Genomic DNA, 72,089 nt, shown 5'->3' with positions numbered 1-72,089 from the left:
ATTCGAACATCTGTGCTGAGAAAACCGTGGATATTGCATTCTCATCTTTGTTAATAGGGACAAATGATAACACAGTGTCAGGTAATACATATAACCCAGCTTCTTAGTTTCTTCAGATGGAATTACAAACATATTTAATTGTGGGAAAGCCTACTACATTCCAGCCATTGAGTAGCATGTCTCTGCATTGTAAGTGTTGATTTCTTTCCACACACTGCTTTCTGTATGAGATGAATCGGATGAGATCTTGAAACCAGCCACCAAAGAATGAGGCTCCCAACTTGTAGAGTCTTCAGAAACTAGTTCATGCAATCAGGCTGACACTGGGAAAGCTCGATGTATAGTTTGGGTGGGATGCCTAAATTTAAATAATTCACACTAGAAAGAGGAAGAAAATGTAGTCAAGAATTCAGTGGGTGTGGGGAACTTGGAGGCAGAATTACTTCATCTTCAGCATGTGACTAGAGCTGAAGAGTGAGGATTAGGCTCAGGCTAGGGTGGCTCCTATGGATCCTGATGAAGAATAAAGACAGCAGCTGTTTTGTGAGTAGGTTTTAGTGCCGTGGCAGACCCAACAGTCATGAGCAGTAAATTTTGGGCTGAATCATATGTGGGAGATAGTTACTTATTCCCATTTTCAACGTGTTTATTTGCTGATGAATCTTACTATAATAATACCTCTGCAATACTCACAATTTAAGGTTTCCTGTTACAATTTTGAAAAGTGTAGTAGCCCCTCAAAGATATATAGCATATACTCATTAAATCACTTACTTAAGTTTTAAGAAGCATCTATCTGCATCAGTGATCCCAAGTGTTAATTTATTGCCTTATCTCTTGTGTATATAGTTTCATTTCCACATTACAGGCAAAGCATATCCTTACAGCTTGCTTTCTAGGAAACCCTCCTTTGTTTTTTGATCTTCCTTCTTTTGAGTTCTGTAATTCTGCTCACCAAAGAGCTGCTACTGTTTCCCTCATTTGAGCAAGCCAGACAGAAGGACATAATAATAGTAATTTGTTCCTTCCTTCCTATGTAGCATGTGGAACATTGAAGATTTTGTTTGTGAAGAAAAAGGACAAACACTTTGGGAATGGACAGGTACTCCAGTGTTCTTTCTTTGTAAAGGGCTATTGTGTTACTTGCTTATCTAGTACCCTGATGAAACAATCGGGCAGAGGCAACTTAGAGAAGAGTTTGTGGGCTTTGCTTCTAGGGTATTAGAGTCCCTTGATGGTATGTACACGAAGCTGAGGGCTCATATCTTGAACATGTAGGATGAAGCAGAGAGAGTGAACTAGAAATAGTGGGGATCTTTAAACTGTCAAAGTACCATACTTCTTCCAATAGGAGCAAACCTCCTAAACTTCCCAAAACAGGATCACAATCTGAGTACTAAGTATTCAAATAGCTGAGACTATGGCAAACATCTCATTCAAGTTGCCACAGCTATGCAGATGACTTCAGTTGAAGGGTAGAGTCTTTTTCTCCAACACAGCATTTCATTTAATTTTTTCCTCATTTCTATTCTTTCCCATCTGACGTGGTCCTCCAACCATGTTAGCCTGCCTTCTAGCCTTGCCATATCTGAATCTGACTGAGGAGATTCTTCTGACACCACCACTTGAGATTTCTGCCTATTTTGACTTTCTACCCATTTCCCCCCCTCACCTCCAAATCTATTTCTCTGTTACCCTTCACCAACGATGCAAACTCATGGAGTCCTGTCTTCCTTTCATACAACATATGTCTTCATATGCAATACTGTGTGCTGTGGTTTATGTGACTGTTTCCTGAGTATTTCTGTTCTAGATTAAGAGTGATGCTTTCCATTTGCTTTCATTTTTTGCTACCTCAGCAGAAACTGGCATAGAGGCTGAATCATATTGAGTGTTCTAGGAATGCTAGTACATCTTGTATTGAATAAACAAACCAGCGAACAAAAATTTACTGCAGATTTATGGTATTTCAGACCTCACTAAGTGATGAGATAGACCAATGAGATGTATCCTTTGTCAAGGAGCTCAATATTGCATAGACAGTCTCATAAGGAGATAACTATACACAACATGGGAAGATCTAAAACAGAGATGTTATAATTGAGAGATTTTGCCATTGTGAGAAGTTAAGGAAGGATAGATATATTTTAACTTCATGTTTCCAGATAGTTCAGATCATCATCAGGCTAGGACATTGTGGCAGGCCTTACATCTTGTGGCCAAGAAGCATAGACAGCAAGGGTGCCTGAACTCAAGGACTTTCTCCTGTTCCCTTTTCATTCCCTTCTGCTTTTTGATGGTGCCACTCATATTCAAGACAGGTCTTCTCCCCTCAGTTAATATGTGAATATGCTCATACAGACACACCCAGAGGTATATTTTATCAATCTCCCAGACACTTTTATTACCAACCAGGTTGATGAGATTAACAATCAGAGAGTGTATGTCTCCATACTCTACTGGTGGACAACCAACAATCCTTCCTAAAATGTCTTCAGTTTTTCGGAGAGTCATGTTTTCACAGTCCATCCCAAATCTGGTTTCTTCCTTCAATGAATTCTTGCCCTCTGCTGTATCAGTTATAGAACTGATCCTTGCTCTGGAATCCACTGAGAGCACTTAGCCAGGATTTCAGGTGGGTAAAAGCTTTCACAGAATTTGAAGCAGGGAGAAGTTAAGATATTGCCAAAGTTTAGTTAAATTAGGATGGGTCATTAGATGTCCAATTTTAACTTATTGAGTGGCCATGAAACTGAATACAGGTTTTCTCTGTTCACTACTCTTATTTTTCAGGAGCCACACAAAAGCAGTGAACAAGTCCACAGCTATATGTACAATTTGGCCCTTTTCCTCAGTGACTCTGGGGTGTCAGGGGCAAATATCACATTTATTTTTACAGAAGTGATCAGAGGGGCTAATGAGTCAGAACTGGAACTCAGGGTCAAATCAAATAACATTTCTGATTTATTCTGCTCATTTGTTTTCTTGTCAGTTTCCTGCCATAGAATGAAAGTATGTGTGTGGGGAATTCTTCTGTTTCACTTACTAAAACTTTCAAATTTAGAGCCTTGAGCTACTTAAATCCTCATGTGCTAAGGAATACCAGGTCACATGGAGGGGCATGAAGGTTTTCACGACAAATATTTCCGAGAAAATATTACCCAATAACCAATGTTATGACATCAGAAAACATTGAGCAATGTTGTTTTTGCTTTGTCTTGATTGTTGATCATTGAATTGTTCTCATGTTTGAGTCTTTGTGTCTGTCTTATTTAGGGTTTCTGTTGCTGTAAAGAGACACCATGGCCACGGCAACTCTTATTAAGAAAACATTTAATTGGGGGTGGCCTACAGTTTCAGAAATTTAGTCCGCTGTCATCATGGTTGGACATGGTAGAGTCCAGGCAGATGTGGTGCTAGAGAGCTGAGAATTCTACATTTCAACCCACAGGAAACAGGAAGTGAAATGTGTCCCTGACTGTAGCTCAAAGCTTACCCCCACAATGACACACTTCTTCTAGCAAGGCCACACCTATTCCAACAAGGCCACACCTCTTAATAGTGCCATCCACTATGAGCTTATGGGGGCCAATTACATTCAAGCTACCACACTGTCTGGGAAGCCAGATGTGACAGAGCAGACACAGCAATGACTGCTGATCCCTATCTGTCTTAGGCTTCTGAGTTGAGGATGGTTATACAGCTGGCATAGTTATACAGTGTTCACAGGCTTAAGCCAGACATGGAAAAGTGTATGAAATTTTTCAAGGCAAAACTGTCTGGAAAAGTTTTGGCTTTTCTTGAGAAAGTGAGAACTGCAGTGTAGCAAACAATCGACAAGATGAGATGAGAAATGATTAGGGAGATGGTGTCCTGTACAGGTGACTGAAAACCACTCTGGGCTTGTTAATTAATGTAAGTGATTTCCTCCCAAACTTTGGGGTAGTAATCTGGAAGAAGAGTTTTAAAGGACATCTTATTTAGAGGTGAGGAGGTTTATGTGACATAATTTTGGAAGGCTTTCTGAAGGTTTGAATGGACACGGCACAACTGCAGCGTGGTGGACAGCCTCTGTTCCTCTTCGTTAGTTAGCGTCACTCTCCAACTAAAATTGAACTTGTATTAAGTTATGAACTCTGCCTTAACTGATAAGTAATCTTGTGTTACTAGTTTAAAACAACCTCTCTAATTCTTCTTGACTATTCACATTTAGTGTCTGCATGCTTTTCTGTGGGGGATACTGTGATGATGGGAATTGAAAACTGGAAGCACGCTTATCAGAGTGTCCTGGCTACTAATACATTTTGTATGTAATTTTCTACAGAGGTATTGATTTTAATCAGCTTTGAAGATGGAGCACCACATTTGTCAAGGCAGAAGACCCAAGTGTACAGTTTTTTTCACATGGTACAAAACTGGCTATAATGAATGTGCCCAAATATATTAGTTATCTATTAACCTCAACAGGCAAAAAAGCACTAGATCATTAGCTCACCTCCTGGAAAACAGCAGCGGCAGCCAGGCCATCTCCTACAGGAAATGCAGAATCAGCAGAACTCATGACCTGTGAAGATGCTGGTGTGTTTGAGGTGTCTGGCTGACAGTGGAGCAGGAGTGCTGTGAGATGAACACTGAGTTACAGAGTGTGATTGTCCCTCTTATGGCAGGAAAGCATCCCCATTCCATCAAACGCTGTGCTGTATGCATCGGAATTCCTGGCCTCATCTATCTCTGGGACAGTGTGTGAGCTTTATCATGCTGGAAGTGTTTCAAACCTTGATTAATTTTTCGTGGTTTTATTTGGTTATTGAAGTGTAGCTTGATTGTGTGTTTCCCCCATTTTTCTTTTAAGCACTGACAATCTTGATTAAATTCCCCTTTGAGAAGAGGGAAGAAAACAGCAGAGTAACTGTCACAATTTCTTTGAGCTGAATTGCTCTAAAGTACTTTGAACATATCCTCCCAAAGTAACCCCTCTCGAAGATTAGTGGAAGAAAGCCTTGCTGGGAAGATGGGATGTGTTGAAGCTGTTCTTTTTCTTTTTTCTTTTTCTTCTTTTTTTGAACAATTCTAAGTTCCTTCACACAGCTCAGCTGCACAGCTTATTTCTATGTCTTTTATTTGCTTTTTAACTCATAATAAAATAGCTGTCACACTGTTGACATAGCTGTTTGGAGAATTTAAATTGCATGAGGCAGGGTTTCCATTCTTTGATGTTACTATGGATTTTTGCTGTCAGAAATGCAAACCAAGGCACAAAGTAGACAAGGCTTTGTTCCAGGCCGGATGGAACAGAAAGCTACACAAGGGTAATGCTCAAGTTGTGGGCGATGATTAATAAAGCTTCCCTTGCAACTGCTAAAGAGAAGTCTCCATGGCCTTTGGATGTTCAACTCACCTGCAAATCTCACCAAAATGACCCACAATCCTATATATTTGAAATTCTTTCTCTCTCTGCAACTATATGGACAGTCTGAATGAAGTCCTCAGGTAATGTTTCAATGGACAGCATTTGGTAGAAATGACTTATTGAACACCAGTTATGTCTCAAGGCTAGCGCCACTCACCTGAGACCCAAAGAGGCATAACACTCAAGTTCAGTGATTGCATTATAGGGTGCTGTGGAACTGCATTGAATGGGGACCCGAGACAGGTAGGAGCTAATACCACATAGGTGTCAGATGACAAACTTAGCTGTAAGATTGGTGTCTGAGGTTCCATTTACATGTTTCTGCATATGAAAACTCAATATTCAGGAATGAGAGCTTCAAGGATATTTTTGCTTTAGTAAGTTGGTCGTTGATTTTGTGTGTGCTCATAAAAGTGGAATAGAACAGGACAAGAAAAAGAATACCACAGATAAAAGCTTGCTTTATTATTATGTAAAAAAACAGTCAAATAAGACAGATACAATTGAATTTTTTAGGCTGTATTAAAAATTAAGTGAAGAAAGTTGTTACATAGAAAGAGGAGTTACAGGAGTCGTGACTGCCTGTGTGGGACCACCCCCCCACTTGTACATATACCCCTCACTCATAAAACATACTCACAGACACACACTAACACACACTTACACCTACATATCACACACACACATTCACATACACTATACACAAACACACCCCCTATACAAATATACACACTCACAGACATACCCCAACACATACAAACACTCACATCCCACCACGCATATATACATACTCACACCCATGTTATCACACAGTCACACACACACACACACTCCCACTCCCACACTCACACATACTACATACTCACACGCAAACACACACACTCAAGAAAGTAAAAGGGGGGCTATTGTGAGGGAGGGGGTCATCAGAAGTGGGAGGAGGATATAAGACGCAATGGAGGGTGAATATGGTCATAATACCTTGTTTACAAGAATAAAATTTTGTCAACAATTAAAAAATCCCGATGTTAGTATTAATAAAACCATAAAAATAGTCTCTCACTTCAGTGCTTAGCACTGAACCATACTACTGGAATTCAGTTGTGGAGAGGGAGGAGGGTTGAGCAAAGGAGCCAAGACAGTGATGGAGAGACCTGCAGAAACAGTGGACCTGACCTACTAATAGAATGGATATCCTAGTCATAAAGCTGGGGAAACGGTATTGGACCAAACCAAGCCCTCTGAATGTGGGTGCCAGGTAGGAGCCCAAGACAGTCTATGGCTCCTCTAACAGTGGAGCCAGTCTTTATCCCTAGAGCACAAAGGGACTTTGGGAGCCCATTCCCTATGGAGGGATACTGTTGCAGCCCAGATACAGCAAGGAGGGTCTAGACCCTCCCCTAAACAATATGACAGACTTTGAAGGTCCTTGGTAGAGGGCCTCACTATCCCTGGAGAGGAGTTGGGAGGTGGGTTGGAGTGGGTTGGGAGGGGAACATGGGAGGAGGGGAAGGCGAGGAAATGGGGGCATGGATATGTAAATATGAGTAATTAAAAAATTAAAAATTAAAAAAATACTCTCTCACAGTTCTGAAGTTTGAAATCAAGGTATTGGTGGGGCCTGATCTGTCTGAGAACTCCTGAGACAATCTTGCCTTGTCTCTTCAGTCTCTGGTAACTCTAGGTGACCTTGGATTGTGGGAGCAGCATTCTAATCTCTGCTTCCATATTCATATGGCTGACTTTGTGTCTGTGTTTAACACATTCTCCTTTTCTTTAGAAGAAAACTCATCACTGGACCTATTGTCCACTTAGATAATTCATAAAAATCTCATTTTATGATCATGAATCACATTGGCAGAACTGTTTTACATAAATATTATAATTTTGGGTGGACTTATCATTTGGGGGGGTGTTTAACCTTCTAGATAGAAACCTCTGTGCATGTTTTATCTATATATTTGATTACTGCTAAATCATTAACAACAGCACTATTTCTACAAAAAATGATCAATTATTATAAAAACAAGACAGTTGAATAGAAAATAAATACCAAATGACTAACAACAACTAGGCCCCAAAACATTTCCAAGGTCCAGGGAACAACTCTAGGGTTCTATCTTTTTTTTTCTTTTTTGAGACAGGGTTTCTCTGTGTAGCTGTGTAGACCAGGCTGGTCTTGAACTCACAGAGATCCACCTGTCTCTGCCTCCCGAGTGCTGGGATTAAAGGCATATGCCACTACTGCCTGGTGGGTTATATTATCTGGGAGGCAACAGGATTGATGTGAGATTGAAACACTGCATCTAAAATAAAAACATCCATAATGAACTTTGAGTGCAGTCATGGTTTTACAGGGTTGCATGTGTGTGTGTCCTTATCAAACCACATTAAATATGTACTTTTTGTGTTAGTTTTACCCAGACAACATTAAAACACATGAATAATGAAGAAAATGCAGATGAAATCATGAAACACACGTATCATTACATGTCAAAGTTTTGTGGCAATTAAAAAACAGTTATTGTTGAGATTGTATCGAGAAGTATTTTCAAAAATCACTGAAAAGATGGTTACTGACAGCTTTTCAGGAAGGAGGTAGCAGAATACATTAAAATGAACACATTTTAATATAATGATGATATGCTAATTCACAATATAATTAAAATAGAAATATATTAATGTGATAATTAAAATATGATTTCTAATAGTCAAGCAAGGACTAGCTAAGACAACTAAGTACAATAGTCGTTAAAATCATATTTTATAAGAAGATTAAGAATGTTCATTTTAATACCTTAATTTTGGAGAAACATTGGTGTCGACTTTGTTACTCATACATCTGACTTTAACCTAAAAGTTTTGGGATACTCTTAATTGAAATAAAAACATAGTTGAATGTAAAGGATGACTGCAAGTTATAAAATAAATTAACGTGCACATATAAAGTTAAGAAACAAGGCATCAAATTATGACCACCAATAATCTCAGTGGTAGAACTGTTCAAATAGATTTTAATATTCGTATTTACTGGATTTGTTTTTATAATAAAATGTTCTAAAGTATTTGATTTTTTTGTACTGTAATGGATAAGAACAGCTAGATAAAACTGTTTCACAGTTTTATGTAATTTATCTCTTCTAGGAATTTTGCAGTTGAATAGCAACACTATAATATTCCTGTGCTATGTCTTCCTCTTTAGTTGTAGAAGCTTGTCTACAAGAAACTGCATTTCTTCACTGAAAAGTATAGCTCATTAGAGGCCTCTTTGCTGGAGTTCAGGGAAGCTGACTGGATTAGCAGTTTATTGCTAGATGCAATAACTTATCACAACACAATTGCTTATGATAATGCCCACTTATTACCTCAGTTTCTGTGGTTGAGAGTTTGGGTATGGTTCCTTAAATTTTTGCCATGGTCTTTCACAAAGATTTTGATCAAGGGCAGGGCCTCATGTGAAATTTTGACTGTGGGGAGCTCTATTTTCCAGTTTCACATAGTTGCTGGCAGGGCTCAATTACTTTTGGGCAACTGAATAGGGAAACTAATTCGTAGCTGCCTTTGGGACTATCTTCTTATCTCAGTTCCTTGCCATGAACCTTACCATCTAGCTTCATCAATACTAATGGGAGGGGAAGTCTACTGGAAGATGGAAGTTTCAGTCTTATATGGCTTAATCCCTGAAAGACCATTCCACCAGGGTTGATTTACATTAGAAGACATAGGTCACCTTGCCACTCTACATTCAAGGAGTGAGGACCAAACAAAGGCATAAATGCCTGGCTATGGTGACAAAGAATGGGTATTTTTGAGTCTTTACTATATTTGACTTCCAACAGTATTTCAATTTTGTTTAGATGCCATACTTTTATGTAACAAAGCTATTGATAAAATGGGAGATTGAGACAAAAATCTTGTGCTTGTATCTCTGTCTAATGGGTTCTCAGTACATAGTTAATGTTTCATTCATGCTGGATTGCTCAATTTATCTTTCATGTATTCATTTAACTAACACAGCTTATGCTAACTGGATGTCAGATGTCTTTTTAAGTGCCACAGACATATCAGCTAATAAAAGCAGGTGCTTTCCCTTCATGGAACTTACAATGTATTCAACAGTGTTGATGTATTGTATCAACAGGCAAATATACACTATATCTCATGTGGATAATAAACAAACTGTGAAAAGTGAATTAGAAGCCAGGAGAGGTGGATAAACGTGAGAGATAGTGTTATGGCTTGACTTTCAGATACTTTCCATAGGATCATGTTTTGTGTGTTGGATTCTCAGATGGTGTTCCTAATTTGAGAAGTTGTAGAATCTTTGTGAGGTGGGAACCGACTGGGTAAAGTAGGTTACTGGAAGTAAGTTCTTGGAGGTCTATTATCTCTGACCCTTCTACTTCGTCATTGGCCAAGAAGTAAGTATCTTTTCTCTACCTTATTCTCTCATCACCATGGTGTTCTGTTTAGCTGAAGGGGTCCATGCAATCATGGACTGCAGTCTTTTGGACCTATGATCCAAAATAAGTCTTTGATTTCCTCAAGTTGGTTATGTCAGTTATTCAGTCACAGCAATGAAAAGCTAACTAGTATAGAGGGACAGGGTAGATCCTACTGGGTGAGTGTTTGAGCAGAAATGTAAGGACTAGAATACCTTATGAGAATTTCCAGAGAAAGAGCCTATAATGGCGATGAGAAGGAGGTTCTGAAGTCCCTGCTGCTCTACTTGCATTTGACAATTGTTAGCAATTGGCCAATAGCCTGTTGTTGCACTAAAGACCATACTTATTGCTGGTGACTAAGCATGGCAGCTTACCAAAACAGATACAGTACATGAAAATGAAGGACTCCACTCTTAAGCAACCTGGCTTGGAGGATTCCATTATTAGCCTTCCCCAAATTCCTCAAAATTGAAGCTTAATTTAAGACTTTTTCAATAAAACGTCCCTTTTCATTTTAAGCCAATTTCAGCCTTTTACAGAGATTTCTACCAATATATCTTTTGCATGTCAAATGCCATTTTTGTCTTTACTAGTCTACTGACTCAAACTCCATCATGTTCTAGATAGAACTTTTGTGAGTGCATAGGCCAGTAATTGTTGAGGGATGTGGCTCAGTGGTGAAGTGCTTGCTTAGCCTTCCTGAAACCCTGTATTTGATAAGAAAGAGAGAGAAGAGGGGAGGGCTGGAGTTGAAATATTATGGAGGCCAGTATGGCTTTAATGGAGTGAGCATGAGTAAGAGTAATGAGGTATAACATCAGAAATGAATACAAAGGCCTTGCAGGAGAAAAATAGTTTCATTATAAAACCTTACAAAAAAGAGAGAGAGATAAAATTGTTAAACAATGGCATGTGTATCAATTATAGGACTTAAAGGAAAGGGATTGGAAAGCTGGTACCTGTGAATCTCATTAGCAGCATTCAACATCTGTCCAGGTAGTAAATGTAAGTGGTCTAGTTCTGGGCCATTAAGTTTTTGATGCTACTCATTAAAGCAACTTACGAGCCTTAGTTCAAAGGGCTGTTGCCATTGTGCCTGAGAGGGGGGAGCAGAGTGTATTTTATGCAAATTTAATAGATTTGTAATAAATGATTCTGTTCAATAAGCTGTTTAGAACATTTGGGCATTCCCTTGAGAAGGACCACCAATGTCATTTTCTAAGACTCGGACTGCACTGATCATTTGATGGAACTCAACACAATGCCAACAAGTGAGCATGAAATACATGTTGCTGCTGACAAAGAAGATGGTCCTTTTGCTGTTGTTTTTAATTATTTCTTTTCTTTTTGAAAATATAATATAATTTTACCATTTCTCCCTTCCCTTTCTTCCTTTCAAACCCTCTCATATACCATTCCTTGTCTCTTTCATATTCCTGGCCTCTTTCTCATTAATTAATTAATTGTTGTTACATGCATATATATACTCATGCGCACGCGCACACACACACAAGCACACACACATACACATATGTTCCTAAGTGTAGTCTGCTGGATCTGTATAATGTTAGCTGTATGTATATTTTCAGGGCTGACTATGTGGTACCTGATGACTATTTGGTGTTCTCTTCCCTGGGAGGTGATGATTCTTAAGAGTTGTCTGTCAGACTCAAAGGAAATCACCAGTTGCTACTGAAAGGTCCAGATGAAGATGCTACTGAATGGTCCAGCTTCATCTTTGGAGCTGGATCCCCATTTTACCAAAGGCCATAGACCTGTGGCCATCCAGACTTGACTAAACTTTCCAAAGGGCATGTAAAATACATCTACCACTGTCTTCTACCTCCATGAACTATGTATGACAGGTCTTTACTGCACTGATAATCGTAAGATTGGAAAACCTCTTACAGGATGATGCTCAGTCAAGCGATAAACGCTTCTGAAATTAGTCTTGAATATTATCACTGTGTATCAATTGAAGTTGGATGAAGAGCTCTACATTCATCCAAGTTCTTTTCTGTACTAATTAGATACTCTTCAAAGGTATAATTACCATTTTAAAAAATTACTTTGGAGTGTAGGATAGACAATAGATTTTTAATGTCTTGTAATTTCTTTCTATGTCTCTCATATTTCTCTGGCACTTTCTTATTTTGCAGATGAATCACAGGACCATCAAGGACTTTATTCTCTCACAAGTTAAAATTCTAAACATAAATTCTACTCATATGGAAAACTTGATTCAATTACTGGAGAAAGACCATAATAATTAAAATTTTGATTGCACTGATTATCAATTTGCTTGAAACTCCTGCTACCACTTTGAGCAGAGAGCAATTTCCAGTCCCAGAGTAAGCTGCCTTCTTTATGAGTGTAGGGTAAAATGAGAAGTTTGATAATGTGTCTAGTGTCAAAATTTGAAGCACAGTTCAGACTCCAATTATATACATTGGCCAAATCCAGCCTTTGTGTTCTGCTTCTATGGTGGGATATAATTTGGATCCTGAGTGACCTTCCAAATGTTTATCCATTAAATGTTTTATCTATGGTTCCACTAGGAGGTGGGTAGGCATTCAGTGGGCAGAAGTCAGTAGATGGAAGTTAGATCCCAGTTGGGGTGGGCATTAGATCACTGCCCTAGGCTCCCATCATGATGCATTCTGCTGCCATTAAGTCCAAAGCAACAGGGACATGTAACCATGGACCCAAACATCTGAAACAACTAGCTAAAGCATAAGCCTTTCTCCCTTTTACATTTATTATTCTAGGTATTTTGTCACACAGAAAGATGACCACTACATGCTATTTCCTGACATCTTGTTTTGTTTCAGAAGGGTAAGAATGACATGCAGTAATTTTAAAGTTGATGAGCATGAAATGCAGATATTTCAGAGATGTACATGATGTGACTAATGCAATAAAATCTGCTTGTTCTGCGGCGGGAATGAGCTGGTCCAGAAAGTTGAGCTTTTTCTTTCAGAGTCAGGGTTGACTAAGGTGTCATGGTGTCAGAGACCTCTTTTACAGATTTTTGATGTCATGCCACTTCTCTTCCAATAGAGTGGGAGTTCATTACAATAGCTCCAGGTCTATGTGGTCTGCTCTTTTCTGTTTCCCTAAGCATCACCTTTCATGGGTTACTGTCTTCCTGTCACACTGGTTTTCCCTCCATGCCTGTATAGTCTCTCCCTTTTCCCCAGCTAGGAGAACTTTGCATATTGTTGAAATACTTTTTATATTTACTGTGTGTGTGTGTGTGTGTGTGTGTGTGTGTGTGTGTGTGTGTATGTTGCATATCTGAGCATCATAGAGTGCTGGTGGAGGTCAGAAGATAATTTGTTGGCATTTATTCCTTCCCTGTGTGGCTTCTGAGGATTGAACTCAATTTATCTGGCTTGATGGCAATCTTGTTGTACTCTTACTGATTCTCTGCCTCAAGTATAGGTTCTCTTCACCTAAATAACTTTAACTCCATTATATATCTTATCTCAAAACCTGATTCCCAAGAAGTTTCTTCTGTTAACCTTCCTAGGGCTTTGGTTATGTGTGTTCATAGACATCTTCTGAGACCTCTCCCTCGATGTGTGGTTGCACATCTGTGATTGTAGATGTGAATATTTGGTTCAAGTTTACTAATTGTTTTCTGCCTCACAGTGTATTCAGAGTAGGCATTAAGACTGCTGTTGCTAACAAGTGACTCCAGAGCATGTCCACTAAGGAAGGAGAAAGTGGTCAATGAACATTCATTGATCATTCTAAACAAATGCTCAGAATGGTTGATCTGCCTCTCTGTGTACACCATAGCTTCAGGATGACTTTGTTCCTCCAGACTTTGGCTATTTAAATGATTCATCAGGCATCTGAAGTGAGTGGGAAACATCCTGACCAAAGACTTGGGTCTTCTAAAATCTTTTCTTAGCTTGGTTATTAGTGCATTTTTATGTCTTGCATAAGTCATTTTAAAGTCTATCTATTTCCTCATATATGAAGTAATATTATTAAGAATTGCTTTGTTTACTTAAATTTTCTTCTATGCCAAGAATATTGAAGGTCCATCTTTGTTTTAGTGTCACACAGACATTATTGGATGAGATAGAGTGGGCTAAAAAAAAAAGCAGGTCCCTGTTTCCAAGTACAGTGTTCCTTTCAATGCTCTATAAGAGATAGTAATTATATTATACTTCAGAAAATTCTTAATACTGAATTATTATTTGTTGTGTTGCAATTTGTTGTGTACAGAAATATATTCACATGTATCTTATACAAAGGCCATCACTGTTTCTGGAGGTGGGCTTGAAGACCCAAGACACTCACATCCTATCTATTATGGCTGTTCTATGTCACAGTGGCTGAAACTCTTACTAATCTTTAGGAAATGTTGAGTAACTGGCAGCAGATGTAGAAAAATGTATTTTTATTTTTTATCTATATTGGATTGTAAATATGAACCCAGTTCCTTAATTTTTTCCTGCATACATGTCATATAATTTCATGGGCCCTCCACATTTGACTTTGGGATTTTCCCTGTGAAGTGGTAAAAATTCTCTAAGAAAACATACATGATATTAGGTTATGAACATATGTTGTTAAGACTTGGCTCCTGTGACTATAGAGCCTAAGGAATCCTAATATTTGCAGTCAACACACTAGAGACTCAGGAAATCTGGTGTTGTAATTATAGTCCAAATGACAGGAAGCTTCTAGGAAAATGTGGTGCTTCAGCTTAAATCCAAGGGAAGACAAAGAAAAACCATTATCTCAGCTCTTAAACTGCCAGGCAGGAGCTACTCCCTCTTGTTTGAAAGAAAGCATCTCTGTTCTGTTCAGGACTTAAACCAATTGAATGAACTTCACTCACATCAGGAGGGGTGAGATGATCTATGTAGTCCTCAACTTTAGAAGTGAGTTTCTACAGAAACACCTTTATAGACACAACAGAATAATGTTTGACCAAATATCTGGGCACCGGGGTGGCTCAGTCATGTTGCCACATAAAATTAATCATCATATCACTTGATTGCTTTGACCAATGGGATGCTAGTAACTGTGATCCAAGATGGGGCTCTTGTTTGACTCATTGGATTCCTTGGCCTTCAGAGTCTCTGCCAACTATGAGAACGCCTCTAAGCTAGCTGCTGGCTAATGAGATGGAACAGAGCAAACTTGCTCCAGTTGTCCCAATGGAAGCCTTCCTAGATAATTTGGCAGCTAGCCAGGGCCCAGGCCAGTCAAGATAAACTGAGCCTCTTAGCTGAGTACCCATGCCCATCAGAAATGGAAGCTCAGTGTTATATGCCACAGAGGGCTTGTGATAACCCCAGTGTCAGTGATCAGTCCATCAGACACATCCATGTTACAAACATATGTGGTCTGTTTGAGACCTCTCTGTTGTCTAGTCACTCTGACATAGCACCACAATTTGAAGACAAAGAAATACTGGAGTGCCCTACAGCAGCAGGAAGTGTAGTGCTGTTTGGTGGGAGAAAGCTGAAGTGTATCCCACTTGTGATTAAAATGTAAGATCGTATGAGCAGACTTCCTTAGTAAATCAGAGTATTTTGGTAGCTTAGCTCATGCCAGATTTCTTTTCTTTTATATAAAACTTTTATTGTTATTGTTTTCTATTATCCTATTATTATTAATTATTATTATTATTAATTTATGTGCGCATGGTGTGTGTATGTGTAAAATGATTTTTCTGAAGCACATACATATTCACTCACTCTACCAAGTAGGGACAATACATGAAGTTTGGCATATAGATTAGATATAGATTAGAGCCTTGGCTTTTAGGCTCTATACCTTTCCTGGATAGCCTGAAAAAAGCCAGAGGTACAAAAACAAAGACTATTTTCTTCGAAACTCAAGGGAACAAAGTAAAGATGTTGTTGGCCCATGGACTCTGGAGCATCCTAGCTGTCAGCATGGTTCAAGAAAGCCTCATCTCATACTGTCATACATTAAGTTAACCCATGTAGTCTTGTGGTACAACCAAGTAAGGACCATAAAACGAAGGAATAAAAAAATTAACATGTTTCTGGTAATGTATAAAGGCCCCTTTAAGCCATTTCAGCCATATTCCACTGAAAAATGAGATGGGGCTCACTGGAGGTCAGAGAGTGTATGAGGAGAGGTATGGAGGCTTAACTTCAGAGAGACTGGACTTTCAGTTCCTGTCTTGAGTCATTCTTGTCAGGGGAGGGGCTGTCTGGGACAGTCAACTCAGTGTTTCAGAGCCCTATTCTAGAGCTTAGTTCTTCTTCCTGCTGGACATTTTGCATTGGTGGTGGTGGTGGTGGTGGGGGCTGGATTTTGCTCTGGGACAATCAACTCCACATTTTGGAGCCCTATCCCAAAGCTTAGTTTTCCTTCAAGCTGTACACCCAGCACTGGTGAGCAGAGACCCTGATCGCATGCTCACATACAAATGCAGGGTTATGAAGACACTGTTGCAAAGCATGACTCTGTGGCCTCTGTGGAAGGCTAATGGAATGGCGGATCATCCTTGCATTATTTTTATTTTACCTTTCCTCTCTTGGTGCTTTCCCCACAGGTTACATGAACTCTGCTCTTGATGATTCAGCCATCTCTAGTAATGGGGTCACAGTAATCAGGAAAGCTGTTATGCCATCTCCTGGGCTTTGAGGTAGTCCAATGTTAGATTGCCAACTCCCCAACCACAAATGCTAGTATTTGCATTTTGTCCCTAAGCATGTCCCACTGTAGCTTTCCCCACACTGCCCTACGTGGCATGCCATGCTCTCATTTCTTGAGAATTGTAATCAACACCTGTTTCAAACATGTGTATCTATGCCTATCAGTTTTCCATAACTGAAGTGAAATCCAGATATAGGTCTTGAAACACAAAGAATGCAGACACAGGGAATAGGCTTAGATGGAGAAATGGATTGTGTGGATTATGTGACCACTTAACATACCTGCACGTAATTATATTGATCTTGATTGGCATGCTCCTCCATGTATGACTTTCTGAATTCCACACCTGGTGTTGTAGGAGTTTAAGAGCAGTGGCTTCTTTAATGACATCGTTATCCTTTCTTTTTCCTACAAATAGAAACATTACGATGTATGTGAACTGCCACTATTCTGTGACATGGAAAAGAGACATTACTTCTTGTATTATGAAAAGATGGAAACTGAGACACAGAGAGTTTGTTCTAATGTCCTAGCAATCCAGGCTCAGGTCATCTTGAAAACCTAGGCATCACACTTGCATCTTTGGAGACAATGAAGCCAGGAGTTAACATATGAAAATACAGATAGATGTGTTCAAAATTCTAGAAGCTAATGTTCTAACGACTGAGGTGGCTCCTGGAGAAATACATTTTAAGGTTAATGCTACAACCATCTGCCATCACCCTATACTTTAATTAAGACTGAGAAATCTGCACATCTGAGTTTGAATCTGGGTGGACTAGGAACATAACCCCACAGGCTATTCTGGAGCTCCCACCTCAGCGGAGCCTTCTGAAGCCTTCAGGACACAGCATTCCACTGAAGGCATGTTGCCAAAAATAGAAAAGGCAGAACAATGAGCAAAGCTATGGTCTGTCCACAGAAAAGAGTGTTCTCAGATGCCTGGCAGAGCGCCCTGTCTGCAGCCCCCTCTTTCAGCCTGGATGGTTTTCCGCATTCACAATGTGCAGCTATCCTTCTTGACATTAAAGATATCACTAGGTGTGGGTTGGACCGCACAGAGCATTCTCTTCCCAACTCCCGCAGCTTGGCTTACACTGTTCAAGAGTCTCCCACAGTCTTGGCATCTGGTTTCCTTCTGGGAGGCATCTGCCCTGCTGAAAGAACAGGAGGCTAGGGAAAGAATAGGATCCACAGGACTCTAATTCTTGGGGGAAAACCAACATGACCTTGGCTCGGCAGATCTGTTCACAAGAGGCTTAAGCAGAGACCCTGTTGCTTCTTACAAGAAGTTTGGACAAACTGTGATGATTCATTTGGAAGGAAACCTTCTGAACACAGTGCGAATCCATATCATGGACAAAAGAAGTCTTTTGTATGCTTTGTATGCTCCCCTCCCAAAGTATACTTTATGAAAAAGAAAGAAAGAAAGAAACCTGCATGCTGTTTTGCTCTCTGAAAAATGAAATGACTGGAATCCTTAATACCATCTCAGAGATTTCCTGGGAAGGTTGATGTATACCTTCTGCTAAGTTCAGAGTACCACCGTCTTCTAATTGTTTTCAACATTTCTTCATATTTTTAGCATCTTTCAGAAAATCACTGCCAGGTAGCTTTACATAGAGGGAATAGAAGAACATAAAATGCAATGATTTGATCTTGAAAAAGACTAAGAGTTTACAACACACCAATTCTACACTGTCTTTTCCTTGTTTAGAAATGTCAATGTTTATGTAGCATCCACAGCATGCTGTCCTATAAAACCTGGCAGCAAATCAAAAGCATTTTGTTTTTTGTGTTTGCTTTCCTTATTAATGCTTTCAGAAGTATTTGAAATGAATTTCTAGCTTTCTAGAAAGCTTAGATTCCAAATTGGCTGAGAAACTAAAAGAATAGGACTGCAGTGGTTTGATGAATTCACAATATTTTCTGAAAGGACAGAGAATGAATGATGGGGCATATATGAGAATATTCATCATTTAATGGATACCTTTCGATTGGGTCCTGACCTGGGAATAGCTTCACTGACACCATTGTATGCTATTTCTGCAAATGGTGGATGTCTTTAGTTCCTTACTGTAAAGGTATCCTAGGGCCTGAAAACTTGCAATTTCTCTCAGAGCTAGACATTCCAAAGCTAACCATTCACTAGAACTTATTTCTGTTATAGATTAGAAAGCATATAGGTTCTTTTTTCTCCCTTCCAAGCACTAACCAGGCCCGACCCTGCTTAGCTTCCCAGACCAGATGAGATTGGGCATGTTCAGGGTGGTATGGCCATAGACTTAGGTTCTTTTTCTATACAGATTTTAATGTGATTCCTTACAATCACCCTTGATTCTGGATTTTAAGAGTGACATGTAAAGAAATAAGGACAAAGGAAAAATTTTGAAATAGATTTATCTGCTTATCTGGTTGATGATTCAAAATTCCAATATAACTGAATTTTCAAGAGGACTAGGGACATTATCTCTTGGTATGCCTTGTCACAAATATTCTCAGGCTTAAAGGAACTTGGTTTCCAGAAAGGCCCAATTTGGTTTTAACAATGAGAACCCTTGGGAGTGCCTGACATAGCAAGAACTGAGGGGAACTCCCAGATGTAGTGATCACATAAAAATAGCATAGGACCAAAGATTCAGTACTCATCTATGCTATAAGTCACATTTTCTTCTGAGCTTATCTGAAACTTTCCCAAGTGATGGTACATTTCATGGGTTAGGTTCAACCAGGCAGACACTGGCCCTATCTTCTCTCACTGACTGTCTAAGTTCCTCCTTCCTTTTGTTTTCATCACTTTTCTTGCATGAGGTTCTTCTTCATTGCTTACCTAGGGGATGACTTCATCCCACCTTCTTCTTTAGAAATCATTGCTCCAAACCTTTCTTGTTTCATCCAAGCATTGTCAGGGCCTCTTGAGACTTCTGCAGCAAGATCTGGGTTGCTGTAAAACTCCACACCTAACCTTGCCAGAAGTTTCTCTTTGTTCTCCTACTCTTCAAATCATGACTTTTTCGAAGCCAGACAGTCTGTGGCAGTGGATTGAACATTACTGTTAGAGGCAGGAAAAGAAAAGTCTTAATTTAGAAAATACCAGATTTTATGGCTTTGGGAAAATGACTCAACCTTTTTGGTATATGGGATATTTCCTGTAATTTCAGTCCCATCCACAAAGCTCTTCTTTCTGGGCATGATCTCTAAGTTATAGTTGGAATCACAGGGACTCAAAGGTTATCTCCTCCAGGGAAGTTTTATGGTCTCTTAGGAAGGATGTTCTGCAGCAGTACGCTCTCTGTTCTGGCTGCTGGAAGTGGTGGTTGAGGTGGTGGATGCCAAATGAATCCTCTGTATGAAATCCAGACATCAGCTGGGAATTTCCCTGTTTCCTATAGTCTATACAAGAGATAGCTAATGCTACTTCCCATACATATTTAGTTTATAGTGTGTGTCGTTTTCTTATGTGCTCACCCCATTCCTCATGGCATTTGCCCAAACAGAGGATCCTATTTCTTCTTCATTTCCGTATGAAATTTCACTTATCAAAACAAAGGTACACGGAATTTGAAGGAGACATAAGAAGTAATTACGCTGCAGAATGCCTGGCCTAGCAAAGCATAGGACAAACAAATTTATTACCAGGTAATAGCAGGATTTATACCACCAATGAGCATAAAATCCTGACTCCTTTTGTCCATTTATTTGACTGTTATTTCTCAAGCTCTAATGACACATCACTGAATAAAGATCATTATTAGTATCCTGTAGGATGTATGAAACATTTACTATATGCCAGACACTGACTTAGCTGTTCTCGGCAAACCAGTGCTGTCACAATTCCTTAAAAATCTAGTAAGGTTTGCTCTGAATTTGATCTCTCCCATTGAAATGCAGCTGACATTTGGGCAAATATTTCTCTTTGTTGATTCTTTGTGTAACAATTATGTGGGGAGGCTTGAACGCAAGGATGATTAAGGTCAGCTTTACACTTGATGAAGGATGTGAGAAAGACATTTCTTCATGAATTGGCCCATTAAGGTCAATTAGAATGGAACATTTCTCTTCCATTTCACTTTTAGGGAAGTCTGATTTTGGTATGTGGGACAGAGATCAGTATTGGTGGTCACAGCACCATTGTTAGAGCTAAGTTCCTGTTCTCTGCTTGTGTTTATCTAGTATAGTCTTTCTACCACTGGTTGGTCATCTGGGTCTGTGAAGAGAGATAATTCCACTTCTAGGGTGCTCTTTCTTGCTGTCTCCCCAGCTTTGTTACTCTTTAGAAATTTCCATCAAGAACTTCTCACTCCTTAGCCCTGAGCTGCAGAGTTCTCTCTCTCTCTCTCTCTCTCTCTCTCTCTCTCTCTCTCTCTCTCTCTCTCTCACACACACACACACACACACACACAAGGCCTCTTCTTTTGTCTCTCTCAGTTCTTCACTTCACTCCCACCTTTGAAAATAATTTGAAACATAAATCATTTTTATTCATCTGTACTCTATTTAATGCTTCCCCCCCCCCTTGAATTATAATTTAGGTACTGACAGGGTAGGGTCTGGCTTACTCATTATTATATTTTAAATGACTGTCTTGTGTATAATTAGTAAATGTTAATGAAATACATCCAGCATTAGGAATTTAGAATAGGTTTAGTAATTTCTCACATTTTCTGTTGGAGACATGTTTTTATAGCTCCAAGTTTATTCTGTAGCCAAGGATAACCAAAGTCCTGAGATAACACCTGATTTATCACATAGCCTGTGGCTGGGACAGAATACCCAAAAGAATCAACTCTAAGGAAGAGTTGACTTTTGCTTGGTCTTAAGTTCATCATCATCTGGTTCTATTGTTTAGGTTCTGTGGTCATGAATGGCATCACAAAAGGGAGAGCTCAGTGGGACACGTTACTTGTGGTGGCTGAGGAGCAAAGAGGAAGGGATGACCTAACTTTGTTTCATGACACCTTGTAGTGGTTTGAATGAAAATGGCTCCTTTATTTTAATACTTAGTCATCAGTGAGTGGAGCTGTTTGAGGATTAGAAGGATTAAGAGGTGTGGTCGTGTTGAAGTAGGTGTGGCCTTGCTGGAGAAAGTGTCACTGGGGGCAGGTTTTGAAGTTTCAAAAGCCCAAGGCAGGTGCAGCGTCTCTCTTCCTGTTGCCTATGGATCAGGATGTAGCTTTCTGCTTCTTCTCTAGCATCTTGCTTTCTTGCCTGCCACCATTCCCCCAGCCTTGATGATAATGGAGTCACCTTTGAAACTGTAAGCAAGTTCCCAATAAAATGCTTTGTGTTATAAGAGTCGTCATCCCCCTCAGTTAGGCTGTCCTAGTGCTAGGGTAATTCCTAAGAATCCACAAGGATGACCTCAGCTAAGACTCCTAGCCATAGTGGAGAGGATGCCAGAACAGGCCTACCCTTGTAATCAGATTGGTGAATACCCCAAGTATCATCATAGAGCCTTTGTCCAGTAATTGATGGAACCAAATGCAGAGATCCACAACCAAGAGCCAGGCTGAGCTTTGGGAATCCAGTTGAAGAGAGGGAGGAGTGAATATATGAGGAAGGGAGGTCAAGATCATAGATGTAGATGGTCTGTAGATGGAGAAATCTACAGACATCTGAACTAAACTTATGGAAACTCACAAACTCTAGCCTGGCAGCTGTGGAGATTCCATGGGGTTGAATTAGGAGGGATGCCAAGCTCATCCTTAATGCATGGAAAGGGGCATGGCCCTGACTCAACCTATTGTGCCAGACTTTGTTGACTCCTCATGGGAGCCCTTACCTATGAGGAGGAGTGGACTGGGGGTGGCCTAAGGGGAGGTAAGTGGGGCCTGGAGGAGGTGGGAGGGAGAAATGTGGTTGGAATGTAAAATGAAATTTAAAGGTATATAAAAAAGAAAAAAAAAGAGTTGCCTTGGTCATGGTGTCTCTTCACAGCAATAGAACAGTGACTAGGACAGAAGTTGGTACCAGGGAGTGGTGTCTTGCTGTGATAGACCTAAACATGCAACTGTTTGTTGGAGGAACATGGAAGTCTTTCAGACTTTGAACTAGAAAAGCAGTTGAATGCTTTAAGTGGGGCTTAATGGGTCATGATAGTAGGCACATGGCAGACAATGGTACTGAGGGTGATATGAACTTTGGGACCCAGCTCATGAGATTTCAGAGGGGAAGAGTATCATTCTTGTGCTAGAGATCATTGGCTTAGAGATCATTCTTGTGCTAGGCTGGCAATCTTCCTTCATGGTTAAGCATGCGGCAGGGAATCCCTACCTGGAGGCCTGGAGAGGCCATTGCATGAAGCTGTGAACATAAAGACCAGTTTGCTTCAGAGACCTCAAGATGTTGGAGATTCCAGGGCTGTGGGATACCTGCCAAGGAGAGCTGCAGACCAGGTGTGGAAGTAGCCCAAGGAAGAGAAATCATCAACAAAGCTGAAAGTAGTTAGGTTATCTGAAGATCTCCTTGGTATCAACACAGAGATGCAGAATTTGGAGTTTGCCCTGCTGGGTTTCAGCCTTGCTTTGGCACAGTATTTTCTCACTATTTCTCCTTTCCTCCCTCTGGGAATGGTAATGTACATTCTGTGCCATTGTATGCTGGAAGTATGTGTTCTGTTTTTTTATTTGGATTTTACACGTGGCTGCAGATAAGAGCTTGCCCTAAGTTTCAGAAGAGACTTTAGCCTTTGAAGCAGCCTTAAGACTGAAAGACTATGGGAACTATCAAAGTTGGACTAAATGCATCTTGCATTATGATATGGCTACAAGCAAGCCTGTGGTGGCCTGGAAGTAGAATGTGGTGGCTTGAATGAAAATGGCTCCCATAGATCATGTATTTAAATGCTTAGTAACCAGGGAGTAGAATTGTTTGAGGATTAGACAGAGTAAGAGGTTTGCCCTTAAATGAGAGCATGGGAAGAGGGGGAGGGAGCTATGAGAATGAGAAGGGAAGAAGAGGAAGGATGCAGAGTTCATGAGGGAGCAGAAAGGTTGAGTCAGGGGAAGAATAGAAGAAAGGATATGCAATAGGTAGGGTTTCAGTTGGGAGGTGGCAGGGGAGGAAGGGAGGGAGAAGGGAACTGGGATTGTCATGTAATTCAATCTTGTTTGTAATTCAAATAAAAAAAAAAGAAAATGCAAAAAAAGAGGTTTGCTCTAACTGGAGTAGTAGTAGCTTTGTTGTAGGAAATGAATGACTGGTGGGTGGGCTTTGAGGAGTCATAAGCCTATGTCAGGCACAGGGTATCTCTCTGCTAGCTGCCTATGGATCAGGATGTAGCTCTCAGCTACTCTCAAGCACAATGTCTGCCTGCCTGCTGCCATGCTCCCCACCATTTATGATAATGGACTCACTCCCAAATCCCTCAATTAACTGCTCTCTTGTATAATAGATGCCTTGGTCATGGTGTCTCTTCAGCAATAGAACAGTGATTAGGACAGGCTATTTTGCTAAAGGTTATTCTATTTCCCAGTAGCACCACAGGCTTGGGGGGGGGGCCAAGACTTTAACATATGGATTTTAGAGGACACGTGAGATTGATAGAACTTGCATACATGTATAGGATCTTTTTTGTAGCATTGTCCATGAAATGATTATTTTTCTTGTTGTATTTTTTATGCTTCACTGAATAAACATTGTAGTAGTGGTACGTGTGTGTGTGTATGTGTGTGTGTGTGTGTGTGTGTGTGTGTGTGTGTGTGAGAGAGAGAGAGAGAGAGAGAGAGAGAGAGAGAGAGAGAGAGAGAGAGAGAGAGAGAGAGAATGTGGGGATTTCTTTTAAGAATTGGCTCATATCCTTTTGAAGGCTACACGATCAAATTTTACAGGGGAGGCCAACAGGTGAGGACCAGCAATGATCCCTCACTGCCATTCAAATCCAGAAGCTGTCTCTGATGGTAGAATTTTCATCTTGGTCGCAGGAAGTCAGTCTTTGTTCTAGTCAAGCCTTCCACTGACTGCATGAGGTGCACTCACTCTTCAGAGAACAGTGGCCACTAATATTTGTCACATAAAATAAACAAGCACAGCTGAACTGGCATTTTGTTATCACATAAAATGAAGAAGAACTATCAATCTGAAACTATAATGATGACAGAATTGCCCTCGAGTCCTGACACACAATTGCTCAGATGTTTGTCTCATTTTAAAAGTTCTATGGCTTTGACTCATCCTCAAATCTCTGTGGTTCCAGCTCCTTATACACACATTGGACAGGCTAGTGTCAATCAGGAGCTGGCAGTCTGCAGTCCATGGGACTTCAGCACCTGTCTATGTATGGAAGCAAAGCTAAGGACAGTTGTCACAGATAAACCTTTCCCCCCCTGAGTCTGAGAGCTAACTTTGGACCACAAATAACCAAAATCTCGTTTTCCTCTTCAAGAATTTGATTCATCTCATTGTTAGGCCTGTATTACAGAAAATCATGGCAAGCAACTGTGCTGTATTTTCAACTATATCAAGGAAAGCAGTGAGGGTTGGATAGTGCTCTGTTTGCAGAATGTTTGCCCAGAATATATGAGGTGCTAGGTTCAGTTCCTTGTACCCCAAAACACAGCTCAAGTGGTATTCCACAATCTGAGCATTTGGGAGGTAGAGGAAAGATCAGAAGTTCAAGGTCATCCTTAGCTACATGTGTAGTTCAGCCTGGGTTACATAGACCATGTTAAAAAATAGAAGAGGAGGAGGACTATGATCCACTTCCATTTCTTCTCCATAAACACTATGTAATAATAACTTTGATTTTTAAAATTTTAACCTCATAAGCCTAAAATATTTATATTTTGGACCTTTATAGAAAACATTTGGCTCAAATATCTCAAGTGTCCTTGAGTTGGGGCATTCTGAATGCCTTGTTTCTCTTGGGAATACAACATTGCAGAGAAACCTCATCTAATAATTACCTTGGAATAATTTTATTGAAAGAGCAATGTCTCTGGTTCAATGAGTTTTGAGTACTTTAATAAGATTGAGTTAAGTGATAAGGGAGTGGGAAGGTCTTAGATGTGGAGCTGCAGACAGATATTAGGTCTGTCTGGTCTGTCACCATGATTATTTGACTCTGAAATGTCCCTACACGCTCAGGATTTGAATGCTTGTTCTCCAGCTGGGGGTGATTTTTGGGAGGCTTTGGAACCTTTAGGGGGTGCTGCCTAGGTGAGGTAGAAGTAGGTAGACCTTTGATGGTTGCAGCCTGGCTTCTGGTCCCCGCTGTTCTTTGTGTGTCTTGGTCTCTCATAACAAAAGAAGCCTCTGTTGCATGCTCTCACTGACACAGAGTGAGTTGCTCTGCCACTAAGATGGACCATAGCTCTCTGAAACTGTGAACAAAAATAAGTTTTTGCTCCCTTAGGTATTCTGTCACAGTGATACCTGTCCCGTTGTGCCCACTGAAAGTGAAGACAAGCAAGAAAATCCCCACATTGACCTCAGTTGATGCTCAGAATACTCATACTCTGTCTGAAAGCTGCTTGGTCATGCGCCATTTTCCATCTGTTCCTCAGTCTTGGATTCTCCTGACACCTTCTGTAAGCATTGATGTCTTAGGCCATGGTGATGGCCTATGATTTACTTGCTTGGCTGAAATTCTGCCTTGCCTAATCTGGCATGACTTGGACTCAACCATTCTGGTCTACTCTAGACCACCAGGAATAGTGCTCCTTGCCTACCTTATAGCTCCTGACTGGTCCTGTTCAGAACATATTACTTACTTTTCAGATCCACTAATTTGTGCTTCAGCACAGACCTCTCCTTGTACATATGCCAGGACACATGTGTCTTGAAAATGCCTCTCACAGAGGATGCTGAAAGAAAGGCAGAGTGACCGAACCTCTCACTGGAATATATGCATTGCTCTGGCAAGCTGTTCTTTTCTACATCTTGTTCATAAGGTAGAGAAGAGAATTGCCTATATTGTGGCAGCCCCTGTGTGAAATCCTCCATTCAGCTTGCCTCAGTTGCTTATTTTCTAAGATCATCAGTTTCTTGTTGTACACACCAAGTCCTTTCACAGGTTGACACAAAGCATCCTTATAAGCAATACTTAGAGAGTCAGTGGAAAGAGAGTTGTTTCAAATGTCTTAGCTACCTTGTGAGAGATCAATTTGCTTTGCACTATATGTTTCCATTTTAGGCTTTCACTAACTTGATCACATTACTGCTTAGCCGGAGGCAAAAATAGCTGTGAAAATTTTATTTTGTTGAGTGCCCTGGAATTTGGATACCTAACCAGAGTTTGCAAAAAGTCTCTTTGGTTGTTACATTTAATTTACATTGTTTTACTTGCAAACCTGTGCTTCTGATGGTGAGTCCAGGCTATATCAGAACCTGCAATTTCAAGGAACCAATGTCTATACATTGAGGACTTTTGCTCAGCTCAGGGGGTTCTGCTTTGTCCTAATAACTGTCCCATGAATGATGAAACTCCGTTTTTCATCCTCTAGTCAGCCCTGGAATATGTAAGGAATAAAGCTTACTTTTGGTAATATCTTGTTTGTACAAATAAAGCATGTTGGAAGATCAGAGGGTGGAGTTTGCCACTAGCTAGCAAATAAACAGGAAGTGAGATGGCTGGGCAGAGACAGGAAGTGAGATAACTGGGCAGAGAAAGGATTATAGATGGGAGGAAACAGGAGCTCTTTCTCTTTTCAGATAGGAAGTTGGCAAAGTAAGGTGTGGCTGTGGCTTACTCCTTCATCTCTCTGATCTTTCAGCTTTTGCTGCTGTATCTGACTCCAGGATTTTATTATTAAGACCAATTGGAACTTGCATTAAACTTACTGCCATAGAAAGTTGAGAAATAGCAGGCCTGGACCCATCCAAACTGGAAACTACCCTGGGGAAGTGGATGGTACTGGGAGGTGGTAAGAAAAAATGAATCTGAACCTCTCATGGTTCTAGAAAGTTCCAAGAACTGGCCTAAGCCCTGTGTGTTTGATCTAGATATGGGAGAACAAGTCTGCTGCTTCAGGAAAGTCCTGGACACTAGTTGAGTCTTCTGCATTTTAAGTATTTCTACTTCATTGTTGTTCATCTCAGCTATAATTTTTCTTCAAATGTTGATATTTTAAATTTTTATGTTCATTCAGGAAAGAAGGAAATAAATAAATCCAGTTTACTGGAAATTCAAGTTGTTTGGTTTTAAGTCTTTCCAGGAGAATTGGTCCTAAACTGGCCTGAAGTGATAGTGCCACTTTATGAATCTTGTTTGGCTGGCCCTTCTTTTATTCTAAACAGGCTATTTACTTCTTAGTTTCAATTTAAATAGATTTGTCTAAAATAAAACATCTCCACCAAATGGTTCCCCAAAGCTTCCTTTATTTCTTTCAGTAGCAACATCATTCCCTTGATTAAGAAGCTTTCAGGTATCTTGATTCCTTTCTACTCTTAATTTAGCCTCTCACTTGTGTACGGTGGCAAATTCCTGTAGTTCCAGCATTCAGGAGGCTGAGGCTGGATGCTTGGGAGTCCAGCCTGAGGTACATAGTTGAGATTCTGTCTCAGACAATACAAGGCAAAACAAAGCAGAACAAAATCCGTCATTCCTTTTTTCCTCCAAATCTTGTCAACTTATGCTTTGCGCCATGACTGCTGTTTCATACTTGCAGTACCATGCTTGACATCTTATGTTTTGGCTGTTGTTGTCCTTTCTGAATCGCATGTTTTGGTGTTGGTTTTCAATACCATCACATTTTGGAAAATCTACATGGTTTCCTTATGCTTTCCTTACGTTAGGAGAATCATTTGAGACACAAGAGCTTGATGGACTTCTAACCCCATGCACATGGCTAAGCACAGATCTATGAGCAGTATCCTGCTCTGGCAAAAGTAGTTTGCTTAGGTTTCTGCTGCCAGCATTTTCTGCTCTTCAGTCGATAATGTGTACTCTTTACACACTTCATTCTTTTTAGCCTAGAGATATGAATAAAAGTGTTTTATTATATACAGGGAAAAGTCACCGTTCTTTACTGACATCAAATAGCCAATTAAAAGAAATAAGTTAAAAAGCTGTTTCATCTGATTCCATCTCACCCTTTTTGGCTACTGGAAATCTGACTCAACCTGATCAGTCTAACCCTTCATCCTAAAGTAGATACTAGACACATCATGAAGCTCTGATCATGTGTTTCTCTCTTCCTGAAAGGGTGTCCTTCCTTTTGCTGAAGTCCTACATTTCTGATGCAGCTTTCCAAGGTTGAGGGTGGTAAGGCTCTTGCCCAGAATATTCAAGTCCCTGACTTTAATCCTCACCACTACTGAAAAGACAGGTGTAGACACTCCAATACAGTTTTCTTTGTCTACTCATACAGGTTATATACTGATTTGCAGCAAGTCTGGCTTATTAACTTGTTTCTCTGTAGATGTGTGCAATTAACATTTTCTGGATAGCCTTATAGTTAGGCTGAGAGGTTCTGACCATGCTGGCTGAAGGTATATAAATGGAATTGATGTATGTTATTTCCAGTATTGATGTAAAATGCTGTGCTCTCTTGAGGTTGGGTGGAACTAGATATTTCAGTGTTTCAGATGGTATAATCATAATACAGAACCAGCATAGATCTCTGAGTTACTACTTAATGGAGACATGTCAAGGTAGGCAAGTGAGCAGAAAATGACTTTTGGGGGGTTGGCATGTTGCTTATTCTTTTGCCTTTTTCCCTCCTTCCTTCTTTTCCTCCCCCATTTTTTTTCATTCCATTTTAAACTTTATAAATTATAGTTTTTTTATAATTTTTTACAGTTTTTAATTAAAATAAATAAATATATCATTTCTCTGCTCCCTCATACTCTTCCTGAACTCTCATTTGCTTTCCCCCAAATTCACAGGGACTCTTTTTCCTTAATCACTATTGTTACATATACATATAAATGAATAAATACATAGATACATTCAATGTTGCCTGCTCTATATATTTCTGACCACTGGGAATTGGATAAAAAAATCCAGGGTGCCCATCGCTGGTGAAGACTAATTCTCCCTCTGTCAACAGTTGTTAATTGCTGGTAGCTCTTCATATAGGGATGGGGCCTTTGAGATTTCCCTCAATCACATTGGCATGCCAATTATTGCTGAAATTGTTTGGGTCTTGTTAAGGCAGTTATGTTGAGATTTCAAGGATATGCCCTGTTCATCATTGTTGTGGTTCATGGTTGTCACAGGTGAGCAGGAATCTGATTTGATTTTTTCTGTTGGCAGCCCCCATAGTATTTCTGGTACCATGGAAGTTAGATTAGAGGAAGGATGCTTTCAGGATATCTTTCCATTTTCTAGTGTTTTCCTCAAACTCTTTTTTCAGAGGTTTAAAGTTTTCATTGTGGAGGTCTTCCTTGATTAGGTTTATTCCTAGATAGTATACATTATTTTTGAGGGTATTGTGAATGAAATGCAAGTGCATGAACCTTTTCTTCATGTGTTTGTTGTTGGTGTATATGGAAGCTACTGATTTTTGTAAGTTAATTTTTTAAGTATCCTGCCACTTTGCTGAAATGTTGATAATTTCTGGTGGAAATTTTGGAATCTATTATGTATAATATCATGTTATGTGCAAATTGGGATACCTTGACTTCTTCATTTTCTTATTTGTACCCCCTTTAGTTTCCCTTTCTCACCTTATTGCTCAAGCTAGAGCTTTCAGCACTATATTGAAAATGGGTGGGGCAGTGAACATTTCTGTATTTTTTCTTATTTTTATTGGATTTATTCTCTATTTAGAGTAATTTTTGCTATGAATTTGTTGTATATAGCTTCTAATGTGTTGAGGTTTGTTACCTCTAGTCCTATTCTCTCTATGAGTTTTATTCTGAAGGTATATTGGATTTTTCCAGACATCATTTTTGTATTTATTGAGATTATCATGTGGATTTTGTCTTTAAGCCCATTTATATGATTTATTACACAAATGGCTGGCTAGTTTTATGTCAACCTGACACAAGCTAGATTCATTATAGAGAAGGAAGTCCCAATTGAGAAAATGCCTCCAGAAGATTGGATAACAGCTAAGTCTACAGAACATTTTCGTAATTAGTTATTGATTGGGGAGGGTTCAGACAATTGTTAGGAGGTGCCACTTCTTGGCAGGTGGTCTTGGATTCCATAAGAAATCAGGCTGAGTAAACCATTGTGAGCAAATCCGTAAGCAGCACTCTTCCATGGCTCCTGTATAGGCTCCTGCCTCCAAGTTCCTATCCTGCTTGAATTCCTGCCATGACTTCAACTTGTTAACTATAAGTGCAAGCCAATTTAACCCTTTCTTCTTCAAGTTGCTTTTGGTCACGTTTCATCACAGTAATAGACATTAACTAAGACATTATATTTATTGACTTGTGAATGTTCAACCATCTCTGTGTCTTTGGTATAAAGCCAATTTAATTATAGTGGATGATCTTTCTTTTTTATATATGCCTATATACAGTTTGCAAGTATTGTATTGTAGGCTTTTGTATTTATGTTATTTGGGGATCTTGGCCTGTAGGTTTGTTTTTGTTGTTGTTATTGTTTTCATTTATTCACTTTTTGTTATTGTTGTTTTATCTTTACTTAGTCTTACTAGAGTAATGCTGGTGTCATAGAAGAAATTTGGAAGAGTTCTAAAGTTTCTATTTTTTTTTTTGACTAATTTAAGAAGTCCTAGTCATAGATCTTTGAAAGCCTGGTAGAATCTTCTGTGAATTCATGCGGGCCTATATGATTTTTAGTCAGAAGTTTTATTTGCTATTTAATGCTCCTTATTTGTTGTTATAGGTTGGTTAACGTTGTGGATCTCATCTTAGTTTAATTTTAATGGTTTGACATTTCTTTTAGATTTCCCAAAGAATGAAGTACAGGTTTCTAAACTATTTCCTTATTTTGTCCTGAATTTATTTGTTGTCTCTTGTAATGATTTCTTATTCCTTTCTAATTTTGTTTATTTAGGTAATCTCTTTCTTCCTTTTGGAGAACTGGTGCAAAAGGATTTGTTGATCTTGTTTTTCTTTTCAAAGAACCAACTTTAGTTTCACTGATTTTTCTCTGTACTATTTCATTTCTATTTCGTTAGTGTATTCTCTGATTTTTATTATTTATTTCTGTCTACTGGATTTGAGTTTGGTTTGTTCTTGTTTTTCCAAATTCTTGAGTTGTGTTGTCAAATTATTTATTTAAGCGACTCCTGATTTTTTTCCTTTTTTAAAAATTTGAATTAGAAACAAGCTTGCCTTACATGTCAATCCCAGTTCCCTCTCCCTCCCCTCCTCCCCTGCTGCCACTACCCCCTATCCCATCCCCTTCCATGGGAGGTAAGGCCTTCATTGGGAGATCTTAAAACTCTGTTATATCATTTGGAGCAGGGCCTAGACCCTCTCCCATGTGTTTAGGCTGACAGAGTATCCCTCTATGTGGAGTGGGCTCCCAAAGTCCATTCGTGTACTAGGGATAAATACTGATCCAGAGGCCCCATAGATTAAACAGACCTCCAAACTGTGTAGGTGCTTAGAAGTACAACTATTTTCTTGTAGGTCTTCATTTAGTGTAGTACAGAGGTTTTGTTGTACTGTGTTTTTATTTTCTTTTAGTTCCAGATTTTTTTAGTTACCTTATCCAAATTTTATTGTGCTTTCTAATTAATCTTAGATGAAAAAGCATTAGAGGATGCATTCTGATTACTACACTGACTCCATATAACCTCTAAAAGAACTCATTATTTATTAAGAATTTTAGAGTTTTGTAGTGGCTAATAATTTAAGCCTTTGTTCCTCAATAAAACTTAACCAACCTTCTGTACAACAGATGCTCAGTGACTTGTCACTGCACACATGTTGGGATATCCTGGGCACTGACTGGTCTTAAATGACAGTAGAGAAATGATGATTCGGGGCCAGAATTTGTTTCACCTTCCAATAGGCCAGATGGTTCTGGTTTGGTAATATGGTTAAACTTTCACACTCCTACAGGCTGCGCCACAGGAATTCCATATAGTTCTGACTTAGAGAGTGAATTTAGGTGAATATTGCATATTATTTGCATAGTAAATGACCATGGGGGCGGGGAGGAGAAAGCTTCTGGAAATGCTCTGTGTATTCTCAATTCTCTGGCAATCAGATGTTACAGATCACCCTGTTTTCACCAACTGCCAGTTGGATTCTTCTAGCACACCATGAGATTACCCTTTGGGTCATGATTTTAGTTTGCATACTTTTGCTCTGGACTGATTTTATTTTTATCATTATGATGTCAGCCTCCATTTTTATGCTGATGATTGTTATATCTGTCTTTGATTTTTGACAACCCTGTTCTTTCTTTGTCTGGCAGACATTAAATCATTAATGTTTTAAAATCACATACAGCTGAAGCTCCGTGAAACAGAATTTCTAGTGTCAAGTTTCTTAAAATTGCAGAGATGATGCAGTCTTTCCTCTGTCTCAGGCCTATGCTGACCTCCAATTTCACTTCAAACAGGTATCATGGGGGTTATCTTTGATTGATAATTGTTTCTCCTGATCTCATATTTATGAAAACCTGCCTTTTATCATGGAAACATTGCTGGAGTGTAGAAATTTTTCTTCATTACAGATGCAGGAAAGTTTTCAGTCATGATTTATATCTTTCAGATTAAATTACCAGGAAGCATGGCCCTTTCTGAAGGCTGGCTATTTCAACAGCAAAACAGCAGACCTTTCCCCTTTGCTTTTGACACTCACAATACATCACTGCATCCCTTGCTAATTAACGGCTTCTCCTGTGGCCCTGTTTTTTTCACGGTGGAGATGTTTTTGTACAGTGTTCAAGCTCCTATTTTACTTTACCAAGCATTGTTAACTGCTAGAGTTTACCTTTCACTGGGGAGGTGCTGTGCTAAAACCCCACAAAAATTACAGCACAGCTCTCATGGCATGGTTTAGAGGAGCCCATGTAACATGGGAAATGAAATGAGAAACTGTTATGCTCCTCATCCACATTAGGTGACAGGCAAACTGTGGTCCTTTGATTATCACATTTAAATCTTATTATGGCAGTGTGAGCTGAAATCAAATGTGAAAATGGATTAAGAATTAAGAGATTAAACAACTTGCTCTAGGACATTTCATTATAATTAGTGGAGTTGGATCCAACCATGGGGATGTCTGACTGAAATACTGGATTTGATTACTATAAAAGAATACGGCTGTAATCACCAGTTCTTATCAATGCTTATGCTTACACACAAACTCAGAAATGATGAGAAGAACATCAGAAATAATGTAGTAAAAACACTGGGGTAACTTAAGATGTGATATCAGAGGTTTGAGAAACTTCCTTTTAAAATGTAAGATCTATTAATCTGAGAAGCTATGCCATACTTTTACTTGGTGATTGGAGTCAGAAGTCTAAATATTACAAGTCTCTGGAGTGCTTTCTGCACAAGTATGAAGCCCTGGGTTCGTATCTTTGTGTAAAGCTTAGCACACTTGGAATTTTGGCATTCTTGTGGTGAAATGGGACTTGGGGACAGGACAGTCCTTGGGGACCTTGAGCCAGTTGGCAATATAGTACAACAAACAATCAAGAGACCTTGCCTTAAATAGATTGGGCAGTGAGAGCCAACATCAGAGATAAGAAGGATTTTAGGAGGCCACCAGGGAAAGGATGGAAAACAGAAAGGCCCTCATTATGGTAGCCGATATGGTATTTTTCTCCTCTTCTAGTCTTCCTCGATTAGCATGCTGTCGTGACCCACGATGTCTCAGCCTTAGTCCATGAGGTTCTACCTGAGTGGGATTGTGTGGACCTGGAAGCTTCAAGGAACCCAACGTCGATAAAGACCAAACACAGGCTTCATGCCATTTTTAGAGAGCTCTCAGTTCCATGTTGTGGAACTAGAGTCATTTCTTTATTAGCCATCTTTTCTGGTGTTTCTTAACCATCCTGCTAATACTACTGGCAACCATTTCTCTCTCTCTTTTTTTTTTTTGCTGCCCTGGCCACTTGCCTCTTAGCTCCTAACCTTCTGTCCTAACAAGTTACTCATACCTCTCCCATGCCCAGGTGAGGGCCTATTCAGATCTTTAGGCACATACGGATGCAAATTAGGAGGCATATCACCTTAGGCCATGGTAAACAGTAACAGCCTAATGTTAATTAACAATACAATGGTGACCCAGAGCTTCCTGGTGCCCCCGCTGTTTATGGCAGCCAGAGCCTGGGACCCAAAATATTCCATAACAGAGATATTCTGTCCCTCACAGCATGCCTTGTTAATGATTTGGCTTCAGTGCTACCTGTCCTCTCTAATCCCCTTTGTCAGATAACATGTTGCTTTCCTCCTCATCCCTGTCCTCCCCTGTCCCTTCCCAATAGCCATTAATGAGACATTGGCTAAATCTTCTGAAGTCTTGCAGCTAGTGCCCTTTATCTATTTTGTAGGAAAAGGATACAAAGAATATAATGTACTTAACATAAGGTACATAGAAAATATACTTTAGGTGAACCTCACACATGTGCTACATGCAAATCTAGAGAGCATCTTGTCCTTTGTACCTGAAGAGCACCCGGTTGTAGCTCCATGAGCTTGTAAGGACACATTCTGATTGCATATTAACACTAGTGTTAATCCTCTCTTTTTGGTCAACTATTTTAGATTGACATTTCAAAGCCACAATTGCACACCATCCCTACCTTAGTAACAAGATAATCCAAGTTGTTCTTCCCATGTTTCAGGTTTGTCATTATGATTCATTTGCTTTAGATGTAGATTTTTGTTGAGTCTGTCATAATGTGTTCCCTAAAAAATCATTTAAAACTTATATGTGTGTGTGTGTGTGTGTGTGTGTATAGAGGTTACATTAATCCTCTTTTGGATTGTTCTTTACCTTCTGTGTTGAAATATATTTCACTTGAACCCAGAGCTCACTGACTCAACTAGTCTAGCCAGCCGGTAAGTTTTAGGGATCCCCTGTCACATCCTTTTTTGCACTGGAATTTCTGGGGAAAGGGGCTGCCATGCCCATCCAGCATTTGCATGGGTGCTGGGGAGTCAAACTCCATTTCTCACCATTCTTTAGCTGCTTTTGCCCTTGAATCATCTCCCCAACCCCACATCCCTTAACTCCCAAACAAATCATTTTTCCATTGCCTTTTCTTCATAAAAAATAGAATTCTAAATAGGCAGCTGAAAGGGATTACTGGACATGGTGGTCAGACTTTTGAGGTAGAAAAATCACTATAGACTGAAGGATAAAATCGTCTCCTTTTAAAACCTCTCCCCTTGCTTAATTCTATATACTGTACTAGTATCCATTATGTTTGGCAGTGTTTACATGCCCCTCTTAGTTCAGCACCATCACCTGCGTTGTACTATATTGCTTGCCTGCCTCCTTTTACTGCTTCCTTGCCTAGCTTTTTACCCTCTCCATATGATTTAAGCATGTTTTTGTTCTGTTTCATTCTGTTCTTTCTTCTTTTGCATTTATAGTCACTGGTCTATTTGATAGAAAACTGTCCCTCAAATTGGTTCTCAGGATCTCTTTCTTGGGCCATATAGCCTCTTTTATTTTGTACAGTATTGAACAAGAATTACGTCTGTGATTCTAATCAACAGTATTGTTCTGGATGGCATAGTGAGTTTTCTTCATTGTTAGATGAAACTCAAGTTCCCTGCAATTTCATGTGCAGTCACTGGGAGCGCATGAGAGTCAGGGGGCCTCTTGGGTACTCTCACTATTTCAATATCCTTACAAAAGGCAGAGCGTTTTCTTGGTCCACGAGGAAGCAATTCTAATATCTATTACATCTGATCCCTTCTCTTGTCACCCAGCTTCAGTCAGGCAAGAAATCCCCTCTCCCAATTAGTGTACATTGACGTAAGCCATGTTCACAGTTATCTGAACATGTAGCTTTAGAAGCATCTCTTATGGAAATTTGTAAAGTGGCCACTTCTGAGAGGCAAAGACCATGTTACGTTGGATATAGAGGACAGTAGCAATATCAGGGAGCTTTCACAATGGTATTCTTAGAATCGTCATGCTGAAATAGAGAGGAGATAACCACAGATAGATGGAAATGCAGCCATCTCACACTACAGCTTATATGTTTCATCTTTTGTATTCAAGAGCAGACCCCAAAGCTTTCAACAATTGTATTGTCATGTCACTTGTTTTGATGCTCAAAAACCTTTCTGAGTCTGTGATATGATTTGTGCTCTATAATCTACTCATATCCCCTCTATGATTTCCCTTGAGGAAAAGTTGTAGTGGCTTTGTTCTTCAGATGCTGAGCCACACACATACCTTTTTTGTACAGCAATTTACCATAACAGTCATTGTGGGCCCTTCTGAGAGCACAGAAAGAAGTCTATCTTTTTCTTTTCTTTCTTTTATACTGATATTTTGATAAAAAAAGAAAGAAAGAGATTCCATATTGGTTTTGAACTTATTGCAATGAAGAACCAAATAAAAGAATTCGTCTTCAAATTCTGGGACTATTTCTTCTCATTTTTGTTCTTTACTGAAGGTTTCTGTGTGTAGAGCAAAAGGGTGCAGGGACAGAGCAATGTAGGAAGAAGTTTGTGGTTCTCCTGAGAGCCTCTTTGTGTTCTGGTGTTCTTTGGCTGACCATGTCCTTCCAGTTTCACTTGTGGGGCCAAGTCAAGTCTCAACTCTGAGACCTGGGTATCTTCATCCACCACCAGACTTTTCCAGGAGAAACACATATTGTTGTGTTGGGGTCACATACTTCAGATCTTTATGTTCATTTCCTGCCTTCTTTTTCTGCAGGTCTATTGAAGTGTGTACTCACTTGTGCTTATATGAGTGTGTGTCTGTGCCTGGGATGGGGAGGGCTGGGACTGAGGCTGAGAGAACAAGGACTCAAAACACTGAAGATAGAAAGTTGGCTTTGCATTTAAGACTAGAAGAATGTTGTGGGTTAAAAGCTCTTTGCCAAAGCAAATATTTGACCACTTTAGTTCTTCTGAAAGGCCCTATTTTCTTCTTGTTTAAATATTTTGGAAAGGCCCAATCAGTGAAAGAAAATGAATGCAATCAGAATGTCTCAGAGCTACAACAATAGTCTGCAGGAAGGAAATATAATACAAAAGGGACTTTGGCTGGAATAGGATTTACATTCACCAATAGGACTGCACCAAAGAACAGCACCTGATAAACAAATATACCATTTGGAGGATCGTTTACTGTCAGAAGAGTGAAACTTGCCAGAGGTACAGGTGTTCCTTCTATCTGCTCTTCTTTATCTTATTGGTCAGAGAACTTATTTTTTTAATACAGTTTTATGGAACTGAAACTATTGCATGCACGTGGTGTGTGTGTGTGTGTGTGTGTGTGTGTGTGTGTGTGACAAAGAGAAAATATTCTGATTCATGGTTAAACCAGATCTTCTGGGTCTTTCCTGCAGGCTATTTTAACAGTGATGGCATTTCAAGATGAGGCTTGTGGGTCTTGGGGCTGATCTTTTCCTTGAATGCTCTCTTTAGTTTGGGTCAGTCATCCCAAGGTGAATGGTGGTAGTTCAGTTCTCTTTGATTTACATATTAAGGTGTATCCTGAAAGTCTAATGTTTATCTTTGCCAATAGAAACATAGATATTACCCTCGATTCCTCAGTTTTTAAATTAAGGTAGAAAATGAAACCCTGCTTCTCTCACCGAAGTGCGTTGCCTTATGCCCAAGTTTCTGTGTGGGAGTACATCGTAGTGAACACGTGGAGGACAGAGCACAGTGTCAGGTGTCTCCCTCTACCGTTTCCACCTTCTGCTTTGAGATATGGTCTGCCACCAAACCTGAAGCTCACTGTTTAGTCTAGGCTGCCAGCTCTTGGAGTGTGTCTGTCTCTGCTCCTGAACGCCAGGGCCCCATGTACTAGTGACATGTCCAGCATTTACATGGCCCCTGGGGATTGGAACGCAGGTCTTCTTGTTTTCCCAGCAAGCACTTTTTACCCACTAAGCTGTCTCCTCAGACCTTAAATGTAATTCTTTATGAAATCACATAACAGAACAGCCCCAATCAATAATTAAGAGTATTGAAACTTAAAAGTTTTAGAACTAAATGGAATTTGTAGATTTTGTTTCTAGATTTAAAGTTTAAATTAGATGAGTATATGAGTATTTGGGACTGGACTTCACAACTCTGCATTTTGATGGGTTGTGTTTTTTTTTTTTTTTTGGTAATGGTCTCCATTCGTTGAGAAGAGAAGTTTCCTTGATGGCAGGTAAGAACTACACTTACCTGTGGTTATAACAATAAATATGTGGAGTGTGGTTAGAGATTATGCTGGTCTCAGTTTCCCTCCAAGATCCATGGTTTCATTAGCCCTCAGTATTGACTAGGTTTCCAGAACCAGTCATGCTTTCACCCTTATTAAGCAGTTCTTAAATCCAGTTAGAGAGATCTGGGTTACCATCAAGGCATGCATGTCACTACTGCACTCACTCTTAGAGGTATTGTGCCATGCTGGCCATTGTTGTGGTTCATAAGAGTCAAAGCTGACTGGGACTACTGGTTGCTTCCCTCCTTTGGAAGCTTGTCTGGCACCTGGAACCCTCAAAGCTTTTCCTTGGAGTGGAGGTATTCAGGTTAGTTCTAACTCAGGGACCTCTGGGCTCTGTCTGACATGCATAGTGTCTTTGGCAATAAGAACTTATCTTCCACCCACATTGGGGACAACTGAGGATATGACTTCTACACCTAAGGTCCAGAGTCTTTTCATAAAAGGGAACAGAAAGATTATGAAAGGCAGAGGACCAGGAAGTTTGCTGTGAGATTGAATACATTAGGAATGTCAGAAGTTAAACCAAGTTTCATTAAAACTCCTGCCTAAACATGAGCTAAATAAGGAAAACAACAATAAACTCATTGAAATGTGGTGATATGTTGTTTATGATTTATTAAAGCTTGCCTGAGGATTCAGAATGCAAAGTCAGCCACAAGCCACAGAAGCCAGGCACACACCTTTAGTCCTAGCAGCCAGAAGCTAGGAGATGGTGGTACACATCTTTAATCCTAGGACTCAGGATTAAGAGATAGACGGATCTCTGTCAGTCCAAGGTCACCCAGATCTACACAAGATTGATCCAGTCCTAAAGAGAAACAGCTCACACAGATATGATCTCAGCACTTTCGATCCCAGCATTAGAGAGATACATAAGGTCTCAGTATAAGGTTTCATTCTCCAGCCACATTAAGGAGAGGAAGACATTGAAGTCTCGGGGTTCTCCAGCCACACTGAGGATAGGCTTCAGCCTGAGGTTTTGTGGGGCCAGGGTGGCCTTTCCCTCTGAGGCACAGTAGTAGCTAGTGCCCAGCTGCTTTGCTTTTTTGAAGTTTGAACCCCAATATCAGTCTCTGGGTTTTTATTTATCGTGCTACACTGAAACAGACAGGAAAAGCTCATGAGGTTATGACCCCATATGAAGAACTATAGGTAATTAAGGAATGTTGAAAGCAGGGGGAGAAATAGTCGTCCTCAGTGAAAAGCGCACAAGCTGATTATTCAATACCAAATGGAGAGTTCTGAAAACATCCATACAAGTAACATTATACAGAGTGGGCAGGCTGTACTTATGTATTAGGAATACATACATATATGTTTGTAACAACAATTAAGGAAAGAAAGAGGCCATACATTTGAAAGAGAACATGTGGAAATGTTTTGAGGGTAGAAAGGGAAATGATGTAATTATATTATAATCTCAAAAAAATGAGAAAGGTTTAAAAATTCAAATAATGTAGTTCACTGGTATGAAGCCATAAGCATCTGTGAGTGTTCTATTAACTTATGTATTTCCTAACACTTGATGAGGTAAACATGATTATTATTGTCCTTAATCGTAGGAAAGAAATTTAATCCCGGAAGGAGCGCATTTCTGTCTCTGGTTGAGCAGGCAGAAGGGTGGCAGAGGAGAGTGTCAACTTAGTGCATTCTACTGCCCCAGAGGAGACAAGATTGGAGAAAGAGGTTGGCTTGGTGAAGTAACGCTAGATGGTGGTGGCAACATCACATATTGAGAAAGTATTAAAGAGCAAAACTTAAATAGCAAGACTCCACTCTGTTTCTTTCAGTTAATTCTTTCTGTATTTGATTGTAGCAACTGCAGGGTCATCTTCTATCATCCATTTAAAGTTGTTATCATTTTAGTTAACTCACCCTGGGAAGCTCCACCAAGCTCTCTGGCTTTTGCTAGTTGCTCTTGTCCATTATTTTTTCCTTCAGGGGCAGGGCAGTGAAGCATGGAGGGGAACATTTCTGTGGGGTTTTTGAATGAGCCTGGTTCTAGACACTGTGTGTGTGGGGGTGTTTCCATCTTTCTTTTACCAGATTTCCTGTTCAGAGAGAAAGCCTTATTCTCAACAGCTATTCCTGGTCATGCTGTGAGACATTTTCATGTAGTAGTCTCTGCTGTCAATTGTTTGTCAAGTATCTATTTCTTTCACATTGTACTTTTAGACTTCCACTTTGAATTAGGTTATGAATACATTTTGAATGTATAGAGATTCTAAATTATGAAACAAAACATCATAAAAATTCTATCCTTAACTTTACTCTATAATTCCTCCAGAATATTCCACTGTGTTCACTTTCAAAGAGAATTGAAATTGGATATAAGTATTCTTTTCTGCCCCAATGTGATATTGTGAGCATTTTATGTGCTATTAAAAAGCCAATCAAAACCAATGCTTTAAATTGTTACATAGAAAAATTTAAAAAATAAATTGTTACATAGTATTTATTTTATAACTGGATAGCTAAAGTTGATTTTATGATTCTCCTATTTTTAAACTTTAGTTTTTTTCCATCTTTGTTATTAGAAAATATTGAGAAATCCTTTATGTAAAATTTTAACCTAAATTTGTTTAGATTAAACACCCAATGTATATTAAATGTGTGTCTAATAATCTGCATTTCTCAATATACATTGTATACACAGACAACACACACTTACAAATGATGTAAATAAGTAGTGTAGTTGTTTAGACCATGCTGTGGAAGATAAAGATAACCCTCACCAATTTCATGGAACTTTGGCTCAGCAAGGAGGAATGACAGTCCCACAGGATGAAAAGTTCGACTGACTTGTTTCTGAGCATTCTGTTTCCCTTTCCAAAGGAGCATGCGAAGTAATGAACACACTATATTCTCAAGAAAAGAATTAACTAGTTTGCAGTGGGGCCTAATTTAGGTCAATAGTGGCAAAACTAGAGACAGTGAGTTGCATTTTAACACATTGCAAGCAGTTCATTGTGTTTTGACCTTTGGCAGTAAAGAGTCACTGGAGGTTTTTTGTAGGAGATTGACATATGCAAATTATGATTTGTGAAAGAAGACTACAGTAAAAGCAGCCACAGTTGGAATGAATGGGGTTATAAAAACTTGAGGTATAGAAGGCAAATGGGATTGGGTAGTATCAGCTTGGGGAAGTTGTGAATTTACAATAGTGAGGTACTGTTATTGGGTGTCTAGTGAATAATTTAGTATTGGGATTTGAGTGGAAGAGAGGGCTCAACATAGTTTAAATAATCATAATTGGGAGAAATACTACAGCCGAAAAAGAAAGTTGATACAAGGAAAAGAAATAATCTTTCTTTTTGTGTGTGAGAGCAAAGGAAAAGAAAATCAAGTGAAAAGCATATCATGTTGCTTTAACTTGCTAATAACTCTCTTATATAATGTGTCAGGGACAGGGACCTGAGTGATGGTGAAACACTTTTATGACTAAGTTTCAGGTATCTCTGCCCTTGCCTTGTTAATTCTGAAACATTGTGGGTCTGTTCAGATTTTCAGGGCAGTGTGGATTCTCTTGGGCACTGTTCAGAATTTGTAGCACTATTTCTCCATTTGGAACAAACCATTTCCTTCTTACTGTGTTCTCTCACCCTAAATATTTTAATAATGTTTAAAAGTTGATATCCTTTCTGAAAACACAGTAGTAGAAGTATTCAATTTTAATACAGATTTTCTTTTTTTGTCTATGTGGTATGTGAAATTCTGGTAGTTTCTAAATTGGTGAGATACCCATCTGTAATTTTAGTAGAGAAATCCTACAGAATTTACATTTAAGTAAATGTTCTAGAAAGAACTTTCTACAGGACAAGGATGGAGGATTTCTGAAGGTGATTCATCATGGTACAGACTCTGTCCAGGATCACCTAACATCTACTGTGCATTGCTGTTCCTTCAGCTGCGTCTGCATGTGGATAGATGAAGCTGGTATGAATATTGACACCAAGGCTCATGCACTGAGGCTTATGGCTGATTATTGTGTAATATCTAAAGACAGACTATTTTCCTTTTGTTTATTCAAGTTTCAAGTAACACAAATATAAATCGGTTTAACTTTATTTGCTTTCACTGTCCACTACAGACATATTAAACCAATAAGGAAATGCAAAAGCAACAACAAGAACAACAAGAGCAGCAGCCCACTCAAAACTAAAGCAAAGCAGAAAGCAATTTAACATTAAATTTCAGATCAACATAAAAAAGTTAGAGCTTCCTACTATTTGGGATTCCTAATTTATGTCTTGGATACATGTAGCAAAAGGAAAATATGCAGTGTGGTCAATGTTTATGTTTGAAGCTTTCTAACTTAGTAGCAGGCTTAAATACTGTATTATGGTTTTTTAAAGTCATTAATTATTAAGGTCTAATCAATGTATGGAATAGGTTTTGGCACTTGTCCCAAAATATGAGACCTTAGCATTTGAGGAAACTGTAGAGCAGGAAGGACCACCTTTCCTTCCCCTGATCTCCATGGAAGCCATCAATAAAAGGATTTTTTGACCTTAATCTAAAGTGAAACCTTCTCTTTGGAGCTGCCCTTCCTACCCTGATGTACAGAAACATCCTTATCCTTGAAGACATGAAGATGCCAAGAAAAATGTGAACTACTAGTCCCTTAAGCTCCCCTGGCTTATTATCAGTAGATCTATCATGCTGACCTCTAACCATATCTTGGTAAAAGTCTTCTCTTCCTCATCAAATGGAACACAAAGTATGAAAGTTTTTGGTATTTCTTCGGAGTCTAACTTCTATAGGCTGCTGTCATGTAAAACTCACATTAATAGTAAACAGATTTGTATACTTTCCTCTTGTCTGTCTCTATTTTAGTGTAGAGGACTCAGTCATGAACCCATCAATGGGTGAGGAAGAAATCTCCCCTTTGTGATGGTAAAAGTTATCCTTTGCCAGTGATCCAGTTGGATAAACAGACAAGTTTATCATTTACCATCCAACTGACAAGTGGATCATTTTCATTACCTTCTATGTTTCCCAAGGTCTCTCTTCCTAAACATCTGTTAGGGTCCTGGAGAAGTCCCACAAAAGACCACCATCCATTTATGCAATCAGCAAGAGTGAAAAAAAAAAAGGAAAAGAAGTTACATGCTTTTACTTTCCTTGGGTAAATAACCAATAGTATGGTTGCTGCATCATATGGGAGCTATATGTTAAGTTTTTGTAAGAACAGATAAATTTAATACAGTGACTCATGCTTCCAATTCCAGCATGAAGGAGGCTGAGGTGAAAATATTGTACATTTGAGGCAGTCTTGGGCTACATAGTATCCAAGACATAAATTAGCCGCCCAAGCCCCGCCACCACATGTGTGCCCAAATAACACATAGAGACTTATATTTGGTATAATGCTGCTGGCCAATGACTAGAATTTCTTATCTACAAGATCAGTCTTAATTATCAACCATAACTATTAATCTGTATATTTATAAGATTTATCTTACAGAGGATGCTGGCATTGTGTCCTGTCTTCCTGGTGGTCACATGGCGACTCCTGTCTCTATTACATTCCTCAGAATTCTCCTCGACTCCTAGTTCCACCTAACTTGCTCCCCTATTGGCCAACAGTACTTTATTCAACAAGCAATAAGATAAACATACATAGAAGGACCTCCCCCATCATCTCTTCTTTTCTGTCTAAATAAAAAGAAGGGTTTTACAATTAACATAGTAAAATATATAACAAAACATTTACCAAGTAGGAACTGTAATTATAATATTTAGTTCATTAACATTTAGCAAGACTTAAAGAAAATATTTTATCATCTATTCTTTCTTAACTTTATAAAGTCTATGTGGCTTATTTGGATGCAGAGTTTTGTGACCACCCTAACTTTTATTATGGTTAGGACAGGTTAGGATTACAAAAATCATTATTTCTACTTAGAACTAAGACATTGCTATTCCTACTGGATTTTTTATTAAACTAATATTTATCTATTACCTATAATTCTTGCCATTAGGAAATTTGTATTTTGTGGATCGGGTGGACCAACTAGTAATATACTATGACAAGTGCAAACTCTCACCTAAAGGATGGCTAATAAATTCGGCCAGAAAACCTCTTGCTGTTGATGGCATTTCTAAAATCTGAAAACAGAACTGACTCTGGAATGTCAGAGAATTATTAAAGTTCATGCATGCAGGTGAGAGCATTTTCTCTTGACACCAAATATGAATTGTTTTACTCTCCATTATCAGCTATGCATTCAACAATTCAATTCTGACATTAACTCCTGGAGTTATTGCTGGTCTAGTGGGTTAGCTTGGTCCCACAAAACTGCCTTTAAGAGACCAGTAGCAAACAGGATGCATAGTCTGTTTACATTTCTGACTCAATGAATAAATTTTGAGAGGTACATATGATGTACCCCCACATTCAGGCTCAAAAATTCACTGTAATGACTCACAGAACACAGGGAAACACTTTGCTTATTGTTTGATTTTATAATAAAGGATACAACTACTAGCAGTCTTTTTTCTTCCCTAGAGTGGTGACATCATTCACTCAAGATAACCAGGCACAAGAACACTGTGACACCCATTGGACAGTATATAAGTAGAGATCAAGGGCAATGCTCTGCTATGCTCATCTGGAGAGACACCACCTTGATCTGCCTATGGCTGGAGCATCTGCCCCAGAATCCTGACCCTCAAATCAGAGCCTTCTGTTAGAGAATGGGCCTAACCTTCAGCTAAGATATGTCACACAGGTGAGCAGCCTTGGGGAGATAGGCTCAGGACTGTAGTTAGGAATTTAGAGTGTCAACCCTGTGTATTGACTATCAGCACAGTAAAATATAACTTAAAGATATTATGTGTAGATTTTCATGTAATTCAATCTTGCTTGTAATTCAAATAAAAAATACTATGTGTATTTGTCTTCTTGCTCATGCATGACAGGTTATTCTTGGCTAAACATATTCATTACAATTCTTGATGAAGACAGACTAAGCCAAAACCTAGGGATAATGCAGAGTGAGGAAGTGGATCAGCTATGAAACCAAGAATGGGAGAATCTAGCTAAATGTTTGATCAGGATTCTGGATTGTGAGGAAAAGTCCCTAGTATGGGGCTTAATTGAAAAAGTAACTTAGAAGAACCTGAGTAGTGTTTGGGAAAGAGCTTGGCCATTATTTGACTTCAGGTTTATAGAGTTTTGCCCTTAGCTCACTTTTTCTGCAGGATGGTTTGTGTCTATGGCAAATAAATGGGCTTCTTGTTTGGTCATAAATTATCTAACCTTAAGCATAGCCCTCAGTAACATTTATGAAGATTTATACATATATCCTTTCAACTGATATAACACAAACTAGTCTCTGTGTTTCTGTGTGCCTTATTGTTATTCTGCATGCTTATTGTTACAGTTTCACTATAGAACATTCCACTGTTACAAGATTTATAGTAAAATATATGTTTATCTTTGTGAATTCCTTGGGGACTGAGACTGAATCAGATCAGTCAGTTTATCCTCTACTCTTAATAGTACTTGTTGCCTCAGGCTCACGGTCTGTCTATTCCCAGGCTCTTGGTCACGTTAGCAGTGCCATGTATGGGTTCCATCTCATTGAGTCAGCCTTAAACATAATGAAAAACATGATTGGTGCTAGGGATTTATTTTAAGAGCAAATTCTCAAGGCTACTAGCAATTGTCTTTAGTATCCACCCTTTATTAAATTCACTTAAATGTGCCATTAGCATTAATAGCTTATTTTTTATTTACTTGGGCTACAAAAAACACATTCATTTATTTCAATGTTGAATTTTTCTTCCTTCTTTTTTTACTTCCTTCTCCTTTCTTCCCATCCTTTCCTTTCTCCTTTGTCTCTTTCTTCCTCTCATTTCTTCTCCCCTCATGTTCTCCTTTTCCCTCCCTTATTTCTTTGTCTCTTTGAACTGAGCTTTGTTCATTGTTCCTTAAGTTGTGGGTTGAAATTCAGGAAAGAATATGAATTATTCCAGGGAAACAGGAAAGAAGATGATTTTGCTGCTATGTGGCTGAGATCACAGTTTAAAAACCATGGGAAAGTGGGGTGTTGGTGGCACCTGCCTTTAATCCCAACACTCAGGAGGCAGAGGCCAGTGATCTCTGTGAGTTCGAGGCCTGCCTGGTTTAAAAGCAAGTTCCAGGACAGCTAAAGTTACACAGAGAAACCCTGTTTCAAGCACCACCCCCTCAAAAAAATCCCAAAGAAACCCAAGAACCATGGGATGCTCTTGAAGAATAAGAGACAACTGTCACATTTTTTATTACTTATGATATCACATTTGATATTTACATGACATATCCAATAGAATTGTCATTTACTTTGCCACATGGAAGGTTCATAATGGTTAGCATAGATACCAAGGGCAAAATATAAGAAAGAAGGAATTTTAGGGCAGTTTGGGAACTAAAATCCATCAGTACTTTCAATTGCTATTGGGAGAAACAGTGGCTCCTTTAGGGGAAACTAAGCAGAAATTATTTTCTTCCATGCTTTTTAGATTTTTGTAAAAATATCAGTGAATATGCACTCATTTATTTTTTCCTTGTCACTTTCCAAAGGGGACTTTATTCCTTGATGAAGAGTGAATGAGTTTACAAAATCCAATCATGTCTAAGTTACTGGAATAGAAAAGTTTTGCTTACTTTTAAATGAAAATAAAGATTAATAAACTCAGATATCCAAAAATAATTTTGACAATCGTATTTACATTTATCCTTTGTGCAGTAAAGTTATTAACTTAAAGTTTATTTTAAGTAAAAGAAATTGAGCATGCCAGCCTAGATAGAGGGGGAGGGCCTCGGTCCTGCCCAAATGATGTGACAGACTTTGATGATTCCCCATGGGAGGCCTCACTGTCCCTGAGGAATGGATGAGGGGTGGGATGGGGAGATTACAGGGGTAATGGGAGGACAGGAGGGAGAGGCAACTGCAATTGTTATATAAAATAAGGTTGTTTTAAAAACTGAAGTGAAAAGAAATTGTACAAGTGACTAAGTTTCTGCAATATAAAATAAGGACTTTCTATAAAAACTAAGAACGTGATATCTGAGATAATATTTTCTACCTTAAAGGACTAAAGTATCAGGTTAAATATAGAAAAAGATTTTATTTATATTTTGAGCAGCTGAGAGGACATTAATAACCAGGAACATTAATATATCTTTCATAAAAAGAACATCTGTCCTTTATACAATCTAGTGTGTTTCATAAGAAAATGCTTGCCTGTTTTTAGAAAAGGGAAATGTCAAGGTTTCTGGAGACATCATTTATATGACTCATGGAAAGTTCTGGGGATGACTGAAGTTAAGTGGGACGTTCTACCTAGCACTGAGAAGAATGAACCTCAGTAATTTTCTATTAGTAAGAACTCATTTCTTTTATTAAAAAGGAATCATTTTATTTTTTATTCACAGGCATTAGTGTGTCTCTGTGTGGATATGTACACATGCATGTGAGTGTACCCTTGGAGGCCAGAGAGAACATTGGAGCTGGAGTTCCAGGTGGTTTGTGATCCACCTGATGTGGTTGCTAAGAACCAAACTTGGGGCCTCTATAAGGACAGCAAGTTCTTCACCACTGAGCTATCTCTCCAGCCTCATAGTTTCTTTTCATAGTTTGGCTTCCGCCTAACTCCATTGGTTTCTATGTATTTATGATTTCTTTCCAGTTTGGTCTTCTACCTCTGGTCTCCAGTGTATAATACAGATGACTGATTCTTGTGTCAAATACTGTGCTTGGAAGTGGTGATTAAAAGATGAACAGAAATAACTTCTTTAGAGAATAAAATCTAATGGAAGGAAAGGTGAAAGCAGTTTCAATGAATGAGGTTCAGGCCATGCCATCCCATAATATAGTATCATGGCCTTTGGAAAATCAGCAGGTCTCTCTGACTCCCACTTTGTCTTGTCTTCCTGTCTTGAATCATGGGATATAACCAAGAAAGAATTTTTTGACCTTTCCTTATTTTCATCATAAGATCCTATGTGAGAGATATTCACCTTCCAGTTAGAAGAAAGGAATGCGGTATACCTAAAGACAGGAGAACTTAGACACAAATGTGAGCATGGAGGTTTAGTTTGTAGGTGGTTCCCTACCCGAGGTCATCCTGTGTACTACATATCCCACTTCACCCTTACTATCTGCTCCCCTGAGGAAACTTAGCATGGAATATGCAGGTTGTCCTGTTTCAATGAGTCTTAACTCCCAGAATTTCCTGTACATTATAAAACTCATTTGAGATGAATTTGCATGTGTTTTTTTTTTCCCCGGAGGAGAAAATAGGGTGGCTTTAGCCATGAACTTAACAATGAGTAGGAAAAAACAATTCTTTGTTCTCCTACACAATCTCTTGTGGTGAACACAGCATTGTGTCTAAGAAGGCACCTGATTCAACCTCATACAAAATTTTTATTGAGGGAAAAATACCCTAGCTGAACTTGGAAAGAGATACTATTTATAATATGAACAATACTAAGCTTAGTAAGAAAATACTACCATTGTCTTTCTGTTTTATTTTTCTCAACAAAAATATAAAACAATAACCTCTTTTCCCCTTCATCATCTTTCTCTGATCTAGTATTTTGTCTTCATTTTCCTGAGACCTTCAGCACTGAGAAAATGTTGAAAATCTTGGGACAGTGACCTACATTCCTGAGTGGTCCATGGGAATTTTTTTCAAGGGCTTCTTGAAGACCAATGTCTGTACCTGTATAGTCTAAACAGTGCAACTCAGAGTCTTTCCTACCATCACTCAGGGTTATGTGATTCTATATTATCCCAAATATAAGTGAATTTAAACCTACAAATTAGCATTTGTTAATACTGTTTTCTTCAACAAATAAAAATGATAATGTGAAATAATTTTCTTTTTGACTATGATCCTATTTTCTGTTATGTTCTTCTTGTTGCCTTTCTGGGAACACACACACACACACACACACACACACACACACACACACACACACACACACACACACACACACACACACACACACACACACACACACACACACACACACACAGGTACATCTGGAACTCTGAAGACCAGCTCCTCATTGAAATTCTTTTAGTCTATCTCTCTTTTTATGTTTTAGTTAAGCTGAGCTGAGCTGAAGCTGTGAATGGGAGAGGAATTTTATATTTGCAAATCTCCTGGAAACAATGACCCAAAAATAGTTATTACTCATTCCGGCTTAAGCCTGTTTCATGGAAACTTTTATTTTAAAATTATTCCTTAGTTATGGCTCAATTTCTCAGTATTTTTATCTCAGTGTATCTATACCTGCACTAATGTATGTACTTTCTGATATTTTGTACAAGCTCATGCAACATTATTCATTTTCACTGCATACAAGCAGAATGTTCACTGGGGTAATTGGGCTATGAGGAGATTTCCCTCAGGAACCATCTAAGCTCTATTGGCATTTTTCTTTACTAATGTTGGGGGAAAGCCCCTCTGAAGGGGCACAGCAAACATATGAGAGTTTTATTACGAAGCTCCCAGCATTTGACCTTAGAGCAGGTCCAATTGACAAAGGAGCTGCAGGATATGAAACATTCTCATTATAATGTCATGGTAACATTACCGAAATTATTAACTATCCAAGTGGGATGATGGATGTGGTAGGGTGGCAATGTCCTTGGCAGAACATATTGCTTAATTATCTTCTTTTAGTGGCAGCACACAGTCACGTTCTTATGATCAAGTACTATTTCAAATGAATATGAAGTGAATTCATAAGGAGAGAATATTTAAAGATTGTATCCAATAAAAGAGCAGATTAAATGTCAGATCTTCATTAGGAGTTCTTTAATCAAAGGTCTTTTTGTAGTTTTATGACAAATCCTTCTATTTTGTCACTTGAACCAAAGACCTCTAGGTCTAAAAGGAAGGAACTCTTCTACTTGATCTAAAGGAGAATTGAAAGATAGCTAAACAGAGGATTTATAGTATGATGGGTATGATCATGAGTGGAATATGGAAAGCTTTTTATTTTACTGCTGCAGCTAAAGTGATTTCTGATCTTTTATAGGTTATGAAGCTGAGTGACTTAGTTTCCCTATATATTAAGACAGAATATAGTAGGATAATATGAATACTCCCATAGGTTACTTCTATAAATTGTACATTGATAATATTTTTTGGATGCCTTCAAAGTTCAGTTTTGGACCCATATAATTCTGAAAAAATGCCAGTCCCTTCAAGTAAGGTATTTAATGCAATTGCCAGTTAAGTTAATTAGTATCTGATCTGAGAAATATCTTAGAGTAGGATATGGACTGTAACTGTATCCAATACACATATCAAAATATATTTCAGTTGCATTCTAGCCTTTCAAGTTGATAGTATATTATACAGGAAGAAAACAATAAAAGCCTCCACAGCAGGGACCTTCAAGAATGTTCATTTTTGGCAGTGCCAGTAAAGTATGGAATCCCAAATAACATACCTCTACCACAAAAGGAGCCCACTCAGCACAGAAATGAAACTAGACTGCTTTGGTTCATTATAAACTTGGAAACGTTTTATTGTTTATTCTCTTTTCTGATACTTGTTGTGCAGTAGAGCTGGAACATCACAAAAGTTGAGAGCCATAAACCAAATCTCTGTTTGTATCTCAGGAAATGATATGCTTTCAAAGCTAACTTATTCTGATCTGAAAAGTGTTTGAGTGCAGTGATCACCTTTAATCCTTATGGTGGATACAAATATAGGAGAAATGGTCTTATAGAAGCCCCCCCCCATCTATTGATTTTTATCAATCAGAAACATTTGGAAACAGCATATTTTCTGCATATTAATCAATATTGCTGTTGATGATAGCAACAACAACAAAAAAAAACAAACCCAAAACCTAAAAAGCACATTGTGATGAGTCCCATGATATATGCTTAATTGGTTGGTTTTGTTATTTAAACTATAACTCTTATAAAATCAGCCCTGTTGGGCCTAAAAAAGGCCCGGATACAGGGCCTAGTGGAATTTCCTGAGCCTGGCTAGAGTTTGGAGATCTGACTCAGCAAAACTGCCTCTGTCCAGCTACGGCTGGCATGGTGAGGTATTATTTACCCTTACACCTCACCCCATCCTGAGGCTCCTACCCACTTTCCCAACTCTATATAAGCACATGCCTGTTACAATAAAGCAAGACTCTGCCTTGGCAGGCCTCCACAACTCAGTGTGTGGTTTCCTCCTGTGACTAAGAGGGTTGTCTGAGTCATTGACAGTCACCATCCAGCTCAGCCCCAGGAAGCGATCAGCTGGACCAGCCCTTTCCACATCCCTGACTACAGGAGGACCCTGCAGAGTGGGCCCAAACAGGGACCCTGGCACAGCCCTCCATCTGTGCTGAATCTTTATTAATTAAGAGTTTTCTCTTAATGTAAATAATATAAATCCTGGGTTCTTGCTGCATGGGTTTTGTTACTTTTTACATAATTTGTAAATAATTGAAAAGATTGTATAATATGAAATACTGTGAAGCAAGTACTTTTGTGAAGTCATTAAATAAAAAGTAATATTATATGGATTATACATGTGTTTGTATTAAGTTATTAAACTAAATTCACATTTTGATATTGTGTCATAGATAATATATATCTAATATGGCTGTTGAGAAGCTGCCTATGCTTTGCCTGAGAATCAGCCATAGAAATAAGGACTAGAGATAATACATTTGAAGAATGTGCGACCTGATAATTTGTGTTTGGAATGTGTTGATGAAACAATTCTAGTCATAAGGAACTATTTGGAAGCATGACAAAAGATGGGGTGATTAGTCTGTGTGTGTGTGTGTGTGTGTGTGTGTGTGTGTGTATACACATTTCTTCAGTGATTCGGTCACTTGAGTGAAAGTACTCAATTACAATGTGATGAATACATGAATGATCTGGAAAATGTTAGAAGCTATGCACATTAAGTATTAAGCTATGCATATTAAATATTGAGTTAATAGTGTAGACATAGACATTTAAGTTAGAATAGAACTTGAGACCAAAAAGGCAAAATTCTACAAGTAAAGCAAAGTTGTACCCATGTGAATGTGGATATCATAGCATGACAACAGTCCTGAGTGAGGCCTGGAGAATGAAAGAGTGTGCCTGTAGGGACATCCCTCACTTGAATTTTAGTCATTAGGACCTGGCTTGGCATCTGAACATGAAGGGCATTCATCAGAAGCTAGCTGAGCATGGCAGCTTGTTTTCCATACTAGAATACTCTCAATAAATGGAACTTGTCTCCCCATTTTCTGAAACATGGGCAGATACACTAACTGCTATATTATTTACTTTTCTTCTTGTTGTAACAAAATACCTAAGAAGAGCAGTTTAAGGAAAAAAGGAAAGCTTTACTTTGGCTTGCGGTTTGAACATAGCCTCTTGTAGTGGGAGAGCAAGGTATTTGCCACCAAAGGCAGCTTGCACACTGTGTGCACAGTTTGAGAGTAGTGAGCAATGAATGAAAGCTGGTTCTCAGAATTCCTCCTTCTTTTTATTCAGTCTGGGATCCCAGCCCCTGAAATGGTTCTGCCATCAAGAAGAAAGTGCTTATTTGGCTTACAGGTTCCAGTGAGTCATCAGGGGTAGCCAATGAAGAAACTCAAGCAAGGCAAGAATCTGGCAGCAGGAACTGAAGTAGAGAGCATGAAGGAGTGCTACTTACTGGCTTATTGGCTTGCTCAGTTTGCTTTCTTATATACCACAGGGCCACCTGCTCAGAAAAGGGCCACCTACTGTGGTCTGGGCTGTATGGATGATATCCAGGCTGCAGGGGGAAACAAACATTATTTGTCATATCTAGTGTTGGACAATACTGACTTGTTTGGGAAGATGCATCCTTGGTGAAATAGTGGCATGATTGTTATGGGCGTAATCAACCACTTTCTGCTTTAGTCTGAGTCTTGCTCCACAGGAGGGATTTTTATTCTCAGTGCTGAAAACTTGGACGAAAGAGGACCAGTTGGGAGGGAGACAGAGTTGGGGGCCTTAGAGAGAGTCAGAGGGAGTTCGTGGGATGTGGATATAATCAAAATACATTGTATAAAATTTGTGAAAATTTCAAGTAATAGATAAAAATTATTATCAGAAAAGAACTGAAGGAAGTAGTTTAGTGTTAGAGCACTTAGCATGCTGAAGGTCCTGGGTATGACTTCCAACATCTCTCTCTCTCTCTCTCTCTCTCTCTCTCTCTCTCTCTTTCTCTCTTAGACACACACACACACACACACACACACACACACACACACACACACACACACACACATTTGGTGGCTGGGACTGGGGTGTAGCTCAGTGATAGAGATGTTTAGCCTGTGTGATGGCTTGAGTCAGTTCATGGCACCACAAAAGTCAATTATTAATTTGATCTCTCCTTCCTTTGAAGTTGACTTTCTCATGTATTATGTCACAGTGAAGAACATCTAACTGGCATGAAGTACAGTAGTCTATTCACTTGCCATGTCTGAGTTTTGTTATTTGAACATGACTTATTAGATACATAGTTTTTCTATAAGGAAAGGTTATGTGTATAGATATTTAAGCTTGTATGCGAGTGCATGAGTGTGCACACGTGTGTGAGTACAGGAGTGTGCACATGTATGTGGAGGTCAGAAGTCAGCATCAGGTATCTTCTCCAGTCCTACTCTACCTATCTTTGAGCTCGCTGATTCAACTAAATTAGCTGACCTAAAAGTTCCAAGCATCCACTTGGCTTGGCTTCCCCTGTGTTATGACTACAGGTGTGCAAGGAGCTTTGCATATGGGTGCTAGAGATGCACATTCACGTCCCTACACTTATGTGGAAAGCCCTTGAACCAATTAAGCCATTTCCCCTGCCTCAATATATGGATAGCTTATGGAAACCATATTTACTGTCATTTTATGTGAGGCTCCAGATTTATATTACTTTGTGAAGTAAAAAATTAAGCCAATTATTGGAAATAAATCAAAACATGTGTATTTTATTTTTCTACAGAACATGCAGTTCAGGAAAGTTGTTTCCAACTTTGTTGCACATAGAATCAGTCACCCAGGGAGCCTTTAAACAGTCCCAGTGCCTGGCTTGCTCCCATAATCATCAACTTAGGACCTCTTAAAATATACAGCAAAGAAGAAAAGGCCAGGGAAGAGTATGTTAGAAATAATCCACAAAGCTAGTAAAATGGGCTTTGAAAAAGAAAATTATGGCCTCATTAGAGAAGCATGGTCATGAAAACAAAGACCCAGAGACAGTTAGTTTTAGCAGTCTCTCTGCTCTTAGAGATTGTGTGATTCCCAGAGTCTAGGTTCTTTTGTAAAAAGAAACAAATGGAGGCCACAATTATAATGGAAATTGCTGGACTAAATGTCTGTGTTTTTCATTTTTCTCTTTTTTCTCCCCTCTCCTCCCCTCCCAGTTTTTGTTTTATGAGATAGGATTTCTCTGTGTAGTCCTGGCTGTCCTGGAACACACTCTGTAGACCAGGCTGTCCTTGAACTCATAGAGCCTGCCCCTGCTTCCTGAGTGAGTGCTGGGATTAAAGGCATGTGCCACCACCTCCTGGGTTTTTAAACTTGTATTACCTCTGTGCCATATTTTCTATATCCACAAATGGAAATTATTGGTATTATCATGTGGCATGTCTTAATGCTTTTGACATCTCTGATCTAGTGATTAAAGGCCTTGCTGCCTTCATGGGACACAGAGAAACACATGATCAGTTAAGGAAGAGGAGACCCAGCTTTCAAGAAAGAAGTCACTCAGCATGCTAGGAGAGACTTCACTTACTGTGTAAGGGGAAAATATTGCACACATATTCATTTTATAATATTTTATATTGTATAATCTCTTCCAGTATTTAAACTACAATTGCATCAAATGAGATTTTTAGTATTAGCTATACCATCCAGTATTGTTGTTTTCTCTTTTCCCCTAAACACTAAAGATCTTTCAATGATTGCTTTCTTCCAGGTGTGAAACTTCATTTTGTTTTGATGGTTAGAGAAATATTTCTGCAAGTGAATTTTTTTTTGTTGAGATACTCTTTCTCACACATGCATAAATGGTGGTATTGTTAGCTGATGGTAATTCTATAATGTGTCTGTTACTTGAAGAACTCCCACTCTCATAGCTATGGAGCAATGGGTTAGAAGAGTTACTTAAAGGCACACTCAATTGCCAAAGGTAGAGGAAGTGGTAGTAGTTTAAGTGTAATTTTGCTTTGGCATAGATTCTCTGTTGAGTATTTTGGAGATTAAAATATGATCATGCATGCTATAAATTAAGACAAACTGAACCCAATTTAAAAGACAAGGTAATTTGAAATGACTTATTTCAGCAATAAAGGAAGCTTAATTTAAACTATCTTCTATAATGAATTCTTATCTAAGAATGCATCTTTTCTTTTATGGCACTGATGAAACAACTAGAATATTCTTTTGAAATCCACCAATATTTATGAATTTATGTCAAGTCAGTTTTCATTCTTAACCAATAATTACAGCAGATTTTGACAGTCAGTAATAGGTTTTTCTTTGAGAGGAGAACTATCCCAAGGTCCACTTTTGACTTTAATATAAAATTTCCTTCATTCTATCGAATAGCATTGTTAGTTTGGTGCATTTATAAGAGGCTTGGATGAATTCAAATCAATATATTATCAGCAGGATATAAAAATAATAGTACATGCTAGTCAAATAGTTTCAGAAGAACGCACTACTCACTCAGATTATAGATGAAGTGTCTATAGTGCATCTTGACTGGGCTGGCTGTATCACTAATGTTTTCTTTAAGTTTTACTTGAATGGTATAGATTTTTAAGTCAGTTACTATGTTATTTCACCAAGAATACTGTTATATTAACATCCATAATTGTCATAGTATATTAACATAATATAATAATAATAATAATAGAATAGCACAATTCATTATTTTCTAGTATTTCATAGCTAATATTGAGTATCTTGCTAAAGGTATTAAAAAGATCACGTGGGCAATATTTTGTAAGTCTAAAAAGGTTTTGAATAGACTATCATTTAGCTGAAATAAGAGCCACTTTACCCTCACTGAAAAATACTAGATACACTTTTATGCTTTGATCTTAAAAAACAAGTTCCTTGTATTTAACTACTAGCATTATGCATTCTAATTTCTAGAGAAGTGCCTACATGTGTAACACGGGAGTAGATGATGTCTCAGCGTTTCAGTGAGTGGGAAAACTGATTTCCTTCTTATAGAATCCCATTAAAATATTAACAGATTTGGATTGAAGCAAGAGACTTGGAAGAAATTATGGAGCCAAAATTTGGTGTGGTGATATCTTTCTTGCACAAATAAAGCCTGTGTGGGGGGGGCGGTGTCAGAGAACGGAGCTTGCAACTAGCTAGCCATAGAAGTCTGGAGGGCTATACAGCCAGACAGGAAGTGACATAGCTGGACAGAAATAGGAAGAAACAGGGAGAAACAGGAAATCGCTCTCTTCTCTGCTGATAGGCTTAGGAGGTAAGGTTTGTTGTGGCTTGCTCCTTTTCTCTGATCTCTCAGCATTTTCCTCTATATCTGACTCCAGCCTTTTATTATCTAGACCAATTAAGAGCTCCTTTTACATATTGGCGCCCACATGGCCAGAATATTAAAGGCAGGACAGGGGCAAATTGCCCCACGAGGGTCCCAGTCTGGCCCTGAGAAAGCTGGCAGCTGCCTGCTGTGAGCTTGCTCAGACAAGCCACACCTGACTCCCTACTACTCTGTTCCATGTAGCACAGGTGGCTTATACAGTCCTAAAACCTTTTTCTTTGAATTTGGTGGTTTCACCCAGATTTTATTTAACTAAAGGGACACACCTCCAGACCTCTATGGTTATCGAGTGGCAAGCTCCATTCTCCGACCCCCAGAAACGCTTTATTTATGCAAGAAAGATATCACCATAATTTGGTATGACAAACACTCCTGGGAGGGACTTTAAAAAAATTTTAAATAACCCCCTAGACATCAACCTATGTGTCACAAATGTGAAAATAACAATAATAAGAAAATGGGATGGCAATTTCTTGGAGCACTGAAAACCACTTTTTGGAATCCTGTGATACCGTTCACACAGCATTTTGTTGACTATTTCCTGAGTGGTATTAGAAGCAAAGATAGAGAGCATTTTTGGTCAAACAACCATGACATACACTGTAGATTTGGAACGAATGCTAGTAAGATAACATGTCTCTCTCTCTCTCTCAAGGTAGCTGACCAACTGTGTCTTCTCTCCTGCTTTATGTTATCTAGAGTGGCTGGGGATGATGGGCCGGCAATGTTGATGGGCATTGATCTGTTTCAGAAAAGGAATTAACTTAGACTTTCAAGGACTGAGAAATGACTTCAATCTTAAAAAAAAAAAAAAGATGATATCTCATTTTCTGAGTTCAGTGATGGGCGAGAAAAAAAAATAGAAAAAGCCAAGGTAAAAAGTCATAGTGTGGATTAAGTCTGAAGGAAAATTTTCCCTTCGATATTGTGTTTACTTGTTGAAAACCTTACAGTTACAGTCCAAGTTTTCCTGCTAGTGAGTTAGGACAAGAAAGTGAATTTCTATTAGGTAGGCGACTAGAAAATTATTGCTGTAATTATCTCTCTCCATTTTATAGCCTCTCCTGATAACTAAAACACTGTAACAAACAACTCTGCAACTCTATTAATATAACTACTTTCACATGAAGGCATAAAATGTTATTTTGAAATGTCACAAATAATCAAGGCAAGTAAGATTTGGGCTTTGACTATTTGACTGCAGTGTCACATTCTCCTGGTGGTGTGTTTCCAATTTTAGTGACTGTGAGAGAATGACAAACTGTACTCACGTACACAATCTCCCAGCTGTGTGAGAGAGAAACTGTACTCACAATCTCCCAGCTGTGTGAGAGAGAAACTGTACTCACAGAATCTCCCAGCTGTGTGAGAGAGAAACTGTACTCACACACACAATCTCCCAGCTGTGTGAGAGAAACTGTACTCACACTCACAGTCTCCCAGCTGTGTGAGAGAGAAACTGTACCAACACACACAATCTCCCAGCTGTGTGAGAGTGAAACTGTACTCATGCACACAATCTCCCAGCTGTGTGTGAGAGAGAAAACGTACTCACAATCTCCTAGCTGTGAGGGAGTGACAAACTGTAACACACACACACACACACACACACACACACACACACACACACACACACAATCTCCCAGCTGTGTGAGAGAGAAACTGTACTCACAATCTCCCAGCTGTGAGGGAGTGACAAACTGTAGCACACACACAATCTCCCAGCTGTGAGAGAGACAAACTGTACTCACACACACATTCTCCCAATATGGGCTCCATTTGTTTAGAGGCTCTAACGGTTTTATTTTCATGATTAATGACCCCAAAATTCCTTAATAATTCCAAATATCATTAAAAAAGTTCCTGACCTTCAAAATGATATCTGATGCATTCATTCTCTCTTGATTTGTATTGTGACAGAGTAAATAACCTTAACATTTATGACAAGTATTGCCAACCACCCTCATTAAGCCCATAACTAAGAGTGGTTATGATAGGCAGTGTTTGGACACTCCTGGTCACCGTGCATTTACTTCATGCACTGTTGGAACTGGTATGGGTGACTGAAGAAAAGTATGATTTGTCTATACATTTTTATTGACCAATTCTTCTAGAGTGGTTTATGTGAAGAAAGATGAATGGTCAAAGTAGATTATTAAGAAGATGCTTAATATTAAAAAGACAGAATTATTTTTATAAATACTAAAAGCTGATACAAGTGTTGCAGAATAAAAATGTTTCAAAAGCAGAAAAAAAATACTCAAAGACAACAAATGAAACAAAAAGTGAATAAGGAAAATATGTACAACCTTAACCACGTGCATTTGTGTGGTTGGTATCAAACCTCTTCTTCGCTTGGAAAACCTCTAACTATGCTTGTATACATTCCACTGCATCAGATTTACATGTTCATATAATTTAGGGACTGTGAGTTTTTAAAAGTCATATGCATTTCCTTACATAGTATATCATTCATCTATACTGGCGGTTCACCTTATTCAGTATATATGTTATATTCAGCATGTGTAAGTATACTTTATGACCATTGTGATAATTTCAAATTAGCTATTCAGTCAAGTGCAAATGCTGCTTTTACTCATTTTGAATTCTGTTCAGGAGGAAAGTTTTAGTAAGCTTGGTGTATTGGCTAAATTTGCAGAAGATAAAGATTATCCTTAAAATAGAAAATTTCAATGTTTTCTCTTACAAGTTCCTGGTGTATGTACATAATGCTGGTTCTCTTCCTTCACTGTCAGAGAACAGTGCCTCAAGTCCAAAGTCAGAAGCAACTATCCCAATAGGAATACTTTACTGGAGTTAAGTGTACGGCAAAGTTGCTTATCAATTATATTTGTTCCGTTCTTGAATGTTAAATCACAGGCTGAGTCATTTCTATGTTTCTTTTATTTTCTTCCACATTTTAAAAGATGCTGCATTTTTTATTTATTTTTTAAATTATGTGTGCACGTGTTTGTGTGTGTGTGTGTGTGTGTGTGTGTGTGTGTGTGTGTGTGTGTGTAAGTTGTGTGTATGAGACTGCATGTACCTTTAGCGACCAGAAGGTGCTGGGTCCCCTGAAGCTGAAGTATTGGGTAGTTGTGTAGTGACATATCCTCCCCGCCTGAACCTTTTGCACTGACCATGCCCAAATGTGTCAGTGGTCACAGGTGTGGATGTGACAGAGAAAGGCTAGGTCTGGGGTCGCTCTCATGGTTCCAGTGGGGTCACAGAAAGCAGCCTGGTTGTGGATCCTTGGAGCAGGAACTTGCGGGTCATCCATTTCTTATGTAAGTGACTTCTCTCCGAATAAAATTAACCTACATTTAACCAAGTCCCATGTATCTTAATCTGTGCATCTTTATAGTTGTGAGCCTCCTGACTGGGTGCCAAACTTGAGCCCTCTGCAAGAGCAGTATGCATTATTAACTGCTGCGCTATCTTTCCAGCACCCACTTCTGTTTGACAAGTTGAAAGTATCTCTGTAGCAGTGAACTTCAGTGTAGCAGATGGAAGCTATGGATTCAGTGGATGGAAGACTCACAATGTCTACTGAAACATGCTTCTTCTTACCTTTCACAATGCAGCTCACCCTCATGAATGTGCTTTTCCTTCCTTTTATTTATTATTTTAAATTTGTGACTATGTGCCTTTGCACACATGAGTTCTATGTCCATAGTGGCCAGAAGAGGGTATCAGATGACCCAGAGTTACCATTGGTTGTGAACAGTCTAATGTGGGTGTTGGGAACCAAACTTGAGTATTCTGCAGTAGCAGTGCATGCTTGTCCTAGCTATGGTTTCTTTTGTTGTGAAGAGACACCATGACCACGGGGACTCTCTGAAGGAAACATTTAACTAGGGCTGGCTTACAGTTCGGAGGTTTACAGTTCATTATTTTCATAGCAGGAAACATAGCAGCACACAGGCAGACATGGTCCTAAAGAAGTAACAGAGAGTTCTGCCTCCAGATTGGCAGGAAGCAGGAAGGGAGTGACACTCTGGGCCAGTCTTGAGCATCTGAGACCTCAAAGTTCACCCCCAGTGACACACTTCCTTCAACAATGTTACAATTACTCCAACAAGACTACCTCCTAATAGTGCCATTCCCTATATGGCCATTTTCATTCAAACTACCATAGTGCTTTTAACTGCTGACCCACTTCTCCAGACCTTAATGTGCTTTTTCTAAGGGGCACACAGAATTACGATAAATTTGCCAAGAGTATTCATACCTTAAGTGACCCATCACACCTCATCAACATCCAGAAGCTTCATCACAGCGTATAAATGTGATGGATGATGGCTGTACTACAACATGAGGGAGGTGGAGCGTCTAATGGCTGCTAGCAGAATTGCTGTTCCATATGCCAGTTTGTTCAGTAAACACACATGTATTATTTGTAATTCTCCATGGATACCTTAGATTATCTTCCTCCAGGTACAGCTGCAAAGCTTAGGCCACATTTCTCTGCCACTTTTCCAACTCTATAAACCGCCAATTTGTTGACTGCCCTTTTGTACATTGGCTGGATGATTTCCCTTTGAATCCCCTGCTCAGATTGTGGCCTGCTGCACTGAATGTACCTTGTGGCTTGCATTTTTCCTTGCAGGTATCCAAGAAGGATGCTTAGGAGTGGGTTGTGAGCAGGGAAATGTAGCTTCCATATAGACATTTGGAAAGGAAGTTGTCATCGTTCTAGAAACACCATTTGCATCTTACTGATAAATTACTCACGTGCAGAATAAGGCGTGAGAGATCTGTGTGGTCTCCATTGAGAAAATATAATTAATACACTGTTACTGCAAGTTAAAAAGAAGAATTGTAGTCATCACAGTTCCTGGATTTCTATGAGTTAGGAATAAATGTTGACGGTCCTTTAGGCAAGGCAGTGCTTTTGAGTGATCTTACTCCATTGTTTAGAGCAACCTGGCTTGCTTGGATGCAGTTAATTTTAAGTGATTGTGGGAAAAGTTGGGCCTTCATTAGTCCCTATTAATGTTAGCTGTCCATTAGCAATATAGCCCCTGTTGAACTTATTCAGAATTCTGACAGGCTTTTATTTCCCTCCTAGTAACTCAACTTCTCATAGCATAGACACTGTTTTTGTTTTAGCTTCCCAGAGCTGTCCAGCCTGCCTCTAAGACATCAACAGAAGTGGTCTCTGGGGTCTGAAATCTGTACAGGTGAGGTGGAGTATTAACCATTCCAAAGACAAGTGTGATGCCTTTTTTCCCCTGCTCACTTGCAGACCCAACTAATGAGATAGCCAGTTTTCTTTGTCACATATGGAAGGACCTGGGGCATTTGAACTTCTTCCAAATTTAAAACTAAGTAGAGTCTGGACTGGTAAGAAGTAGGAAATGAGCAGCAAAAACTAATGTGTGAGGTAGTCATTTGTTAAGATTTGAATAAGAAGTATCCCTAGGCTCATGTGATGGATGCTTAAACTAGTGGTACTCTTTTGGGATGCTTTAGAAACTTTGAGAGGTGGAACATACTAGTTAGATGATATGGGCCATCCCACACTTTCAAATTTCTAGCCTATCCCTGGTCCCCTTCTTTTTCTGCATCTTGTCTACTGTGAGGAAAATAGCCTCTGCCCCATGGTGTTTTTCTTCTCTGTGGACTAGGGATCAGCAGGGGCAATGGCTGTGGACTGGAACTAAAGCCTCCAAAATCATGAGCTTAAAGAAATATTTCTTTCCTTCCCTAAGTTGTCTCTGTCAGATATTTTGTCGTAATGGCAAAACTCTGGCTAATACACCAATAAGTGTTGTTTCAGGAAGATTGAAGGAGGCAAAGAAGTAAAGGAGGAGGATGGATGACTGAAACAAATAGTCACATGGTTCATGCTGATTGCTTGTCTAAGGTATCAGAATAATGTGCTGGCAAAGTCCTGGTCTAGCAGATGTCACTTCTGTGTCTTAGGTCTTGTCAGGTGTTTTTGGATCTTCCTTTTGCTCATTTCCATCATAGCCAAGAAACCAGCTACCATCTTGCCATTGGGATGGATTGGGTGGCAACAGTAGTGGTTTTTGAACTGCTGTCCCACCATTTTACTCTTTGGCCTAGAAGTTTACTCTTATGATTCAGCCTTATACTTCAGGCAACAGTAGTTTACCTAGGATTCACAGACTGCTGATGGGCCCATGGATAGAGCTATGGTTTCAGAGAATTGCTTTTTTATTTTAATTCCATATACTTTATGTTTTTATGTTTGTAAATATTGTTTTGAGAATGGTGACTTTAACAAACCATTGACTCCATATTCTAGCAAAGTTGTTTCTTGTCCCAAAGAGGTTGCCTTTCTTTTTTTCCAAAGTGAGTCTGCAACCTCATGCTGCTGTAAGTGGACGTGCAGGACCCACAGGAAAGAGACTGCTAACTTTGGAGTCTGTTAATTTCTTAATTGGTAGTGATCTCATTCCTTAGTTTACTTAATATGAGTTTGTAGCATAGATGACATCCTTCCTTCTCTATGACTGATTATCAAAAGCCATGGAACTCTATGTGCTAGCTACTTTTATGTCAACTTGACATAAGCTAGAGTTATTTGAGAGGAAGGAACCCTAATTGAGAAATTACCTCAATGTGATCAGTTTGTAAGCAAATCTGTATGGCATTTTCTTAGTGATGGATATCAGAGAGCCCAGCCCATTGAGGGTGGTGCCACACCCTTGGGCTGGTGATCCTCTGTGCTATAAGAAAGCAGGCTAAGCAAACCATGAGGAGCAAGCCAGTCAGCAGCACTCCTCCATGACCCCTACATCAGCTTCTGCATCCAAGTTCCTGCCCTGACTGCCATTGATGATGAGCATCGATGTAGAAATCTAAGCCAAAGAAACACTTTCCTCCTTAAGTTGCATTTGATCACAGAAATAGAAACCCTAACTAAGATACTCTTCTATTTTGTCTGTGCTTCTTTGAAAAAAAGCAGAACAAAGCAGATTCTTACTCTGTAGCCCAGGCCAGACTTGAGTCCAGGGCAATCACCCTTCAGCCTTCCTAATGGTATGAGTCACTATGCCCAACCAACTCTACTTCGTATCAGCCCAGTCCTTTCCACAGTTTTCCTTTTCACCAGCAGGACAAAATCACCTCATTCTGGGTAATATGTAACTCATATTCATTTCCTAGTCATTATTTGGTAGACACTAAAGATGCAGTCAAAATTTGTGGATATTTTAATAATGGATTATTTTGAGGTGATACAATAACCCCACTTTTCTTTCTTCCTATTAGAAGATTTGCAGCCCTATTGCAGCAAGCTCTACCTTGAGTCAAGCTGCTATTCCAGGTACCTGAGAGCTCCCAGAAGGCTGAAGTCAGATGGGAGGGACATTGTTAGAAATAGATTGAGAGAAGGTAAAGAAAAGATAGTAAGTAGGAAGGAGGGAACAGTGATGAGGGAGACAGAGGAAGGGATTGTGGAACGCAGCAGCATCCTGCTTCACACCCAGTTCATAAAGAGCTTATTCTAGTCTCATAGGCCTTCCTTATTATATACATGTGTGCTTCCATGTTACACACTCTCCAAGAACCTTTAAAAATGTGGGTTTCTAGCTATCACTATGGGATGCTACACAAAAATGTAAGACATCTTGGGGCAGGTGAGATGGCCTGCCTGGTGACCTGAGCTTGATCCCTGGTACCCACAGGACGTCAACCTGGGGCAAGAGAGTCAGGAACAGGGAATGGGGACAAGAGACACAGAAAGAATGAGACCACAAGACAGGATTCTGATCAAGTGGCAAACTTTATTTTTCTCAGGCTAGCTTATATAGTCGGTAGAGCAGGATATGGGAAGGGGTAGAATGGGTTGTTTGTGTACCAGGTGTTAGTGTAGGCAGGTTACTAGGAAGCCACAAAGAAGATGTTTGGCAGGGTAAAGAGTTCATGAGTAAGAGGTCCAGGAAGGGTTTCCTAGGTGACTGAGCCTGTGGATGGAGGACTGGGTCAAGTTGTTTCTTTTCTTGAGCTAAGGTTCTAAGGAGCTGGTATGTAAACCTTAATATACAACTATGTGGCCTGCCAAACATGGCCTAGGATCTCATGCCAAGCCCTGAGATCTTTGTCTCCCAACAGGTGGAGAGAACTGAGACCCATAACTCATCCTCTGACCTCTACACACATCCTGTAGTATGTGCATGTGAACACACATACACAAATAAATAAATAATAAATGTGTAAGAGAAAATTAAAACAAAACATAACATAGTACATTCTCTCCTGTCAAAAAAGCCACCTCCAGCCTGAATGCTGCTAATGCTGTTAAAAAGCATAACCCCATTCCTCTATCAAATGCTCCCGCATTCCACTAGAGAAAGTATGAAATCAGCTAGGTCTGGAATTGGTCCTACCTACTTAATATTTTGGTGTAATCTGAACATGGACAAAGAGCTAATTGAATCCCTTTAATACCAAGTAGCTTTTCCCCTAGTCTGCTATTATTCCATTCATAATATTTGATTGATGGTTTCCTTCAAATCTCTCCATTCCCTGCTAACACATAAATACATTTGCAAGAAGACACAAGAAGCCTCCACCTGTATCTCCATCACACCTTCAGATGCCTGGATCCACTCAGGCATGCTCTATGGATATTTTACTTTTGTTAGAAGCTCTGTGGGGAAGATTCAGAATGTAGGAAAGATGCTGGTGAGAACCACTCAATACTATATGGTAGAGAATTCTATAAAGCCAGGTGATACTATTTGTCATCTGACCTGATGGAGTACATAACATTGGGGAAGATGGGGGAAGCATTAAAGAAAAAAATAGTATCTTCAATTCCCCCCAATTTGCTGTATAGAATATTGATAACACTGAGACCCATGTTCTTGGAAAGCATGTATTTCTTTTTTAAGTTAAATAAAAGTGGGTTTGTGAATTAGAAGAGAAAAAAGAGACTTTTTGTTCATTTTATGTAGCAGATAGAGGGGTAGAGAGGTACTTGTATAATTCAAAAGCTCTTCATATTATTACTTACTGCTTTTATTTATTGCTAGTTGATATGTACCAATTGACTGTATTTGTAGGCTTCCCTGTGGTATTTCAATACATGTATATATCATGTAATGTTTAATTCTGGATAAACATATTTATCTCTTCATACATTAATTATTTTCTTAAGGTGAAAGCACTAAAAAACATTTTGTCTGAATTGTGTGTGTGTGTGTGTGTGTGTGTGTGTGTGTGTGTGTGTGTGTGTGTGTGTTTATGATGCATGTCTTGTGGCTCATGTGTAAAGATCAGAGGACAAACTAAATGAGTTGGTATCTCCTTGTATGGCATGGATCCTGGGGATAGAACTCAGATTGTTGGGCTTGGCAACAAGTGCCACTAGAGGCTATGCCATCTCACTGGCCACAGAGACTTATTTCTTCTGACTGTATTTTATTTGATATCATAGAATGTGAAAGCAAGGAACAAGGAAAGGATGGGAGAGCTTGGTCTTCTGATGTTGATTAGGAAGGAATTAGTTGTAGTTGTTAATGTGAGCCAGGTATTTCTACAATCATTGGACTTGTGACACAGCTGGGTTTGAATTTCAGCTTCAGCTCAGTGTTTCCATGCCACAGCTGCAAACAGCAGTGGTGTGAGTGTTGATGTCAGAGAAGGAAGTGATGTTTTCACAAATGTGCTTTCTCATCTCTTGTGATCTGCAGCAGTCCTAGAATAGCCAGTATTTCCTTCTTGTGTTCATGTCTTCCTGCTCCACAGATGTCAAGATAGGATGATGAATTCCTTGAAGACTATTCTAGGTTATCAGTGTACATACACCCTATGTCATTGGGTTAGTGTCTTCTTTCTGCTTCTAGGACAGGCCTGCTCACTCCATATGACATCGCTGACATTTTTAGTTGGATAACCTTCTGATCATTAGGTGTTTTTCTTTGTGTTATAGGATCGTTTAACCACATTCCTGGCTTCTACGTACTGTGTATCAGTGGCTTCCTTCCTAATTGTGGCAGCCCAAAATGTGTCCAGACTTTTCCAAACAACTCTTGCATGAGAGGAGGATAGAATTAAATCAGCTGTGAGCTTGAAGTGAGCTCAAAAGGTATTTATTAGTTAGCCATTTACTGGTGTAACAAGTATTTGTTCCATAGCTACTCTATATATGCACATCTGAAATTAGAGCTACGTTACAAAAATACTCCAGGATTGTTTTACAATTTTACTGGCTGAATTTCAAAACCTTGGTTAATTAAAATAGCCATTAAATTAAATGCACGTTTAGGATTAAAAATGGGATCTCAAAGGTCCTGGAGTTATGAAGGGTTGAGGAAAACATACTCCAAGTCTAGTGCTTGATAGAGGCTTCTGAGATCCCTCAGCCCAATGTGTCAGTGGAAGCTCAGACAGAAGGTAGCTCGCCTGACACCTGCTCCTGGCCTGCTTAGATATTAGGAATGAGCTGCTGCTTCTCCTGGCACAGAGTGCTGGTAGGCTCTGTGTCCATGGTAGAATGATTATGAACTTTGGTAATGAGCTAAGCCAGCTGAGACTAGGTGGGTGGACTCCTTGAGAGTGTGTGTAGATTCATTACCAGGCTGTTTTCAATCGACAATGCCCTGGGATATGACACTTAAAGTCAGCAGGCCCAGGAAGAGCACTGCACCTCTTTAAACTGCAGCCTATGGTGGAAAAATAAAATATGAGAATGAAATTGTCTTTGGGGACTAATTACCAAGTTGAGATGCGGACAGAATTTCAGCTACTAGCAGATCTCTGCATTATTGTCTTTTATGCTGCATATGGTTCCTTGTCTATATTTTTAGTGTTTCTATCTACTAATGATATTCTGTCTCCTGTTATTTCTAATATGTCTCCAGCGATGTATTTTCAAGAAGGAATTCAATTACCTGGACAGACAGATGTGCTAAATGGCAATTTGGGGGTTATTACTATTTTTTCTCAAGTTGATTGCAAAGCTGACTCATGATTCTAGCACTGCTACTGTGGGTGGGGAGGGAGGGAGAATCTCTGTCAACCAGCTGTTAAAAATGAAACCTCATAATGAGGGAGAAGACATGAAACGTCAAGGAACTCTCTTTGTTCTTACCGATTGCCTCATTTAATTGGCACTGTTTTATTGAATTTTTAATAGAATGAAATGAGATTTTAATGTAATCTCCTTGAGCTTATACCTAATTCAATATATTAATTTATTATATATCTTTCCTCATTAATTTGTTTTGTATGAAGTTATGCAATGAAAAGTTCTCCCTATTGTCAGTTATTTGTAGACTTTTGAATTTTTTCATGAAGAGTTTTGTTTCCTGTCATGGGAAAAGTAAAGGGCAAAGCCACTCAAATATATGTGTTTCTAGATGATGTAAGCTTGTGTTTGTTCAAATTTCATGAGCCTGGAGATGAAGTCTCAATTATTTTAGCCCTTGGGAATGACAGTGCACTATCCATAGCTTTAAGATGCTGAGATGTTCCTTTCAACTGAAATAAGTGAATAGCTAGTATCATCTAACAGCACCATCTGAAAGGGGTCTCCTTGCAAGCCCTATGCTCCACTTGCTCTGTATACTATAGCTTTTTAAGGAATGTGATGTTTTTTACTGAAAAAATGCCAAGAAGACATTTGTCTCTCTACTGTAGTCTGACTGTTTTATTGTAAAATATATAGAGAATTCGCATCAGACTTCTCAGATAACAGCAAATGTGCACTGTTGCATTTTATGACAATGTAATAAGTACACTTGTATTATTATAGGGAAAACTAGGAAGACATCTTGAGTTTCTCAGAGCAAGAGCATAGGAATGAGATTTAGGAAGAGTCTGCTGGTAGAGCATATTTTAATAGTATGCACAGTCCTTTTTGTGTCTGTTACTTACAACACCTCTCATAACTAATTCATGCTCTTAACCAATGTGTGCTCACGTTTGAACTTCTGTAAGAACAGCATGGAGAAATAAGTAAAAATAACTTATAGTTTCATATACAGATAAAGTTACTGGTGATATTTCATTATACACACCTGGAACTCTGCATTCAGTAGATTCTTTGGCTTCAATTCAAGCAACTGTGAGTCAAAAGTAGTTTTGGAAACTGTATGTGTACTGAGCATGTACAAATTTTTACTCTCATTGTTTCTAAACAGCAGTGTACCAGCAATGAACACAGGTGCTGAAAATACAGGTCTGAATTGAAGTGTATGAGATGTCTGCTTAGGGACTCCATCATTTTATAGAGAAGGCTTGAGCGTCCATAGGTTTTGATGCCCATTGGTGTCTTGGATCTCTTATGGATATGGAGAAATGACTGTATTCACATAGACATTTTTGTTATGTGTTTCATATAATGTGGGAGAAAATCTATTTGTAAGATTTCATGATGAATTTTTTACTATATATAATTTACTCACAGACAGATCATTAGAAACACTCTTTTAATAAATGACTGCATGCTGCATCTGTTACTGTGATTCTACAAAAATATGTTTAACCAGTTTCCTATGTGGCTTTCTTTATTTTAAATAGTTTTACTCAATTGAGTCATATAATGGGCATTTTGAATATCACGTAGTGGTAAATGCAAGTTGTATTGTGAGTTAGGTATTGTTAGGCAAAGAGCTCTCAGGATGATTGCAAGTTGAAATTTAGTTGGATACTAGTTTTAGGAAGGACAGGTCATGTCTTGTGGCGCTGGCGGGTTCTATCTCTCTATTCCTCTGCATTGCTACCCTGTTCAGTCTTACACAGCTGGTGGGGCAGGGGTTGGTGGAAGCTGAGTTCCAGAACATGGATAGGCCTGCTCTCTAGCTTTCACTTGTTGCTGCTCTCCTGTACTTAAGCATTCAGGTGGTCTTAATCCACTGACCCGAGCTAAAGTGTTTCTTCTGGAGCTCTAGATATGCATGGTGCTACTACAGATTCAGCTCCACTTTGGGCTCCTACCATCAAGGAACAGTGTAAGTAGCCGGAAGAAGTGGGAGAAGGAGGGAGAGGAGAAATGGAAGCACCTAACATTGTTTCTTCTATTGATAAGTACTGGCTTACAGGAAGGGGGAGTTGGCTCGGGATGAAAACTATGTAGTTGTTTTGAAAGTCTTCATAATGTTGAAGCCAAAGGAAATGACAGATGTTTACATAGACTCGGTAAGTGCTTGTCATTGACAGGCTATACAAAGTGAATATTTTCACAGAGATCTAAGTGTGGGTTTGTCTCTTTTGTAGTTGACATGAGACAGCTGCAGGGTCCCGGCATTCTATTTTCTGTACTAGGCAATCTTTAAACAGTGGTTGAAGCGTTTTAGACTGTTTATTCTTCTGAGCTGGTTTTACTTCACTAGGAGCCATGACTTGGATTCATCTCCAGGTGAGTAAAACAATGGCTGATTTGAAGTACAAATAGAATAGTAAAATATGTCATTTCTTTGGGGAAGAGAACTAAATCTTACAAATCTGAGAAAAGTTAGAAAAAATGAATTTTATAGATCTTGGTTGAATGTAGATAAGGCAAACATTCTGTTGATTTCATTATTTTCATGGTACTGAGGAATGGTATAAGAAAAGTTATGATGTGGGAAAATACCACAACAGAATATTTTAGTGGGCTGATCAGTCCTTATTTCTTTAAACATAGCTGGGATTCATTTTGGCCTTGAATAGTAGCCTTCTAGAGTGTTCACAAAACTGTAACTAGATGGTGATGATTCCAGAAACTGTTCATGGAGAAACTGATGAATGAATTTGGTGTCGCCTTGGCATTTAAGGGTGCAATCTGCTGTATTAATTCCAGACCGAGTAGTTTGCAAGTGTTGTTCTTCAGTGGATTAGCAAGCATAAAAGAAAACCAAATGTATTAATCAGGGATCTCTAAAGCAACAGAACTTATAGAATGAATAGATATTTATTAATATGGATTAAAAGGGGATCTATTAGACTGGCTTAAATTATGTGGTCTGGGTACTCCAACAATAGCTGTCTCATGTTGGAAAGGCTGAGAATCCTCTAGTTGTTCAATCTGCCAGACTAGATGTCTCGCTATGGCTCTGGAGTCCTGGAGGATTCCTGGAGCCTGCTGGTCTTCACTCTACTTTGGGATCCTGAAGAAGTTGGATTTAGTACTGGTCTCAGCAGTAGAATAGACAAACCTGTCAGGGAGATGAGGGCAAGCAGGCAAGAAGGAAAGTTTTCCTCTTCTATGTTCTTTTATCTGGGTTACTATGGAAGTTACTATCCAAATTTAGGTGGGTCTTCCTGCTTCAAATAATGTGATTAAGAAAATCCCTCCCAGCCCATCTTCCTCCACCCTGCTCAGGGACACCTGAGACCTGGTGACTGCTCATGGTGGTTCCCAATTTGGAGGGATCCAGCCCACCCAGAGACTTCCAAATCTCCATTACCAGTACCGCCTCCATCCACAGGAAGAGGAGAGACACCAGAGTTTTGGATCTGTTTGCAGCTACCAGAAGGGAACCTTGGTCCCATACCCACCAGGAGAGGAAGAGACTCCTTATACACCCAACGCAAGATGGGATGGGAAGAAGACAATATGAAAACACATTCAACAACAGAAAAACCAATATGACACCACCGGAGACTAGGAAATATACAGCAGCAAGACCTGAACATCACGACACAGATGAAGCAGAAAAGAATGACCTTAAAAACATCTTCATGAAAATGATAGAGGGCCTCAAAAAGGATATGAGAAAATCTCTTAAAGAAATGAAGAAAAGAAAAACCAAAAAATACTAGAAATCAACAAATCTCTTAAGGAAAGCCAAGAAAATACAATCAAACAGCTGAAGGAAATA

Source organism: Cricetulus griseus (genome assembly GCF_003668045.3).
Source record: "Cricetulus griseus strain 17A/GY chromosome 1 unlocalized genomic scaffold, alternate assembly CriGri-PICRH-1.0 chr1_1, whole genome shotgun sequence".
NCBI classification, from domain to species: Eukaryota; Metazoa; Chordata; class Mammalia; order Rodentia; family Cricetidae; genus Cricetulus; species Cricetulus griseus.
This window is presented reverse-complemented; position numbering follows the sequence as displayed.